Below are 71,413 nucleotides of genomic sequence, written 5' to 3'. Positions count from 1 at the left end.
ATCCACATCTACCCTACTTTTATAATTTTCGAATCATAAATCTAGTCGCCAGAAGCAAAATGCTAACGTTATGCTATAAACGAACTACAGCAGGGTCGCACGACTTCAACGTCACGCCAACTTAAGATCCAGATTCAAAATTGTAAAAGTTGAAGCGTTTGTTTGAACAGTTTGCAGGAGGCAGGTACTTGCTTTCAAGCAGAACAGGGCAAACAAACTTAGCGGGAGTGTTTTACGTGTTCGGTGTAATGACGTACAACGTCCTCCACAACTTCTGTAGTCCTATTCAGCCACTTGTTAACAACCATCGTCTTTCAGACACGTGAACTCAGCGGGGTCACTGTTGATGTATTTAATGACGTAGAGCAAAACATGATCCGTCTCTTAAATGTGTGTCAACCACAGACCTTATTTCCAGCTATTTTCCAAAATCCTATGGAGAAATTGCATTGGTTTTTGACGAAGGAACCGGAAATGGTAAAATGCTAACTTACTTCCGGGTTTTAGGACACTTCACTGCGGCACTCTATAAGTTGTAACTAATGCCTTTGTTAATGTTACGTTTTAAGTAGGGCATCTGTTTATCCTCTTCCAGCTTTGTTTGACCAGATATTTTGTTTATCGACAAGACCAATACAAAAGACCATTTGACCTCTGACCTTCCAAAAAAAATGCTTCGGACCATCTGGTCTAAGTTCTGTTTATTGCCAAAATATCCAATGAACAAAAGGTGTAAAAAGCCTTTGTTTAAAACTTGGAGACTAAATGTTCGCTGTAGACTTCATGAAATGGGGAAACCTGCACTCTAACAGTTGAAGTAACTTTAACTCTTGAGAGGTCCTGCTAATTTATATGATTAATCATTTAGATAAGCTATTTTAAGTACATATGAATGACCTACACCACATTTAATCCAAAGCATCTGATTTGTTCCAACAACGGTTAAAGATTAGTGGAAGAATGACCGTAAAGTGGAGCTAGATGTTGGAGTACAGCCTATTGCTGGGAGATGTGACAATCACCAGATGGACTCCACCCCCCTCAGGTTTCAGAAGAGCCGTGCTGCCTTGGAGAGGACTCACCACCTTGAATAAAAGAAACGGGACAGGTCTGCCATAAGATAGTTTGAGCTTTACCATCTCCTCCTCATGCATATCCAAACCATACACACTTTAGTTAACAGTTCCCTTTCCCTCTACCTACGTCGCATTGACCTTAAAGGCGACATCTCATTTTCTCACTATCTCAGGCGTTTTATCTCTCCCCCCCTGATCGTTTAGGCTGAACTGTGAGGATTGAGGTGGAAAAAAAGCTTGGGGTTGTGGGAAGGTGTGATGGCACCATGTCTGTCAGGACCTCAGGGATGAGAGAGCATTGGCCGACATCCAGAAAGAAATGGTCAAAAATAAGAAGGATTTTCTATCCTTCCTACTCTTGCAAAGGAGTAACACCTTCAATAACATAAAGATGAGCTGTGGATCAGCTGTTGGGTCTTCCAGAGGTTCAGCATTTTGTGCTTTCTACAAAGTAAGAAACCGAGCATGTGACCTAATCTGGTCACAGAGGCGTTCATCGTGGTGCGTGAGCCAACGCTTACCTCCTCTCACTTAGATAACTCACACATGGCACAGAAATGTCCTTTAGATGGGCATCTCAGTTTGCTTCAGACTTTCTCTGCTCACAATCCATTTATCTCCCTGTCATTTGGTTTGATGGTACCCGTCGGTGGCAGAACCCTGCTTCTTCTTCTCCTTTAACTCTCCTACTTCATCCTCTAAACCCCCCGCCCACCCATCACCTCAATCCTTGCCCTAAACAGGCCATGGTACAGCACATTGCCGTGCGCAACGATACTGAGGGAGGTCGCCGTGCGGTCACTGCGCAAAGCCTGGTCGCATTGTGACTCTGAGCAGCAGAATGTGCCATGGTGCATTAGCGCGCTGCCGCCTGGCTGAGCATTAAGCACCGAGAGAGAGAGAGAGAGAGAGAGAGAGAGAGAGAGAGAGAGAGAGAAAAAGAGAGAAAAAGAGAGAAAAAGAGAGAAAAAAAGAGAGAGAGAGAGAGAGAGAGAGAGACAAGATGAAACAAGGATCTGAGGGATTGAGTTCAAAGGCAATATGATGGGGAAGCAAAAACAAGGAGGAAGACCAGAGGAGAAAATCTCCCTGATCCGTCACAATCTATGACTCAGGTGTTATCAAATATGCCGTATAAGGAAGTACACTTGTATGAAAAAAAGATGGATCATCATCCAACATGATCCTTTTCTGATATGAGCATCTGCAGCCCGTGTTTGCCTAATTACTTGACACGATAATGCAAAAGGATGAGGAAGCAAAAAGAAGGATGAAGAAAGGAGGAGAGTGAGGACATCAGCGCACTTACACACAGGCAGAGTTCAGAAACCCCAGAGGCCCAGGGTCCTCGTAAGGTGGCTCATCAAATATGGAGGCATATCAAGGTTGTGTGTTTGCTCTGGTAGCAACTGCTCATCTTCTCCTTCGCTCTGTGTTCTCTCGCTTTTCAACGGCCTCACTTCTTAACTCTTTCCTCCCTCTATTGCTTCACTTCTCTTCTGAAGCACTGCTTCCGCTGTGTGGTCACTTTTCTTCAAACTCATTTAATGAAAACTCAAGCATTCTTAAGAGTATTTTCCAAATACACAGAGCAGCAAACAGCCCTTAGAATGAAGAAGAAAACCCCAAATAAACCCAAAAGGAGGATTTATGAGTATTTAATGTCCCTTGTTTAAATCTAGCCAAGAAACTATTTTGCAAGTGTCTTTTAATCTACCCATGATTCCAGTCAATGTGCACATACTACTATCAATAAACGGTAAAAATCATCATAAATAAAGATTGAATAGAGGGATAATACGGTATAATAACCAAAAAACCTTTAGATTCAGAGGACAGATGTATTCCCTTCAAATGTTCACTGAGCACAAAATCAGATGGATGTGATTGGATGAGGTAACGGACCAATGGGAGAGCACGTCGTGAGGCTACTGGCACATGATCTCACTTTCATCCTCGCCCTAAGCAGGTTTAGACAGCTGAGATCGGCCCGATGCTAATCTGCTCTGCACCAACTGGACGTGCTGTAGCTAATGCAACACACACACACACACACACACACACACACACACACACACACACACACACACACACACACACACACACACACACACACACACACACACACACACACACACACACACACACACACACACACACACACACACACACACACACACACACACACACACACACACACACACACACACACACACACACACACACACACACACACACACACACACACCACTTCGGGGGACATTACATTGACTTACATGCATTTCCTGGAGACATATCCTAACCTTAACCATAACCAACACATGCCTAACTCTAACCCTTAACCTTACCCTTACCCTAACCCTAACCCTAATCCTAAACCTAACCAAGTCTTTACCCTAAAATGAATGATTCCCCTCATGGGGACCTCCAATTTGTCCCCATAAGGGAAGCCAGTCCTCACACGTGACTGTGTAAACAGATTTGGGTCCCCACAAGTATAGTAATGCTAGGCCACACACACACACACTTTTTCTAGGCAATGAGAATTTAGAGTAAGAGAGGTACATTTGACAAACACATCTTTGAACTAAGACTCAAGTTGCTCTAATGTGAGCTACACAAGTTGTCAGAAGAGTTTTGTAACAGAAAACGCTGTGTGTATGTAACCTAAAAACACAGTTTCTCCCAGAAAAATCAGTTGTTTTAATTATTTTCTTCAGCACTTGACCTGACATCTGATTTATGTAAAACAGTTTTCCCCAGAGCTTGAAAAATATTCATTTGAAAAAAATAAACAGAAAGCTTTTAAGATGTTAAGGCTCATGCACTCTCATAGACAGACTGGGTTTGACAGTACATGGGCAATCAAACACACATTCACACTCAACTGCCAGAAGAAAGAGGTCATGTCGGGGGTCGTCGTCCGGGGACTTGTGCTGAAAGTTAAACATGAAATAGCTCTACACCGACACACTCCGTAACATGTGACCGAGGTCAGAGGAAGCTAAAGAGGCCGCAGCGGGGCCGTGCCCTTACTATTAAACCGTATATACATTTACGTGCACGTAAACACACACAGTTTTCTTACTCACTCTTTTCTGTGCACTTGCATGCATTTGTCATCGAAGTAGCAGTGTTGTGATAAAGGAGTGGGCTCTGGGGGGGTTGGGGGCTCGGAGTAGGAAGCCAGAAGTTCACGGCCCGTCCTTGACCCTCCACTGGACCTTCATAGCTTGGAGTGACAGAGAATGACAAAGAATAAAAAGTTGGAAGTCATAAAAAAAGTACTGAATAGCTGCAGAAAATATGTATGAGGCACGTTAAGATATTACGTTTTTTTTTATTGAAAAGAGTGAACATTTTTTTTTAAAAGCTAGTAAGTGGATCTTAAAGTTAAAGATTTTGACGAACTAAAAATATTCTTCATTGTGGAAGTTTCCATCGCCACAAGTCAGCAATCTATATTTGCGAGTCTGTGTTATTTGTTCCTTTATTTTGTATTCCTTTTTCTATATTTTATGCTTTTTATTTAGTGGAATAATAAAGAAAAGGGGAAATAGAATACTTGTATTTATTTACAAACTTTCTTCAAATGGATTAAGGAAATGTAAAGCTGCATAGACAACAAGGGTAAGTTTAATTTGAGCAATAGTGTTTGTGCTTTCCGTTCTCTAGGATTTCCCTAGAAAATGTAGCAAATGTATGAATAAAGAAACCAAGGAAACCAAGAACATAGGCAACATAAACCAATGATAAGATGCCTTTCAGTGAGTTTGCTTATTCTGAATGATCTAAATGTACTTAACCCAAACTGCAGTGTCTCTACCATGACAAACAGTTCTCTACATCCAGTGCCGCCCGGGGTCAAGTGGTCAATACCAGTGATCAGAGGGGCCTGCGCCCGATGAGCTTATCGACCCCTCAGCCTCACAGAGACATAGAGAACATACGTGTTAATTCCTATCGGCATCAGGCGTGGCGGCAGGCCCGGGGCGCAGTGGAACAAACGCTAGCTCTGAGGCCTCAACAGCACTGGCAGGATTGATCTGCTTTTACTCAGGCGACGAACGAGCTGCCAATCATAAAGCACCGTCAATACAAACACACCAGGGATGGGAGAGTAGAAGTAACCATTTCTGCCATGACAGTAGCCATTCATCTGCCCGGATCTGTCACAAGCGATCACATTGACTCAGACCTGTTTTATCAAATAAGGAAGTGGACTTTTTACTTTAAAAAATGGCATGCTGATTAAGGCTGTGTCTGTGAAACGTAAGTCTAACTGCATACAAATATTAGTGTATCAGGTGGCTGTCCCTGCAGCTGCTCACCTTTTTTCGTCTTTCTTCTCAGATTATGAGGAGGTTTAAAAAAGTGCCCTTCTTTTAAACACACTTTGAAATTAACATTCAACTTAATGTTTCAGGTTAACAAAAAAAAAACAGATGTCTATAGGAGGTGCTGTCATGGGGGGAAAAAATGACATACTCTCCTTAGCCTATGAGATGACAACATATCTGCCATTACAACAAGGTGCATCCTTGTCTGCTTTACATCATAGCATACAAACATTACATATGTGAGGGGAAGTACTCATTGTATGTAATGGGCATTTTCAGACAGATGCAACAAAACATTACACCATTTTATATAATGCACAGTAGCATTTTACGCTTTTGGCTAATTTTGACAAAGGTGATTCATTAACTAACATCCCACCAACTTGCTGCATTTTTGGTTGTCGATTCAAGTTCTTCTGCTGCTTTCAAGTTTGGCAATCCTCTGAGAAAGAAGCTTGAGATGCAGACTGGATTTTCTGGACCGGGTACCAACCTCCCCGAACCTGAGGACGACGACGATTTTTTCTTCTTGAAGAACCATTATAATTATTTTTATCAGTGATTTGTTTTATAGATATATCTCACGGTAAGTAAGTACCGACGTAATTTACCAACTTTTGTTTCTACAAATGTGACTTTTAAACGTTTGCTGTTACATATTATCAACGTGTGGCAGCAGTTGCAATAATGCTAACCTATGCTACGAGCTAATGACGACAAACGTATTTTGCTGACAGCCAATGAAATTGCAACAATGTATCAGCCAATCAAGGTTGAGCATGCAGTGGCTTATATTAAAAACACCTAACGTGGAATGATATAGGCTTTATGTTAACGGGAACTTGCATTGAAAGAGAATACAATTGTGAAAATTAATGAATATTTTCTAGTTATGATTCGACTTAAATATGACCCAGTACAAGTGGAAAATGAATGTGGTATAAAAATGTATCTAAATCAATGCTGTTGCTACCTTTGACACACCTCAGACCGAACAATGATTAACCCAAGCATTTAGTATACAAATAATAAAAAATAGGGTTCTTGGTCTATTAAATACACGTAGCATTAGGTAAACAAACAGATTAAAAATGGTTACAATTATAAAATGACTGGATATTTTGTAGATTGTATTGTGATCAGGACTGCAGCTGTTAAAACAAAAGGCTTAACTCCGTGAAAGTGGAAAGTAAAAGTTACCCATGGTGACCACGTTTCCCTGGTAACCATGGAACCTGTCAACACATCAGGAAAACGGAGACGAGGGGAATGTAGAAATCGGTAAATAACTTCAGAAATCTATTGATAATTGTTCTGCTTTTTAATGTAAACTTTAATTCATAGTAAACTAGCTGCTTTTGAGCACTTTACTTTTTACATGGGCCATTTTGAACGTTACGTGACTGTATTCAAAGTCACCATCTACCCCTAGTTTCATTTTGTGCAGCAAAGTCTTTATTTTGCCCTATGTTGATACTAACCTAGCATTCACAACCCTAGTTTTTTTATGGTTTCATTTCGCAGGAAGGTGACCCACAAAGCTCCCACAGAGGGGCAGATGTTTCCAGATGTTGGGAGCCAAGAAGAGGAGCAGGATCTGTACAGTGTGAACAGACAGGTAGGCTCAATAACATTAAGAGAAGAAAGGAGCTTAGTGGTGCAATTAAATTGACCCACTGCAATCATTTAACAAAGGGCCTACTTCTAAATTGATTAGAATAAAGGTAACAAGTCAGCATTGAAAAGTTGCGTACTCAAGGAGATTCTTATTGAGAAGAAAAGTGTTTATGTGTTTTTGAAGTTGTATCAAGTGGAAATGGTATTTCACTGTTAAAAGATGCAATGAACAGTGTAAACCTTAATCTGTAGTGTTTACAGAAAAAAAAAATCTATATTTCTCGTTATAAATTCATTTCATTAAAAGCACACATCACAAAATGGAAATAATCTAATAAATTGCCAGTCCACTAACAATACATGTACGAGAAATAATGATTGCTCCACTCCAATGAATTTCCCAGTAAGCCATGCCATTGAAGAAGCATACTGTATAACTGCATGCATGTGTTTCTTCCACCAGGGTCTTTCAGCGCTGCACATGGCCTGCCTTTACGGCCAGCTGGCTACCGTTCAGCTGCTGGTGGAGTCCAGGCATGGGGGGGTCAACAGCAGCGATAATCAGGGTCGCCGACCTGTTCACATGGTCCTGTCCCCCCAGAGCTCACCCAACACCGCCTCGTGCCTCATTTGCCTGCTGGAGCACGGGGCTGACATCAACACGTAGGGGAACACTTTTTTTGTGAATAAAATGCTGTGGGCATGTCCAAGTAGCTGGATGTATCAGCTGGGTCCAATAGCTGCTTATTCAAACACTAAAGTAAAGCATTTTTAAAGAAAAGCCTACAATAAAAAGTGAAATTATGATTACGATGAGCTAGTTTGATGTATATATGCGGTTGCAAGGGATAATGATTATGATTATGGTGACACAAATAATAATAGTGATATATGTTTGTCTTTACCAGTACCACAGATTCAGGGGAGACCCCGCTGCACCTGGCCGCCGCTGAAGGCCTCCTGAGCTGCACAGAGACCCTCATGCAGGCCGGAGCAGATGCGCTGGCCCGGGACAGCATGGGACAAATTCCTCTGGATTTGGCCCGCATCTGGTGCCACAGGGAGGTGGCAAGGTAACAAGCTAAAACAACAGCATACAAAGTTGGTTAAACTGTTTTGGTTGAAGTTTGAGACGGACTTCTTGTGTTGTTGTGCAGGTATCTGAAAAGCTGCATGTGGCAAACTGATAAGAAGAAAGAAATGCAGGAGAGGAAGCTGGGTCAAACTTTATACATTGATCTCATGGATATGGTCAAATTAAATAAAATCAATAAAAAGGTTGGTTTGTATGTTGGGCAAATCTAATCCCTCCACATTTAGGGGTTTGCAGCATTTTTCGAAACTAATCTCCATGTCTTTTTTTAGACAGTTATAGATGAGAAGATGACAAAGTGGGCGAACCAAAAAGGCCTTCCTCTCCTGAAGGAATTCTCCCCCAGAGTCTTGGTGAGCCAGTACCACACCCAGTGCCTCGGTTCTGATCCGGTTCTGAAACCCCAGCCAGGAGGTCATCTGGAGGACAAAAACATCCCCACGAAGCAACCTAAAGCCTCCTCCCCTGGACCCTGGACCATCTTCACGGGCCTCCAACCAGAGAAGCCCCTCAGGGAGCCGGACCTCCGGGACAAAGTGACGGTGCTGGGGGGCAGCCGGCAGCCTCAGTACACCACCCAGTGGGACAGCAGGCTCCACCCCGCCCCCGACCTGCCTCTGGATGTCCTCCAGAGGGTGTTGTTCCCCAGAGCCTTCCCTTCCAGGATCGCCTCCCTACGGTACTTTGAGCCAAAGGACATTGTGGAGGTCCAGCACAGAGGATACCCCCAGGGGCGGAGGACCTCCCCCTGGACAGAGGTGGCCATGCACTTGGCTGAAGTGCTGGAGCCCGGACATTACTGAACATCACACAGGAAGAGCTTAAACAACACCTGCATTAGTAAATGTCTGAAAGGAATGGATGACAAATATCCATTATGTAAACTTGATGGTAGATTTAAAAAAAAAAATGAATCAATTTTTGTATTTAACATGCCATCAAATGATCCGAAAAAATGTAATTATTGTGCTTAGGGGGATTCTATTTTAGGAAATGTTTTGTAAGGACATCTAGCAGTGTCCTCTATGTCATCTCACTTCGAGTTGTAACAGTCTCAACAGTAGACCTTCCCTAACATAAAATCCCCCTCCCCCTCCTAGACTTCAAGCCCATAGTGACAAAAATTAAAAACGCCACACACCCCAGATGCTGCGCCTCCAAACGCGGGGTGAAAGGAGGGGTGAGTGAAAGGTGAGAAAACCTCAGTGAACTGGGTCACCTGTCTCAGATGAGTCCCTGCACTTTCTCTGCTCCCCCCAGGGAACTGACTCGGGGTCCAGGTGAGGGCTTGTCAACAGCGTGTGTGTGTGTGACTTGGAGCTGTGGCCTGTCAGCTAAAGGTGTGTGTGTGTGTGTGTGGTTGTTTTGTCTTTTTAGCTTTACTTCACACCTCAGTGGGGGTCAAAGTGCACACGAGCCTCAACCTCACTGTGACCGAGACACATGGGACGTGGATAACACCAGCTAGACTGTCTGCTACACACACACATTTTTTTAGAGAGTGAAGTTCAGGGCGTAACAGGAACATCCATCGTACTCCACATTTTATTTAACATTAAATAAGTGAAGATTTAATTGGAAATGTTGAGGATCTATTTTTCCGTGAAAAGAAGCATTTAATCTATCTGTTATTTCAACAAAGTATTTTATTATACATCTGTGTAGCATACCAGCCTCCAATGAATCGCACTCGGTAATTGGTAAAAAGAATGTCGGGCTCTTTAAAAGCACTTTCATCAAAAACCACTTTGAGCAGCTTTTTTCCCCGACGCACGTTAGAGTCTTCACAAGGGTTTTCATTTGTCGTCAGAGGTCGGGTTAACTCGCTGATCAATGTTTTTAAAAAATCAGTTTGTTATTACCGTGTATTTCTTTTCAAAATAGTCCAAAAAAGAGCTGTAGATCTGGAAGACAAAAAAAGAAAATCTCCAACACATGTAAATGATCCAGACTGGGAGATATTCATTGTTCATCACATTCATTTAAGGGTGTTTCGTTTATAGAAGTAATCCTTTGCAAATGCCCTTATTAAGCCATTTTCATAACTGAGAAGCGACAGGGTGTTTACATCATGCCACATCCTGTATTTAAATTAAAGCACCAGCTGATTACTTACAACTTAACTTAACTTTTTTATTTAAAGTAGTCGGGTAAAGTAGGGACTTGAGGCATTTTTCCTGCAGCTCTTATGCCACTTTAAACCAAAATGAAAGCTTGGACATCAGGATTAAACCAGAAAGTACCTTAAAGTGGCTTCCTCTGAGGAGATTTATCTAGTCGTCTCCTAATTCTGCTCTTCTGTGTTTAATCTTAGCGTGAAACAAACCTTCAACACATAAAAGACAGAACATCTCATCTCCAGGAAAAAACACAAAATGATCTATCTCCCAAGTCAAAACGTACAGGTGGGTGTTACATTTCAGACCTTTTCACAAGCATATTTTAATACCAAAGATTTAAAAAATGTCCAACATGTGAATAAGAAAATGTCTGCGCTACAGAACCGATCCCCACAAAGGGGTCTTTAGTTGATGTTGTTTTGCAGTCGGACAGACAAAGAGAGAAACAAAGAAACGACCGTGGCCGGTGTAAACTCGTCCAGCAGGAAGCTCCGATCCGTTCATTGGTCCTTCCTCTTTCTTCCCAATATGGCCACTGTTTCGTTTTAGTCCCATCCAGAAAAACATTCCTAGAGTCCTTCCTGCTTCCCCTTAATCCTCCACACACACTCACTCATACACCTCTTGACCCTGAGGCTTCCCCCCCCGAGCCCCTTAGTACATCTTCTGTCTGCTGGGCAGCACCGCCTCCTTCAGGACCGAGAACACCACGAGGATCCCAGACCTCTTCCCCCTCTTGCCCTTGGTGAAGTAATTAGACACCACATCATCTAAAAGAAAGAACAAAGTAAATTGTTATTCAGTTGTTTTTTTACCTCTAGTTTTTTATTTAGTCAAAGCTTCTATGGAGGTCTTGAAAAGAAGCTTCAAGTGTGTGTTGCCAATCAATAAATCACACTTTTCCAATCAACCAAAAGATTGAATGAACATGTATTTTCTTTATTAAATCAACTTGATCGTTAATTCACAGTAAAAGTGTGACAAAATAGACGTTATGTTATTTAAAGTCATTTATGTTACTATTGGATTCCTGCTTGTCTCCCTTTGTTAGCAGCAACCTGTTTTTGCCCACAGTGAAAATGAGTTTTTTTAAAGGCTAAAGCTAAACGCTAACAAATATGGATTGAAGCATTTGTTGGATGATTTATGTTTGGCAATATTTGTAATGATTACATGTATTTTCAATTAACTTCGACTAATGGAATTTACAACGCTTTAGAGCTAAGGGTAATATCTGGGCAAGAAAAGCAGCGCAGTATTTGAATGTGACGTTATAAATGAAGCTTTCACTTTTCATTACAGCCCTACTCATTTGTTGTTTAAGATCGAGATGAAATAAACAACAGTGGTCACACACACAGAGAAAAAAAAAGCAACTGGGGATCGAACCCATGACCGAGTCTCATCATCGACTGACTGAACTAGCACGGCTAATATAAGCGCAGGGGGGTCATTCCTTTAAATGACATAGACATGGTTTTCCCTTGATTACCATGACATTATAACATAGGCTTTTTAAGATTGTGTTCATAAGACTGAGGGAGAGATTACAATTAAACATACTAAACCGACAGCTCGAATTAACAACCAACATACAGCCAAAGAGACATCAATCTCACCTCCTTGTTGCATGGTGGACGGAAGCACGTTCTCCCCCGCTGACAGGGACACGAAGAAGCCGAAGGGGATCACCCACAAGCAGATGGTGAAGTACGCCAGCACCTTGACGCAGAATGAAAGATTATGAGACTCGAGTTAGAATGGCAGACAATCTTTTTCATGGATATGGCTTCAGAAAGAGACAAAATTACCTCTGAGAAGGGATAATACTCTTGTGCAAAGAACTGGAAGGCCATATAATGGTTCACCACCACCAACACTGGAGAGTGAAGACAAAGAAGAGACACAATGTTGGAAAACAGGACAAGAGAAAAAGACATTTGGTACTAACAGATAGTGTGTCATGCTCACCACAGGAGAGGATAAAGTTTGGGGAGCTCAGCGCGATGTAAGGGAAAGTCTGGAGGAGGCCAAAGTACACCAGGTTGGTGAAGAGGCCGACCCCCACCATCAGCACTGGGAAGCTCTCAAAGAGATAGAGACAGGCCAGCACCCCTGTGGAGAACTGGACACATTCACACACACAGGACGCCTTGTTAACAACATGGTTCAGTGCAGTATATTCTTAAAAACAAGACAATTAGGAGAATGATGTGGTTACTCACCATTATCATGTACTTTATTATTCGACTGGTAGCTACTGTGTATTCTTCTATTAGTTCTGCCAAGTAGTACAGGCCAGCAGCTGGGGGAGACAATCAGAAGGGATCAGTATTCATATAAGAGTCATAAGAAACAAACATCATTGGATCTTCCAGACATTTCAATTATCTCAATAAAATACAAATGATAAAAATAAATAATCCTGTTGTTCACCACGTAGCGGTACATTGCTTGTTTGTGTTCAAAATAAAAAGGTAAATCTTAAAGATGAAAATATGTTTTGAAAATGTTACCTATGCAGCAGGATTTTTTATAACTAGTTATTTTTGATACATTCCTGACTTTTTGTACCACTACCAAAATTAGACTAATCACTTTTCAAAGTAAAGGATCTTTATTGTTAAACTTACTTAACAGAACCCTTACTTAAGGAATATAAACACACATCTTCTGACAAATCTTTGGTCGTTCTCAAATGCTAGTGATATTTATTTTTTCAAAACATTGAATCAAAAGTCTATATCAAAAGATAAACTGATAAATACAGTAAAGTGTGAATCAGGCCAGAGATTCAAAGACGGCTTCCAGTACCAACAGCTTTTTATTATCGGTTCTAAAGACACATTTCACTCAGTTCCCAAAAGGTACCGAGATTCAATATCTTGCCAAATAATATCAGTTCAGTCGAGTGAATGAATAAAAACACATCGGCAAAACAGACGTGACCCACAGTTCGTGAGCCCGTGTAGAAGGAAGGCCAAACACAGCCGACTGTGCGTCAAAAGCATGCACGTCAACGCCCTGAGAAAGGGACGGCGAGAGCAAAGGCTCATGGGAGAATCTGAGGGCTTCATCACACAAAGGCAATGTGCTCTTACCAAAAGAGTCTGCCTTGCCCTTTTCAACTCCATATTTCATTCAATGTCAACTTTTTTTTAGCATTGGACAGCTGGATACAGCAAATAGAATATGAACATGAGCTGCCCCAATTTAATTTGGAAAAGTACTGCACGATTATACCGACTTAATAAAGTAAGGGTCAGGGCAATCATGGGTTGTACTGCTCCTTCACCTAGTTTTGATTACAGAGTTGCACTGTTGCAATGCTACAAAGCAGCTTATGATTGCCAACAAAGAGCCGGTCATTAATAGGAGGTGACAGAAAGCCATTTTGGCTGGTGTTTAACTCTGTCTATTGGGTATTATTGTAAATGCTCTGAATCCATTGCTAAATGTCAAATAAGTTCTTAAATGAAAAGGCAAGGGTGCCGCATTAATGTTATTAAGTTGCTAACTGCTAAAACGCAAACTAAAATCTTGCAGTCAGAAAAACACATCAGAATTTTCTCGGCTCATATCATGGCAAATCAAAAGCTATTAAATGATAAGTTAACTGTATAGCATTGGTAAATGTTTTACAAAACACTGATAAAAGGAGGTTGACTTAGTTAATTATTTAATCTGATTCAGTTTAGCAAACATGATAATCTTAGTTCCTTGATCCTGACTATTATCAGAATCATAGTCAGCTTTGTGTATACAAAAATAGACATAACAGCGAGGAGCAAAGAGAACTAACCTGGTAAATTTAAGGTAAAAACACAAGGTTATCATACACTCAGAAAAAGTATGTGCCGAAAGTAAAACATAAGAACAACGAAAGAAGAAACAAGTACACAACCACACACAGCTGGGCTGGAGTGACTGATACTAGTAGAGTTTGACAGTCAGCAGCCACACCTGACAGCTGCAGGGGGGTGTGTGTGTGTGTGTGTGTGTGTGTGTGTGTGTGTGTGTGTGTGTGTGTGTGTGTGTGTGTGTTACGTGGCCAGGTAACTAACTTGCAACGTGGACTGACAGACAAGCTCTTTGACCAAGTTTTGAAGCAAACCCAACTTATTATCATACTGTTTGTAACTATGTGAGCCAAATGCTTAATATCCAGTTGGTTGACTACGGGAATGTCATATTGTTAAAATTGTAAAAAAAAAACATGCTAATTAGATTTAAAGCAACATTGTCTAGTTCATATTAGTTTACATGCTAACCTTCCAACTGAATACTGATGCTATTATATCAAATCTGTATTGCATATCAGACTTTAGGATCTCACTATTGTCATATGCTCGCTCAGGCAAGTTCTGAATAGTTTAAAATGGTAAAAAGACTGAAGAGAGAAAGCTAAATGCTAGCTTACTTAGCATCATGACACATAATTGTTTCCACATGTACAACGAAAACTACTTAAGTTTAGGACATGTCAAAAACTAACAAAAATACATTCTTCACTTTAATGACAAGTTTTTAAAAAAAAAAGTGCTGTTGTCATTTTAGAAAATTAAAAAGGCATCACGTATTCGTTCTTCCTGTGGTGGAAATCTTGCTAGCTTAGCAAGCCAACAGTAGTGAGGTAAACGAACACAGGGTACCTTATTTAGTCATAAGGTAGGATTATTATTTGTAATTGCATTTTATTATTAACAAACTTGTGTAGTGCCAACAGGTGCAGGGAAGCCAACAAAGCCTAGTTATTATTAAATGTTGCAGCTTCACTTACTGAAATGGTCCGCTAGCGTTATTAATGAGCTACCTAGCATTTGCATGGATTTTAAAACATGCACTTACCTATTGCTAGCGTAACGAAGGACACTTGGATGACTAGCGACAGCCAGCTGAGTAAATAAATAAACCACATCTCTCCGCATGTGCTACAACACACAACACTATGAAAAAAAGACAGAAAACCAGTAAAAGCTAGCAGGATAGTTACTAGCTCGGAACACCGGTCAAAGTTCCTGCCTCTTTGTTTTGAGGAAAGCAGAGAAGAAGGGGCCTGTCTGGAGGAGGGAGAGAGGTGTTTTGATGCAGCGCCATCTTTGGTTGGAGGACAGCTGCAAGAGTCTGGCACTCAACTATAAGCTGTATTTGGCTATCGAGAAATAAATAATAAAGAGCAGAATTTCTCCAGGTTGTATCTTATTCATCGACAATTCCGTCATGTGAAATATCATTGTACCAAACTCTGCAATTATCAATGTATGTTGTTGCACTACTATCCCATTCATTCACCAATTGTATACGTATCTTGTGGACAGCAGTGCTCGAAGCTCAAACCTTGCATTGATGTATTGAAAAAGCTCTTCCTCCTTTTGACACTGAAACATAATTTCACATCCTGATTAATTCAATGCAGGGCTTCACTATGGGAGCCCTTTAAAAAAGTCCTACTATGTTAAAAGTGTGGTTTACCAAGCCAAAATATGGTACCCAAAAATAAAAATGGTGTGGTGGTTTAGTCACTTGACAATTTGAGGAAAAAATAGCTTTTGAACACTTACCATGATTATTTTCATAGAAAGTGAAACTACGGGTGGGCACCTGAAAAAGCTCTCCTTTAAAATCAAACAACACAAAAAAACTCATCTTGTTGGACTTGTATGGTAATACATGTGTAACATTGGTCTTGTTGTCATGTATTTTCTAGGCCCTCAGTAAGCTCCTATTGGTTTCAGGAATTGTACCTTTAGTAAAGGTTGTTGATACAACCCTATTTTCTTACTACTAAATAAGTAGCGTCTTTTTATTTGTTAATGACCCTGGGAGATATAATGTAAGATCATCATTCAGGAAAGGATGGGGGAAACCATACAGGGCAATATTATAAAGATTCACAGCAAGTTCATGGGTGTCACTGGTGTCTCTAGTCAACACATCTTTCCTGTTTCTATCAGTATTCTCAGATATCCAGTATCAGTTTCAGAACCTCTCATTACTTTCATGTCTCCATTTCCTGCTATTTCTCTCACACTTTTGGCTTTCATGTGCATTGATTCAATAACAGAGGGTAGAATACCTTACTGCATCCCAAAGCCAACACCTCTGAGACTGAGGAGGGAAACAATAAAAAATGTATGCTGGGGAGTGAAAAGGCAGACCTTCTAGCAGAAAGAGCTAAATAAAGTAAATATATAATGTGAAACAGTGTGAAGACACTAAAATGGTTCCGGAGTCAAAGGTGAGAGTAATTTCATCTTTTCAAATGCTTTTAACAAAGACGGATAGGTAGATGATGTGGTGTGAGGGTACGATGTAGGTATTCAACCATGCATGCACGCACACATATATGCAGTATTTTCGAGGAGGTGAGAAAACAAAAAGCGACCTTACGCATTTAAAGATACTTTCAGGAGGAAGCAGCCAGATCACCGGAGGCTCTTATCTCAACGACACCTCTGGGCTCGGGGTGTGAGAGCTTTAATGTGCCTAAATAAAAGCAGCCTCCAGCCTTCTGCCGGATCGAGCTTTAAGAGGCCGACACCTCGGGAGAGAAGTGGGTAAAGGCATCATATAAAATCATGAGACTTGCACTTAGATCAGCTGAAACCCAAAAGGCATGATATGGGACATTAACCACAGCTGAATGAGTTTCATTTCCTTTGACACGCAACAAGTACGGCTATTTGAAGCAGACCTGGGTTAAATGGCTTTTGGTAGAAATGTTTTTTGTGGTTTTCTCTAGGTCAAAATGTGGGATTTTATAATGTTTTTCAATGAGCACGTCCCATGTGGTACTCTCAAGACAAGTAAAATAAAATGCAGTTTTCTGACATTACATAACTCAAGTCTTTGTTTTCAAAAGAGACCAAGGTCAACCCACATTTTATTGGAACTGATGAACCAAACGGTGCATAGATGTATTAATTAAATAAATCAGCCAATATGCATTCAGTTCCTCTGAAGTAAAACAAGAGATATTCAGGAAATCGCCGACAAATACAAAAAAGAGATGTCTTGCGGGACCTGCAATAACTGCAGCTCTGACAATGAGGCTTCCTGAAGCTGCTCTCAGTTTTCTTGTCCAAGGATCAGTGCTGATGCTCGGATGCGGGAGTCTCTCTTCTCTCGGTTCTGCTTCAGCCTCCGGAGCACCGGGGCGCGGCTGCTCTCTCCAGCCCAGGGACAGTCTCCTGCTGCTGGGACACACTGAGCACCGGTCTGAGGCTCTGAAGGAAGAGATTATCTCCAGTTACGCACGAAACCAGACAATGAGAGAACACGGTTGTGGTTGACCACAATGATATGATAAAGCACTTTCTTCTGATGATTAATATTGCAGAGGTTCAAATACTCATTGCGTGCAGATCAAATGCTGAACCTGGAGGGGAACTGGTGGCTACTTTTTATCTTTCCTTTTAAGTACATTAAAGCGTTTTTGCGTGACTTTTAAAATGTTATATGTCACCGTGCATTACCAAGTACATTTTAATGCAATTCCAATAAAAGCATGAATTCACTCACAGAAAATGGGGCATTACCTCAAAGTACAAAACGAATATCTCCAAATGTTTGAAAGCTTTAACTTGCTTTCTGTTAAAGTGTATGTCGTGCTCTCGTGCTAATGACTCAAAGCAGACTGCTTGTAGAAACGCAAGAACCTACAAAAACCGCAAACCAAAATCCATTGAAGAAAGGACAAAGAGGACAATGTGAGTGTACCCTGTGTTTGGTCCTGCTGGTCCCCCATGGCTCTCCTCCTCCTCTGCAGCACCTGCAGCAGCTCCGCTTCGCCAACATTTCGGCCCATTCCCCGTCTGGATGGCACTCTGCGGAGTTTCTGATGTTTCATGATGTCCTAGTGAGTATAAATGTTAAAAAGTGGAATAAATTGCTGTTTGTCAAAAGTGTTTTGCCTTTGCAACACTAATCTGAGTCCATTACCAGCATTCCTTTCAACTCCAGGATAGCTGACTTTCTGTTGTCACTCTTCTGGTCCTGCAAGAAGATTTGGGAATATTTGGGAATTCTGTGTCAACTGCTTAATAATAAAAAAGAAATTCAACAATTGGGAATATGAGGCTAACTGACCTTCCACGCACTGTCATCGTCCTGTGAGCAGAACAAGTCAGATTTTAGACGTTAGTATTTATTACTTAAGGGTTTTTTTCTTATACGAGTTTCTCTGTTCATATATAAATGCCACACAATGGGGAATGTAAATGAGCGAATACATTTAAAAAGTCTTTGTGAATACAATAGATCCACCTGTACTCTCATGATGGGCCTCAGGATGATTCCTTTTTTTATTCTCTCCATCATTTCATCCACCGCTCTCGTCTTCATGTCCAAAGGTTCTGCTTCTTAAAGATTAGAGATGGATGAAATATTTTAAAGGACTCTGAGAGCATATAATGTGTGTTTAATTTAAATAGAAGTAAAAGTATTGTTTTGAGAAACCAGAAAGAAGTTGTCATAAAAATCTGAGAACCCAAAAACATATATACATTGAGGATAAATCATAGCTTCTGAGTAAAGCAAGTCTATTTGTTATCGATGCAGTTGAGGGGAAGTGTGAGACTCACTGTTTTGATCGGCTTTCCTGGCGCTTTCTTGTCTTCTGCTTCTCAGGACATCAAGTGTACTTGGCACAGAGAGGACAAAGGTGTCATATTGTCAAACAATTCATGATTTAAAAGCCCAGTCATAAGGGTGTAAAAAGCCTCTGATACAGTATATACACAATGAAGAAGACGTTTCATACTTGGTGACCGCAGGAGGGGGTGGAGGAGGTGGGGGAGGGGGAGCAGGAGTGGTTTTCTCCTCTTGTTCATCCTCCTTCAGTGTATCTTGAAACTGTTTCCCTACAAAAAAAGAGAGCGAAAACATTCCGGCTATTAGTATCATGAGCCAAGAGACAAATCACCAAGGAAAAAATAAATGGTATTAAATCATGGAATTTGCGCCACTCCGAATCATTTTAACTTTGAACTGCGCTGATCAGATAACAGCTGTGTTTGTATGTTTGTATGAACCAGAGCTTATGTCGGAAAGCTAACCAAAAAGGCTCTGACAGAAAAACATTGTCTTCGAGTCAAGGGAACTGGAAGTGCTAAAATGCTGATTCATTACCGGGTTAAGGACTTATTCCTTCACCATTGTATTAAGCTTTAAATTAATTTCTTTTTTTTAATGACCACCAATCACACACTAGTGTCATTAGCTGACTGTTTTCTTCCCTTAAGCATGTGTGTGCAAAATGCTCCTCTTCTTGCAGCTACCTTCCTTCTGGAGCTGAGTGACAGTGCTGTTAGCTTCAGACAGCTGCGTCACTAAAGTCTTCCTCTCCTCCTCGCTGCTCTCCAGCTCTGCTCTCAGTTTCTGCAGCTCAGAGACAATGCTGCTCTCATCCCCAGCGCCCTGACTCGGTTTAACCTGAATACAGGGATGAAAGAAACAGCATACAAGATGAAGAACATAAATAGACCATTTCAACTCTTTGACCCCGTCTGCACACACCTGCTCCTGGTAGAGGCGCTGTATATCACACAGAGCCGTGCTGATGCTGGAGATTTGCTCCAGCGCCCGCTGCAGCTGCAGGCCGGTGTCCGAGCTCTGGGGCGTCACACACTCGCTGTGAGCCGCCTCCTGCTGCACCAACATCTGAGACACACCAAATTCCCTTTGAGACATCTTTAAACACATCTTTATGATTATCTGCTTCTACAAAAACGGAAGAAGAAACACATTAATGAAAACGAGCCACAATTAGAGCAGCGATAAAGTGAGATCTGAATGACTGGTTGTTAATGTTCTCCCACCAGGAGGTTGTCACGACGCAGGGGAAGTGTTTTCAAACTAGTGTTAGACTGAACAATTACAAATCCATTTCATTGAAGGGTACGAGCAAACAGGATGAATTAGCTGTGAGACAAAGCATCATTTTATCCACATTATAATAAGTGGCTTGTGAGAACAAATGCCTTAATTCACGAACAAAAGTAGATTCTTTCTCCACCGAGACAGATAAATACACAAGCTATAGCTATAAGTGCGGCTTTGAGTTGATGAATGAGTAAAGTGCAATCAAAGTGCAATCAACAAACACTTTGACCTTCGCATGAGCTTTTGAGGTATCAAACATTTGAATTACTGTTCAAAATGTGGATATTAAGCAATTGGATTGTAGATATATTGTTAGTAATTTGCAAACTATTTTTTCCCTCATGCAGCGGACAACATGTGAAAGACTTACAGACACAAATTCAAGAGACAGGGTAATACATGCAGTCAAGTAATAAATAAACAAGTGGCCTTAAAAACCTTGAAAAATGTGTTAGCAGTAATTGTAAGCCTTTCGTAAATTGAGTATACAACACAGAAGGCAAGTGTATTCTGACCACATTGGATTCATAAACGCACTGCAGACACTTCTGAGAGCAGGGCGGTGATCAGAGAGCAGGAAGTGTGAGAAAAAGTGGTTTTCATTTCTGTGTTTCTACCGCGTCTGAAGCAGCAGGTTTTAGTGAGCTCTGTGTCAGCACACGCTGCAAATTACACCGCTCTAATCTCGGGTCTCCCTTCAGCAGAGAGCAATTTTCACACAGCAATTAGTACAATTATTTCATACACACAAACACACAGTCAGAGGGACACAAAGAGACAAAGACCTACACACAAAAAAAGCTCCAAATTGTTTCCTGTTTTGAGGCCCTGCGTCATTATACCACCGGCATCACAGAGGAGAGGTGTGAATGGTTGGTGTTTTCAAAACACATGAAAACAGACAAATAGTAGTGCACACAAGAGGCATTCATCCCAGGGGGGTCTTTTACCATGAATTGAGAGTAAAGGGGGGGGGATTGTGTGAACAGTTGGGGGTCCTTTTCACAGGTAAGGACCCCTGGGAGGCGGCCCATTGTGCGCCTGTCCGGTAAATGGAGGACGCTGCGCACAAAGGCGACAATTGCTACATGCTCTGCAAAACATAAAGGTGTCAGGCAAAGACAGGTTGTGCTTAAAAAGCACTATTCTCCTTCAGCCGCCGTGATGACCACTAATTATGGGATGGGGAGGGGCTAAATGGGAAGGGAAAGGAACAGAGATGTTTTTGGAAAGAAAAGACCTTCATTATAGGAGCAGCTGGGGGGTGTGTGTGTGTGTGTTTGGGTATGTGGATTCAAGTGAATTGGTGTTTTTAGAGCTTGTGTACGAGTGTGTGTCTGCTTTTGTCTTGTGTGTGTGAACGCTTTGCCGCACACACAGAGCCTGGATTTGACCAAAGTGTCATCGGTGGGAAAACAGAGAATGGAGATCCCTTCTCCTGTCCCGCCACATCAGCTGACAGCGGAAGTGTGTGTGTGTGTGTGTGTGTGTGTGTGTGTGTGTGTGTGTGTGTGTGTGTGTGTGTGTCTCCCTCCTCTTCCCCCCGTCTGTACGCCATTGCCGCCCGAAGGTCAACCAACGCTCCCGTGGCACGACCTGTCACCCTCAGTATCTATAGGTGTGGATGTGTGACAAAATGTTTTGTTTTGTGCAGAAAACACACACATACACACCGAACACAAAAACACAAACAGCCATGCCACGCGCTCACACCTGGTGGGCGAAGACTTCAGCGTGCTGCCGGAGGCCTTGCTCCATCTCCAGCTTCTGAGACATTTCCGTGAACTCATCTGTGACAAGCTGAGAGACTGCATGTACACACACACACACACACACACACACACACACACACACACACACACACACACACACACACACACACACACACACACACACACACACACACACACACACACACACACACACACACACACACACACACACACACACCGAAAACACCGAAAAACAAGTGGCATTACCAAGAAATATAAAAATGAAATACACTGAAATGATCCACTGCTTAATAGATCAGTCAATCTGCAGAAACTGAAACAATGATAACCATGTTTAGCCAATTATGAAGCAAAAAAGCCATTTGTTTTCTTATTCAAGTCTCTCAATTAGGAGGATTTGCTGCTTATTGTATTCAGCGACAACAATCTCAAATCCTCAGTAGATTAAATTGTAAAACCAATCTTGTTTGTTTTTGTAATTCGGTTGAAATTAACTTTTAGGTTATGGATTGATGGTTGTACAAAACTAATAACAAAGGGCGTCTTTTTCAGAACATTTTAGATTCTAAAAAATGGTTCAAGAAATGAATTAAATTATTATTTGGATTCCAAGTGTGATTAGGACTCACCTCGTTTGATTTTATTCATGGTCTTGCTCTGTTTGCTAATTTTCCTCAGTATGGCCTCTTTCTCCTCAACCTCCAGAGCTAGCTGAGAGAAAAAGCCAGGTGATATAACACTAGGTACACACACACACACACACACACACACACACACACACACACACACACACACACACACACACACACACACACACACACACACACACACACACACACACACACACACACACACACACACACACACACACACACACACACACACACACTGATGTACCTGTTCTGTGAGGTGGACCTGCTCTTTAGTCAGATCCTCCACCCGTTGCTCCAGCTGCAGCTTCTCAGCCAGCAGACCGTCCACTGATGCCTGCAGCTCTGACACACACACACACACACACACACACACACACACACACACACACACACACACACACACACACACACACACACACACACACACACACACACAGACACACACACACACACACACACACACACAGACACACACACACACACACACACACACACACACACACACACACACACACACACTCACACTCTCACACACACACACACAAACAGATTATACCATTTGGTATTGTCTTTACCAGGCAGACAAAGCAATGGCAGTTCTCCCAGTGTTTCCTAACCTGCGATGCTGGCCTGACTCTGCAGCAGCGTCTCCTCACCAAAATCTAACACGTCCTCCCCGTTAACCGCGGGGTCGGTCTCCTGGTCAAAGGTCAAGCCATCGAAGTTTTCAGGGAGCTCTGGGATGAGCGGCATCATCATCTGGCTCTTCCTCTTCAGTACTTTGTTCTCTCTGGTCACCTTGGCAACAAGAGGAGACCAGTGTGAGTGTGGAGGCTGCTGTGTGTTTGTATTCAAATCTACTGAAAATGACAAAGGTTGGAGTAAATCACTCGATGTACAAGTCGCAGTTTCCCGCTTCTTACGTTAGTCTCTTGACATGCCAGAAGAGCAGAGGAAAGGACATAGGAAATAAGGAAGGGAAGAGAAAGGAAACATAGGTAAGAGGTGGGGGAAAGGGAGAAGAAAGGAAACATAGGTAAGAGGTGGGGGAAAGGGAAGAGAAAGGAAACATAGGGAAGAGGTGGGGGAAAGGGAAGAGATAGGAAACATAGGGAAGAGGTGGGGGAAAGGGAAGAGAAAGGAAACATAGGTAAGAGGTGGGGGAAAGGGAAGAGAAAGGAAACATAGGGAAGAGGTGGGGGAAAGGGAAGAGAAAGGAAACATAGGTAAGAGGTGGGGGAAAGGGAAGAGAAAGGAAACATAGGTAAGAGGTGGGGGAAAGGGAAGAGAAAGGAAACATAGGGAAGAGGTGGGGGAAAGGGAGGAGAAAGGAAACATAGGGAAGAGGTGGGGGAAAGGGAAGAGAAAGGAAACATAGGTAAGAGGTGGGGGAAAGGGAAGAGAAAGGAAACATAGGTAAGAGGTGGGGGAAAGGGAGGAGAAAGGAAACATAGGGAAGAGGTGGGGGAAAGGGAGGAGAAAGGAAACATAGGTAAGAGGTGGGGGAAAGGGAGGAGAAAGGAAACATAGGTAAGAGGTGGGGGAAAGGGAAGAGAAAGGAAACATAGGTAAGAGGTGGGGGAAAGGGAGGAGAAAGGAAACATAGGTAAGAGGTGGGGGAAAGGGAAGAGAAAGGAAACATAGGTAAGAGGTGGGGGAAAGGGAAGAGTAAGGAAACATAGGTAAGAGGTGGGGGAAAGGGAGGAGAAAGGAAACATAGGTAAGAGGTGGGGGAAAGGGAAGAGGAAAGAAACATAGAGAAGATGTGGGGGAAAGGGAAGAGGAAGGAAAAATAGGTAAGAGGTGGGGGAAAGGGAAGAGAAAGGAAACATAGGGAAGAGGTGGGGGAAAGGGAAGAGGAAAGAAACATAGAGAAGATGTGGGGGAAAGGGAAGAGGAAGGAAACAGAGAAGAGGTGGGGGAAAGGGAAGAGGAAGGAAAAATAGGTAAGAGGTGGGGGAAAGGGAAGAGAAAGGAAACATAGGTAAGAGGTGGGGGAAAGGGAAGAGAAAGGAAACATAGGGAAGAGGTGGGGGAAAGGGAAGAGAAAGGATAGGAAAAGGAAGGAAGTGAGGAAAGGATGATAGCAAAGAAAAGCAAAGGACACAACATAGGGAAGGAAATTACAGGAAAAGAAAGGATGGTAAAGGAAAGTACTGACATAGGGGGGAAATGAGAATTTAAGGAAAGAAAAGGAGAGTGAAGGAAATAAGAGGAAGATGTAAGGATTAAGGGAAGTAAGGGTGAACACTGCAGCAACAAAAAGACGTACTTTGACAGCCAGCGCCTCAGCACTCTCCCTGCAGGAGCGCTCCATCTGGAACTGCATCTCCAGAACGTTTATCTCTTTCAAGAGCTGATTCGACGCTGCAAATTAAAAGGGGGGGAGATGTGCTAGTCATTTAGAAGAGTAGATTATTTGTATGTGCGCATCTACATTTATTGGAGCCTTTCTTATTTTTGTCCATGCAGTGGAGGCTTAATGTTGTCTATAGGTGTGAGAGTGACACATGCTGGGATAGTCTCCACCCCAATATGGTCCTGAATGGGGACAGGCAGGTGAGGAAAAGGAACAAACGATCCTCACCTTCCTCCAGTTCAGACAGTCTCTGGTTAGCTTCATCCCTCTGGATTTCCAAGATCTCGCACTAACAGCAAACCAGGAGAAAGAGATCAATTAAGTAACAACAAATTGATGCAACTGATTGTATTCAGATCGTCAGACTGTTGCAATTGCCTTTCTCAAGTTTGTAATAACGCTTTTTATTTTATCCTGCAATCTTCTTACTTTTGGAAATGTTTGCTTTATTTATTTTTGTTTAAAAATGTGAACTTAAAGAATTTTAGTTATTCTCTTTAACCAAAGTAACCCTTTTAGATTTGTGTGATTTCTCTTTTTTACCCGCACATAGAAAGAAGTAATTGGACTTTGTTTCCATTTCACATCACAAAACAAAACGACAGTAATTAAGCAGTTTTACTTCCTGTCACAAACGATTATACCTGAATGTCTCCCTCATCTTCACAAGATAAACCACCCTCTCCGTCAGACTCTGTGGGGGAAAGGAAATCATTTTATCTACACACACCAGACGGATTGTCAAACGGGCCGTGGCGACAGAGACGACGCTCTGCTGGGAGGCGAGATCATGGAAGATTCTCACATCCTGTCGACGTGACAGAGAGGAAGTTCATGAGGTCGTCTGAAGGAGATCGGCAAGTAAATACAGGAAGTGAAATCATGAAAAGGATCCTGAAAAACACATTTCACTTTCTGTCACCTCTGACTCATAGGAGTGTCTGTCTCCTGCTTCCCTTTATTTGAAAATAATAAGAGCTCAGATATCTTAAAGCTAAAGTCCGACATTTTCGGGAAGAGGTGCTAACTTACTGAACGATAAATGGGAACATTGATATCCTCCAAGAGAAGCAGAAAGTCGACCAGCACCTCCATGATTTAAGCATTTCATGTATTATGCCTCTAGTATGAACATGTTGGAGAGTGTGTTTGCTTCAAGCGTCATTGAGGGGATCTCAAAAGGTTGTTGTCAAAAGTGGGATTCGAACCCACGCCTCCAGAGGAGACTGCGACCTGAACGCAGCGCCTTAGACCGCTCTGCCATCCTGACGTAAAGATGTTATGTCATCACCTCTTAACGCAATCAAAATGATAATAAACGGTTCATTTGTCTTGTTTATTTTCAGTCCATTTATCTTAGTCAAGGTCAAATAACTTGTACCAATCAAAAGGTACAAGCAGAACGTCAAGCACAATCACCATGACTTTTGACTAACACTGTTTTAGTGTGGGTTAAAACACACAGAAACAAGATAAGTGAACTCTATTTGGCCGGTAGGGTAATTTTCGCTTGCCAGGTTGTTGTTTCCAGTCTTTATGCTAAGCTAACTTGTTGTTGCTTTATATTTGGAGATTGGTATGACTTTTACAAATAATAAATCAGTGTATTTCCCAGTACAAATACAAATTATAAAACCTGTTTATATTGAATGAAAAATGTTTTTATTTTCACTAAATCTCCAACATTAAAGAAGTAAAACACTTAGAAGGACCTTACTTAACAAGTCCACACTAAAAGAACATGAATTATTCAGATACAGAAAACAGCAAAGGTCATCATGTAAATAAACTTAAGTATCTCTGCAGCAGTTTTCCAGTCTTACCTGACTCTGCAACGTCCTCACTTTGCATCCACATCCTGCCGTATGCAAAGTTTTTAGCTACTTTACAAACTAAATCAAGGAGCACATTTTAGCATAACAAAAACAGCTCTCCGTTTGAGCCGCAGTGTTTAAGGAACCAAGTGGGAATCTCTGCTTAAACCCTCCCCCACTGGCTCAATTTCGAAAAGAGGAAGTTTTCCTTACACTGGTCAAAAGTCCATCTTAATCATCACAGTCTAGTGAGGATTTATAGCCAAATAAAAGTTTTTTTTGACACTTTTTGAATATAATTCAAAGTAAATATAGATCATATTAGATTTGATATAACAGGTAAGTTAGAGGACGAGTCGTTTGATATTTTCCCCTCTTTTCATGCAGTGGAAATAGAAAAATGTAGACTCTGTACATCACGTGTCAAACTCAAGGCCCGGGGGCCAAATCAGGCCCTTGGTGGATTTAATTTCGGCCCGCAGGATAATTTCTAATTACTATTAGATCTGGCCCGCTGGTATATTGCACGCACACCTTCACTCCATCCTGAGGATCTCCTCAGCTCAGAGCCTGACCCCAAACATTGATGAACTTGCACCCGAGATGAGATGCCAAGTATCTGGCTTGAACTAGCATCACAGAGCAGCACACTGAGATTAATGGATGTTTCCTTCTGCACTTTTTCTCTCACGACAACAGGGCATGTTTGTTATTCTCTTTGAGGGAAATAGTTTTGTTGAAGCTGTTGTTGGCCTGTGGAAAAATGTAATCATAAGAAATGACTCTGGAAAAGCTGCAGATAGGGCCATAAGAAATGAATGCAACTGATTATTTAATGTTTAATGTTGTTTTTATAGGCAATAGTTTAAGCTTTGTTAGTTCCAGGTTTAATATGCAATAAGTTCATTTCAATACGTTTTGCAATAATCATTGAACCAGTCCGGCCCTTGACTAGTAACCATTTTTTTTATTTTGGGCCACTGTGAGTTTGAACCCCCTGCTGTACATGAATGTGGTCTCGGACGGATGACACTTATTATAACATCAGAAGGCAATTTATCTATTATAAGTTGTGTATAATCCCAGTATAGAAATGTTGAAGAATCTGTTTGCTTCAAATGTTAATTAGGTGGTTCTCAAAAGGCTGTTGTCAGAAGTGGGATTCGAACCCACGCCTCCAGAGGAGACTGCGACCTGAACGCAGCGCCTTAGACCGCTCGGCCATCCTGACATAGGAAGTGATGTCATCACCTCAAATCAAACTCGAAATAATGCAAGAAAGACAATTTAAAGTTACATTTCAGTTCATTTATCAAAAGTCCATCTTAATCGTCAGTCTAGTGTGGATTTATAGCCTAATTTTTTTTAAAGTTGGTGTACTTATAAGGCAATATTGATTATATTAGCCTTTGATGTTAAAGATAAGTCAGAGTACAAGGCGTTTGAACTTTTCCCCTCTTTTCATGCAGTGGAAATAGAGAAATGTCGCCTCTGTACTTGAATGTGGTCTCCGAGGCACGACACTGTCTCTCTACTGCAAGATCAATGTCACTCAAGCAGCCGATGGCGAAGGCGATGTTGTCTTTTTTCTCCTCTATTAGCATCTGTCCTCAGAGTTCATGACCTCTCAAACACCAGAACTGCCAAGGGGACCAAATTCTGGGTGATAATTCAGGAGATGACGGTGGCAGAGATGACACACATCCGTCCAATGTAAATAATTTAACAACTTTGTGTTTTATTAATTCCAGCGGCCTTCCAAGAGCTTACTGCTACGAGTATGCAGAGAGTTTGGGTCAGGGTTAAGTACTACTTACATTCAACTGTTAGAGGTTGATTTTTGCCGGCTTGGTGCTCCAGATGGACTCTGTTTGGTCTGTGACGGCAAACAGGATTTAAGATAAAGGACAGCATCTAAAAAAAAAAAGGATAAGTTACGGCCCGTCCACACACAGGCATGAAAAAAATCTTTCAAATCTTCGCCCATTCACTTGAATGGGGTGACGTAGAAGATTTTTGCTTTGCAAGCATCGTGAGCATCAAAAGTTGAGCAATGTTCAACTTTTGATGTTCCCGATGCTTTCGAAACTGGCATCAGCCAATCAAATCCCGTTTATGCAAATCCCGCCAGTGCAAGCGCTAGCCAATCAAACCGCGTGCAAGCTGGGAGAGCCAGACCGCGGTTCATTTCCTCATATTCCAAACGAGAAATTACAGTAGCAAATCACCCGGTTCTTTACGACCAGAACTATTTACCGGGATACAAACCGGAGGAACCAGGCATGGAGGGAGGTGGCAGAGACAGTGGGTGAAACTGGTAGGTTTTTCGCCTGTTTGGAGAGTTTATATCCAGTTTACTTTGTTTTAACATTGCTATTGCTTTGTATGTCGGGGGCGGGAGATTCATGTGATTGGTTGTTGGTCGCAAAAAATCGCCAAGCTTCAGACACGCCCAGCATCAAGATTTTCCAAGATTTTTTTCATGCCTATGTGTGGACGGGCCGTTACTCTATATTGTTAGTGCTTTCAACCAATCTCATGAAAAACCATTGTGTCAAACTTGAGTTCTTAGTGAAGATCTTTAAAAACAGCTAACAAATCAAATATATATTTTTAAACCAGTATCAGTAATTTCCTAATAACAGCTAGGCACTGTAGTTTTTTAATCAACCATAAATCAAACCGGGGAAAATTACGCATTTTTGTTGGGATTATTTTCAGCTGTTGATTAAAACACATTGGTTTAAAGGTGTGGATTTAGAGAAGCAGGACATATATGAGGTTGGGGCACATGGGGCTTTAGGTTATCTCTGCCAAATTTAAATATTAAAAGCCAATGTTTAATTGTGGCGTCCAATTGCTGATTAGGGCCAGAGCAACCGAGCGGTGTCCAAGCATCCAATCGACTTCGATACAATAATACTTCGATGTTTTGCTAATTAGCATAATGTGAAAAACGGTAAAATGACAAAAACTTTTGTATAGCAACACCAAATTTGGTTAACAGAATCAGCGGAAATTAGATAGTTCAATCAAAAAACATGGCCTCCATCGATCAAAACGTCTTCGCAACAGGCGGGGCTTAAAAGGAAATGTTCATAACTCACCAACAATTTATCCAATTATCCCAAAAGTATGTGGGTATGTTAACTCCATCTTGAGGAATAAGCAAACCAAAGCATTATTATCCTGATCCATAGGGGGCACCAAAAATACCACACATGTACAACTCTAAAACAGATGGACATCATTTTTTACGAAAGTGCTTTATTAAAGTGTATTAACTGAGATGTCAAGTATCGTAATGACTGAGGAATGTGGGCGTGGCCTATGACGTTTGCAACAAAAACATGGGACAAAAAATATGTTTTAATTATACTTGGTGAAAATAGGTGAAATCGAAAGTAATCAGAAGACCTTTCTTGAATAATTATTTTTGAATTACCTTCAACTTGCACATGGAAGCCCAGCTGAAGGATAAAAAGCTGCTGCGATTCATGCCCGTGACGTCCTTTTGATTTAATGAGTCTTTTCTCTCTGTGTGTTGCTCTTTTCAGGCGCCACCTGAGCACCAAAACCTCCTCCAGCCTGTCACGCCGACCTTTACTAATGATTCTTCACCATGTTAATAAAGGTGAAATTGTCACTTAACATTAACCGTTGTCTGGTGTTCTTGCAGTTGGCGACATTGTCGGAAAACTCCTCATTAAAACTGGCTCTTTACATTCTGGTTTAATAGAGACAGATAAGAGAGCAGGATTCATTTATGAAAACACAAAGACTACACAAGGCTCGATTTGGGTTTGGCTTTGGCCTCCGACACTTTAGTTTCATTTCTTTTCATCTGTATGGACATTTAGCATTTTGAACATTTTCTGTAGTAACTTTCTGTTACAGATTTGTTGACAAATGTGACCCGCTCTATCCAAATCAGTCGGAAGTCGCAACGGCTCATTTCAAAATAAACATGGATTTGCGTAAAAAACTAGTTTTTTGGGGTTCGGGTGTTTTGTTTGATTTTAAACAAACAAAGTCTTGGCTAAATACACACAAATGCAAAAATACACACACGTATACACACACACATACTTGCGAGCTTCCCCCAGACCAGTAATCCAAACGAAAATATCTTCCCTCCCTAGTATTTTGATCATTTGCTCCGCTAATAATCAATCAGATCAGAAGAGAAATCTTTGAAGGCCTTTTTCTCAAAAGGATGACTCGGTGACAGTCATTATATAATGTGACATATTTCGCTTAATATTTGGAGTACAAAAACACTCCTGATATCATTAGAAAGCTAGGAATATCCTCTTTCCAGCAGTGTATACAACTCAAAATGTGTCTTCGGGTCAATGCGACTGATTTCGAGCAGGTCACAAATGGTTAATAAAACATATTTTAAAAATCTATAATGCCACAATATCCTTTTAAAATAGCAACCCTTTCTGTCAAGCTGCAGCTTTTTACATTAGGCTCAAAGGTTGAATGTATTTCTTCAAAATACAAGTCTTAGACATTAAAAAGAGGTTTGAAGCAGGATAATTGTTGCAGCAGTGTGTCTCAGGAAGGTGAAGTATGTGTTTTCTTCAAGTGTTAATGAGGTGGTTCTCAAAAGGTTGTTGTCAGAAGTGGGATTCGAACCCACGCCTCCAGAGGAGACTGCGACCTGAACGCAGCGCCTTAGACCGCTCGGCCATCCTGACATAGGAAATGATATCATCACATCAAAATTCTTTAAAAATTATAAAATACAGACAATATATAATTACGTTTCAGTCCATTTATCACAGTCAAAAAGGTGACTAATTAAAAATTAAAAACTACAGAATTCAGTTATTTAAGACTATTAGGTTTTCAGTAGTAGGCTATTTTTATACATTGTTCAGGTATTATTACTGTATGGACATTTAAAATTTGATTTTTTTAAAACATCATTATTGCCTTGAGTATTTGTTTCTTTATTTTACTTTTTCATACAATAGAAATAATAATATTTGCTCACATGTGTTGAAGGCTTGACTGAGGTTGACCACCTTCTCTGTCAGCTTTCACATTAGGGTCAAAGGTTAAATAATTTTCTTCCAAATAAAAGTCTCAGATAAAGTCTGAAGCAGGTTACTCAGGAGCAACATGTTAAGGCCCCTACACACCAATCTGACACCAGAGAAAACGTCCCGACGGACCAGACTGTTGTGTCGCCTCACGTCTCCTGCGTCCTGGCCAACAGTCGCACTGGAACGCACCGCAAAGACTTCAGCCGACGGCCAAGTAGCACGTACGAACTGTGCATGTGTGAGTGGCAATAACTCTCCTTACCAGCAGGCGGCGGTAGTGTGTCATTCAAAAGAGGCAACAACCGGAAGACAGACTGCGTGATACACCGAGAGAAGAAAAAAAGACTGCGTGATATAAACAAACAAAAAATAGCGTGTGCGTTCCATTTTCACTCTACAGCGAGAAGCTCATGGAGCTTTCCCGAGCCTGTGTCGAGAGCTGGAGATAAATGAAATCTCAGATTTGCCTTCTTAATCGTTTGTTTGGGTCCCTCAATTCCGTTTAGCTTCTCCTGCACTTATTCGCTAAGCTGAACAGCCAATCGGAGTGATTTCTTTAGCCGACGGCCTTTTACCGACAGCCTACCGATTCAACATGATGAATCGGCGGCGGAAGGTGTCGGCACGAACGAAAAGACACGACCAATCTGAGTAGGGCGACAGGACGCTCATCGATGGCCAGACATCTATTGACAGACGAAAACGGCTTGGTGTGTAAGGACCTTTAACGGTGCATCTCAGGCAGATGATGAAGCATGTGTGTGCTTGACATGTAAATGAGGGAGTTATTCTACTTTTTACCTGTGTGTCTCAAGAAGGTGAAGTCAGCATTTACTTTTAAGTCATCAGGGGGTTCTCAAAAGGTTGTTGTCAGAAGTGGGATTCGAACCCACGCCTCCAGAGGAGACTGCGACCTGAACGCAGCGCCTTAGACCGCTCGGCCATCCTGACATAGGAATTGATGTCATCACATCAAAATGGATTCAAAAAGATAAAATACAGAAAATATCTAATTAGGTTTCATTCCATTTATCATAGTCAAAAAGGTGACTAATTAAAAAATTAAAAACTACAGAATCCAGTTATTTAAGAAAATGAGGTTGTCAGTCGTAAGCTATTTATTTATTATACATTGTTCAGGTCTTATTACTGTATGGACATTTACAATTTGAATATGTTTTGTAGTAATCTTTTGGTACAGATTTGTTGACAGTATTGCATAAATGGTTAAAACTACAAAAATCTTAATTGCCGCAATATTCTTTTATAATAGCCACTTTAAATTGAAAACGTATTAAAAAATAAATATATATTCGTTTGAATTTTTTTTAAATCATTATTGCCTTGAGTATTTATTTCTTTATTTTACTTTTTAATACAGCAGAAATAATAATATTTTCTCACATGTGTTGAAGGCTTGATTGAGCTTGAAAACCTTCTCTGTCAAGCTGCAGCTTTCACACTAAGGTCAAAGGTTAAATGTTTTTCTTCAAAATAAAAGTCTCAGATAAAGTCTGACGTTTGAAGCAGGTTACTCAGGAGCAACATGTTAACTGTGCGTCTCAGGCAGATGATGAAGCATGTGTGTACTTTACGTGTTAATGAGGGAGTTATGGCGCATTTCCACTACAGTGCGGAGCTCGCTTTAAGCATGCCGAGCCGTGCCCGGCCCGTTTTTGGTTGCGTTTCCACTTAGCGTAGTACCGGCTAGCGGGTACTATTTCACAGTTTTTCTGGCCCCATAAAATCGAGGTTCTTTCCGGGCCAACAACCAGGCTGAGTCGGGCTGAGTATGCTAAACTAGAGGGAGAATAGCTGGCAAGGGGGCTACAACTACAACAAAATGAACATATTTGACCGTGATTTAGTTGTAATACACGTTTCATAATGATGCCGAAGTAACAACATACTGATACCGGTTAGTAAAAACCATGAATTAATGCTTTGACAAGTCTGCAGACAGGTGGCAGGCGAAAAATGCGTGTTTTCTGAATGGGGCTTGGCTAAGCTAACGCAGTATATGCTCCGACCATCCACACTCACAACAACGGTCTATACAAACATAAATAAACCAGCGACTGCATTCGCCATGACACAGATAGTCTGTGGTTTGTACTTGTTTAACTTTTGTCTAGTTTCTGAACAGATATGAGGAGCTGTGAGCTTGAGTGCTAACAGCTAAAGGCTGATGTTGTTTTTCTGGGGTTCTCATTGAAGATGACGTCACGGCTACGCCCACACTGCGTTACTATAGATACTACCCCAGTTCCGAAACTATAATGGCAATGCACCATAAAGTGAGCCAGTCCTAACGAGGCCTAGCCATAGCGAGCGAGGCCGTGTAGTGGAAATGCGCCATTATTCTACTTTACCTGTGTGTCTCAAGAAGGTGAAGTATGCGTTTACTTTTAAGTCATCAGTGGGTTCTCAAAAGGTTGTTGTCAGAAGTGGGATTCGAACCCACGCCTCCAGAGGAGACTGCGACCTGAACGCAGCGCCTTAGACCGCTCGGCCATCCTGACATAGGAAATGATATCATCACATCAAAATTCTTTAAAAATTATAAAATACAGACAATATATAATTACGTTTCAGTCCATTTATCACAGTCAAAAAGGTGACTAATTAAAAATTAAAAACTACAGAATTCAGTTATTTAAGACTATTAGGTTTTCAGTAGTAGGCTATTTTTATACATTGTTCAGGTATTATTACTGTATGGACATTTAAAATTTGATTTTTTTTAAACATCATTATTGCCTTGAGTATTTGTTTCTTTATTTTACTTTTTCATACAATAGAAATAATAATATTTGCTCACATGTGTTGAAGGCTTGACTGAGGTTGACCACCTTCTCTGTCAGCTTTCACATTAGGGTCAAAGGTTAAATAATTTTCTTCCAAATAAAAGTCTCAGATAAAGTCTGAAGCAGGTTACTCAGGAGCAACATGTTAAGGCCCCTACACACCAATCTGACACCAGAGAAAACGTCCCGACGGACCAGACTGTTGTGTCGCCTCACGTCTCCTGCGTCCTGGCCAACAGTCGCACTGGAACGCACCGCAAAGACTTCAGCCGACGGCCAAGTAGCACGTACGAACTGTGCATGTGTGAGTGGCAATAACTCTCCTTACCAGCAGGCGGCGGTAGTGTGTCATTCAAAAGAGGCAACAACCGGAAGACAGACTGCGTGATACACCGAGAGAAGAAAAAAAGACTGCGTGATATAAACAAACAAAAAATAGCGTGTGCGTTCCATTTTCACTCTACAGCGAGAAGCTCATAAGCTTTCCCGAGCCTGTGTCGAGAGCTGGAGATAAATGAAATCTCAGATTTGCCTTCTTAATCGTTTGTTTGGGTCCCTCAATTCCGTTTAGCTTCTCCTGCACTTATTCGCTAAGCTGAACAGCCAATCGGAGTGATTTCTTTAGCCGACGGCCTTTTACCGACAGCCTACCGATTCAACATGATGAATCGGCGGCGGAAGGTGTCGGCACGAACGAAAAGACACGACCAATCTGAGTAGGGCGACAGGACGCTCATCGACGGCCAGACATCTATTGACAGACGAAAACGGCTTGGTGTGTAAGGACCTTTAACGGTGCATCTCAGGCAGATGATGAAGCATGTGTGTGCTTGACATGTAAATGAGGGAGTTATTCTACTTTTTACCTGTGTGTCTCAAGAAGGTGAAGTCAGCATTTACTTTTAAGTCATCAGGGGGTTCTCAAAAGGTTGTTGTCAGAAGTGGGATTCGAACCCACGCCTCCAGAGGAGACTGTGACCTGAACGCAGCGCCTTAGACCGCTCGGCCATCCTGACATAGGAATTGATGTCATCACATCAAAATGGATTCAAAAAGATAAAATACAGAAAATATCTAATTAGGTTTCATTCCATTTATCATAGTCAAAAAGGTGACTAATTAAAAAATTAAAAACTACAGAATCCAGTTATTTAAGAAAATTAGGTTGTCAGTCGTAAGCTATTTATTTATTATACATTGTTCAGGTCTTATTACTGTACGGACATTTACAATTTGAATATGTTTTGTAGTAATCTTTTGGTACAGATTTGTTGACAGTATTGCATAAATGGTTAAAACTACAAAAATCTTAATTGCCGCAATATTCTTTTATAATAGCCACTTTAAATTGAAAACGTATTAAAAAATAAATATATATTCGTTTGAATTTTTTTTTAAATCATTATTGCCTTGAGTATTTATTTCTTTATTTTACTTTTTAATACAGCAGAAATAATAATATTTTCTCACATGTGTTGAAGGCTTGATTGAGCTTGAAAACCTTCTCTGTCAAGCTGCAGCTTTCACACTAAGGTCAAAGGTTAAATGTTTTTCTTCAAAATAAAAGTCTCAGATAAAGTCTGACGTTTGAAGCAGGTTACTCAGGAGCAACATGTTAACTGTGCGTCTCAGGCAGATGATGAAGCATGTGTGTACTTTACGTGTTAATGAGGGAGTTATGGCGCATTTCCACTACAGTGCGGAGCTCGCTTTAAGCATGCCGAGCCGTTCCCGGCCCGTTTTTGGTTGCGTTTCCACTTAGCGTAGTACCGGCTAGCGGGTACTATTTCACAGTTTTTCTGGCCCCATAAAATCGAGGTTCTTTCCGGGCCAACAACCAGGCTGAGTCGGGCTGAGTATGCTAAACTAGAGGGAGAATCGCTGGCAAGGGGGCTACAACTACAACTAAATGAACATATTTGACCGTGATTTAGTTGTAATACACGTTTCATAATGATGCCGAAGTAACAACATACTGATACCGGTTAGTAAAAACCATGAATTAATGCTTTGACAAGTCTGCAGACAGGTGGCAGGCGAAAAATGCGTGTTTTCTGAATGGGGCTTGGCTAAGCTAACGCAGTATATGCTCCGACTATCCACACTCACAACAACGGTCTATACAAACATAAATAAACCAGCGACTGCATTCGCCATGACACAGATAGTCTGTGGTTTGTACTTGTTTAACTTTTGTCTAGTTTCTGAACAGATATGAGGAGCTGTGAGCTTGAGTGCTAACAGCTAAAGGCTGATGTTGTTTTTCTGGGGTTCTCATTGAAGATGACGTCACGGCTACGCCCACACTGCGTTACTATAGATACTACCCCAGTTCCGAAACTATAATGGCAATGCACCATAAAGTGAGCCAGTCCTAACGAGGCCTAGCCATAGCGAGCGAGGCCGTGTAGTGGAAATGCGCCATTATTCTACTTTACTTGTGTGTCTCAAGAAGGTGAAGTATGCGTTTACTTTTAAGTCATCAGGCGGTTCTCAAAAGGTTGTTGTCAGAAGTGGGATTCGAACCCACGCCTCCAGAGGAGACTGCGACCTGAACGCAGCGCCTTAGACCGCTCGGCCATCCTGACATAGGAATTTATGTCATCACATCAAAATGGATTCAAAAAGATAAAATACAGAAAATATCTAATTAGGTTTCATTCCATTTATCATAGTCAAAAAGGTGACTAATTAAAAAATTAAAAAGCTACAGAATCCAGTTATTTAAGACTATTAGGTTGTCAGTCGTAAACTATTTATTTATTTTACATTGTTCAGGTCTTATTACTGTATGGACATTTACAATTTGAATGTTTTTTTGGTGCAGATTTTTTGGGCAGTATTGCATAAATGGTAAAAACAGAAGGAAAAAAATCTAAATTGCTACAATATCATTTTATAATCCATCAATCCATCTTCTCCCGCTTATCCGTGGTCGGGTCGCAGGGGTAGCAGTTCAAGCAGAGAGCCCCAAACTTTCTTTTCCCTGGCCACATCAACCAGCTCTGACTGGGGGATCCCAAGGCGCTCGCAGGCCAGAGAAGAGATATAATCCCTCCACCTGGTCCTAGGTCTACCCCTTGGTCTCTTCCCAGCTGGACGTGCCTGGAACACCTCCCTAGGGAGGCGCCCAGGTGTTATCCGAACTAGGTGCCCGAACCACCTCAACTGGCTCCTTTCGACGCGAAGGAGGAGCGGTTCAACTCCGAGTCCCTCCCGGATGACTGAACTTCTCACTTTATCCCTAAGGGAGACACCAGCCACCCTGCGGAGAAAACCCATCTCGGCCGCTTGTATCCGCGATCTCGTTCTTTTGGTCATGACCCACCCTTCATGACCATAGGTGAGGGTAGGAACGAAAATGGCCCGGTAGACAGAGAGCTTTGCCTTCTGGCTCAGTTCTCTTTTCGTCACAACGGTGCGGTAAAGCGACTGCAGTACCGCTCCCGCTGCTCTGATTCTCCGGCCCATCTCAGGCTCCATTGTTCCCTCACTTGAGAACAAGGCCCCGAGATACTTGAACTCCTTCACTTGGGGTAAGGACTCATTCCCTACTTGGAGTGGACAGTCCATCGGTTTCCTGCTGAGAACCATGGCCTCAGATTTGGATGTGCTGATCCTCATCCCAGCCGCTTCAAACTCGGTTGCGAACCGATCCAGTGAGTGCTGAAGGTCGCAGACCGATGAAGCCATCAGAACCACATCATCTGCAAAAAGCAGTGGTGCAATCCTTAGTCCACCGAACTGCAGACCCCCTCCCCCACGACTACGCCTCGAAATCCGATCCATGTATATTACAAACAGGATTGGTGACAAAGCGCAGCCCTGGCGGAGGCCAACCCTCACCGGAAATGGGTCCGACTTACTGCCGAGGACCCGGACACAGCTCTCGCTTTGGGAGTACAGAGATTAGATGGCCCTGAGTAGAGACCCCCTCACCCCATACTCCTGCAGCAACTCCCACAGTAACTCCCTGGGAACTCGGTCATACGCCTTCTCCAAGTCTACAAAACACATGTAGACCGGATAAGCATACTCCCAGGCCCCCTCCAGGATCCTTGCGAGAGTAAAAAGCTGATCCGTCGTTCCACGACCAGGACGGAATCCGCATTGTTCCTCCTCAATCTGAGGTTCGACAATCGGCCTGCCCCTCCTTTCGAGCATCTTAGAGTAAACTTTCCCGGGGAGGCTGAGTAGTGTGATGCCTCTGTAATTGGCACACACCCTCTGATACCCCTTTTTGAAAAGGGGAACCACCACCCCGGTCTGCCACTCCTTCGGTAGCGTTTCCGACTTCCACGCAACATTGATGAGACGTGTCAACCATGACAGTCCCTCAACAACCAGAGCCTTCAGCATTTTTGGGCGGATCTCATCCACCCCCGGGGCTTTGCCACTGCGGAGTTGTTTGACGACATCAGTGACCTCCCCCCGGGAGATTGGTGTTGATGCCCAGTCATACTCCAGCTCTGCCTCTAACATAGAGGGCGGAGTTGTTGGGTTCAGGAGTTCCTCAGTGTTCCTTTCAACGCCCTAAAACTCCATCAGTTGAGGTCAACAATGTCCCATCCTGACTGTACAGAGCTTGGATGGTTCCCTGCTTCCCCTCCTGAGGTGTCGGACAGTTTTCCAGAACAACTTTGGTGCCGCCCGAAATTCCTTTTCCATGTCTTGTCCGAACTTCTCCCACACCCGCTGCTTTGGCTCGGCCACGGCTGAGGCTGCTGTCCTTCGGGCCCGTTGGTACCTTGCAACTGTCTCGGGAGTCCCCAGGGATAACAAATCCCTGAAGGCCTCCTTCTTCAGTCGGGCGGCTTCCCTGACCACCGGTGTCCACCAGGAGGTTCGAGGGTTACCGCCCCTTGAGGCACCTAAGACCTTGAGACCACAGCTCCCCGCCGCGGCTTCGACAATAGAGGCTTTGAACACCGACCACTCTGGTTCAATGTCCCCAACCTCCAAAGGAATGCCCGAAAAGCTCCACCGGAGGTGTGAGTTGAAGGCCTCCTGAACTTGGGCCTCCTCCAGACATTCCCAGTTCACCCGAACTACACGTTTGGGCTTACCAGGTCTATCCAGAGGCTTCCCCCGCCACTCGACCCAACTCACCACCAGATGGTGATCAGTTGACAACTCCGCCCCTCTCTTTACCCGAGTGTCCAAAACATACGGCCTCAGGTCCGATGATACGATAACGAAATCGATCATGGAGCTTCTGCCTAAGGTGCTCTGGTACCACGTACACTTAGGAGCATCCTTATGTTTGAACATGGTGTTTGTTATGGCCAATTCATGACTAGCACAGAAGTCCAGTAACAAACCACCACTCCGGTTCAGATCAGGGGAGCCGTTCCTCCCAATCACGCCCCTCCAAGTGCCTCCATCATTGCCCACATGTGCGTTGAAGTCTTCCAGCAAGATTAAAGAGTCCCCTTCAGAAGCCCCATACAGGACTCTGTCCAGGGTTTCCAAGAAGGCCGTATACTCTGAACTACTGTTGGGTGGATAAGCACACACAACAGTCAGAGTTTTCCCCCCCCATAACCCGCAGGCGTAGGGGGCTACAACTACAACAAGATGAACATATTTGACCGTGATTTAATTGTAATACACTTTTCAAAATGATGCCGAAGTAACAACATACTGATACCGGTTAGTAAAAACCATGAATTAATGCTTTGACAAGTCTGCAGACAGATGGCAGGCGAAAAACCTTTTAGAATGCGTGTTTTCTGAATGGAGCTTGGCTAAGCTAACGCAGTATATGCTCCGACCGTCCACACTCACAACAACGGTCTATACAAACATAAATAAACCAGCGACTGTATTTGCCATGACACAGATAGTCTGTGGTTTGTACTTGTTTAACTTTTGTCTAGTTTCTGAACAGATATGAGGAGCTGTGAGCTTGAGTGCTAACAGCTAAAGGCTGATGTTGTTTTTCTGGGGTTCTCATTGAAGATGATGTCACGGCTACGCCCACACTGCGTTACTATAGATACTACCCCAGTTCCGAAACTATAATGGCAATGCACCATAAAGTGAGCCAGTCCTAACGAGGCCTAGCCATAGCGAGCGAGGCCGTGTAGTGGAAATGCGCCATTATTCTACTTTACCTGTGTGTCTCAAGAAGGTGAAGTATGCGTTTACTTTTAAGTCATCAGTGGGTTCTCAAAAGGTTGTTGTCAGAAGTGGGATTCGAACCCACGCCTCCAGAGGAGACTGCGACCTGAACGCAGCGCCTTAGACCGCTCGGCCATCCTGACATAGGAAGTGGTGTCATCACATCAAAATTGATTCAAAATAATAGAATACAGACAATATCTAATTAGGTTTCAGTCCATTTATCATAGTCAAAAAGGTGACTAATTAAAAAATTAAAAAGCTACAGAATCCAGTTATTTAAGACTATTAGGTTGTCAGTCGTAAACTATTTATTTATTTTACATTGTTCAGGTCTTATTGCTGTATGGACATTTACAATTTGAATGTTTTTTTGGTGCAGATTTTTTGGCAGTATTGCATAAATGGTAAAAACAGAAGAAAAAAATTCTAAATTGCTACAATATCATTTTATAATCCATCCATCCATCTTCTCCCGCTTATCCGTGGTCGGGTCGCGGGGGTAGCAGTTCAAGCAGAGAGCCCCAAACTTTCTTTTCCCTGGCCACATCAACCAGCTCTGACTGGGGGATCCCAAGGCGCTCCCAGGCCAGAGAAGAGATATAATCCCTCCACCTGGTCCTAGGTCTACCCCTTGGTCTCTTCCCAGCTGGACGTGCCTGGAACACCTCCCTAGGGAGGCGCCCAGGTGTTATCCGAACTAGGTGCCCGAACCACCTCAACTGGCTCCTTTCGACGCGAAGGAGGAGCGGTTCAACTCCGAGTCCCTCCCGGATGACTGAACTTCTCACTTTATCCCTAAGGGAGACACCAGCCACCCTGCGGAGAAAACCCATCTCGGCCGCTTGTATCCGCGATCTCGTTCTTTTGGTCATGACCCACCCTTCATGACCATAGGTGAGGGTAGGAACGAAAATGGCCCGGTAGACAGAGAGCTTTGCCTTCTGGCTCAGTTCTCTTTTCGTCACAACGGTGCGGTAAAGCGACTGCAGTACCGCTCCCGCTGCTCTGATTCTCCGGCCCATCTCAGGCTCCATTGTTCCCTCACTTGAGAACAAGGCCCCGAGATACTTGAATCCCTACTTGGAGTGGACAGTCCATCAGTTTCCTGCTGAGAACCATGGCCTCAGATTTGGATGTGCTGATCCTCATCCCAGCCGCTTCACACTCGGTTGCGAACCGATCCAGTGAGTGCTGAAGGTCGCAGACCGATGAAGCCATCAGAACCACATCATCTGCAAAAAGCAGTGGTGCAATCCTTAGTCCACCGAACTGCAGACCCCCTCCCACACGACTACGCCTCGAAATCCGATCCATGTATATTACAAACAGGATTGGTGACAAAGCGCAGCCCTGGCGGAGGCCAACCCTCACCGGAAATGGGTCCGACTTACTGCCGAGGACCCGGACACAGCTCTCGCTTTGGGAGTACAGAGATTAGATGGCCCTGAGTAGAGACCCCCTCACCCCATACTCCTGCAGCAACTCCCACAGTAACTCCCTGGGAACTCGGTCATACGCCTTCTCCAAGTCTACAAAACACATGTAGACCGGATAAGCATACTCCCAGGCCCCCTCCAGGATCCTTGCGAGAGTAAAAAGCTGATCCGTCGTTCCACGAACAGGACGGAATCCGCATTGTTCCTCCTCAATCTGAGGTTCGACAATCGGCCTGCCCCTCCTTTCGAGCACCTTAGAGTAAACTTTCCCGGGGAGGCTGAGTAGTGTGATGCCTCTGTAATTGGCACACACCCTCTGATACCCCTTTTTGAAAAGGGGAACCACCACCCCGGTCTGCCACTCCTTCGGTAGCGTTTCCGACTTCCACGCAACATTGATGAGACGTGTCAACCATGACAGTCCCTCAACAACCAGAGCCTTCAGCATTTTTGGGCGGATCTCATCCACCCCCGGGGCTTTGCCACTGCGGAGTTGTTTGACGACATCAGTGACCTCCCCCCGGGAGATTGGTGTTGATGCCCAGTCATACTCCAGCTCTGCCTCTAACATAGAGGGCGGAGTTGTCGGGTTCAGGAGTTCCTCAGTGTTCCTTTCAACGCCCTAAAACTCCATCAGTTGAGGTCAACAACGTCCCATCCTTACTGTACACAGCTTGGATGGTTCCCTGCTTCCCCTCCTGAGGTGTCAGACAGTTTTCCAGAACAACTTTGGTGCCGCCCGAAATTCCTTTTCCATGTCTTGTCCGAACTTCTCCCACACCCGCTGCTTTGGCTCGGCCACGGCTGAGGCTGCTGTCCTTCGGGCCCGTCGGTACCTTGCAACTGCCTCGCGAGTCCCCAGGGATAACAAATCCCTGAAGGCCTCCTTCTTCAGTCGGGCGGCTTCCCTGACCACCGGTGTCCACCAGCAGGTTCGAGGGTTACCGCCCCTTGAGGCACCTAAGACCTTGAGACCACAGCTCCCCGCCGCGGCTTCGACAATAGAGGCTTTGAACACCGACCACTCTGGTTCAATGTCCCCAACCTCCAAAGGAATGCCCGAAAAGCTCCACCGGAGGTGTGAGTTGAAGGCCTCCTGAACTTGGGCCTCCTCCAGACATTCCCAGTTCACCCGAACTACACGTTTGGGCTTACCAGGTCTATCCAGAGGCTTCCCCCGCCACTCGACCCAACTCACCACCAGATGGTGATCAGTTGACAACTCCGCCCCTCTCTTTACCCGAGTGTCCAAAACATACGGCCTCAGGTCCGATGATACGATAACGAAATCGATCATGGAGCTTCTGCCTAGGGTGCTCTGGTACCACGTACACTTAGGAGCATCCTTATGTTTGAACATGGTGTTTGTTATGGCCAATCCATGACTAGCACAGAAGTCCAGTAACAAACCACCACTCCGGTTCAGATCAGGAGAGCCCTTCCTCCCAATCACGCCCCTACAAGTGCCTCCATCATTGCCCACATGTGCGTTGAAGTCTTCCAGCAAGATTAAAGAGTCCCCTTCAGGAGCCCCATACAGGACTCTGTCCAGGGTCTCCAAGAAGGCCGTATACTCTGAACTACTGTTGGGTGCATAAGCACACGCAACAGTCAGAGTTCCCCCCCCCCCCCCCCCATAACCCGCAGGCGTAGGGGGCTACAACTACAACAAGATTAACATATTTGACCGTGATTTAATTGTAATACACGTTTCAAAATGATGCCGAAGTAACAACATACTGATACCGGTTAGTAAAAACCATGAATTAATGCTTTGACAAGTCTGCAGACAGATGGCAGGCGAAAAACCTTTTAAAATGCGTGTTTTCTGAATGGAGCTTGGCTAAGCTAACGCAGTATATGCTCCGACCGTCCACACTCACAACAACGGTCTATACAAACATAAATAAACCAGCGACTTTATTCGCCATGACACAGATAGTCTGTGGTTTGTACTTGTTTAACTTTTGTCTAGTTTCTGAACAGATATGAGGAGCTGTGAGCTTGAGTGCTAACAGCTAAAGGCTGATGTTGTTTTTCTGGGGTTCTCATTGAAGATGATGTCACGGCTACGCCCACACTGCGTTACTATAGATACTACCCCAGTTCCGAAACTATAATGGCAATGCACCATAAAGTGAGCCAGTCCTAACGAGGCCTAGCCATAGCGAGCGAGGCCGTGTAGTGGAAATGCGCCATTATTCTACTTTACCTGTGTGTCTCAAGAAGGTGAAGTATGCGTTTACTTTTAAGTCATCAGGCGGTTCTCAAAAGGTTGTTGTCAGAAGTGGGATTCGAACCCACGCCTCCAGAGGAGACTGCGACCTGAACGCAGCGCCTTAGACCGCTCGGCCATCCTGACATAGGAAGTGATGTCATCACATCAAAATTGATTCAAAATAATAAAATACAGACAATATCTAATTAGGTTTCAGTCCATTTATCATAGTCAAAAAGGTGACTAATTAAAAAATTAAAAAGCTACAGAATCCAGTTATTTAAGACTATTAGGTTGTCAGTCGTAAACTATTTATTTATTTTACATTGTTCAGGTCTTATTACTGTATGGACATTTACAATTTGAATGTTTTTTTGGTGCAGATATTTTGGCAGTATTGCATAAATGGTAAAAACAGAAGAAAAAAAATCTAAATTACCACAATATCATTTTATAATCCATCCATCCATCTTCTCCCGCTTATCCGTGGTCGGGTCGCGGGGGTAGCAGTTCAAGCAGAGAGCCCCAAACTTTATTTTCCCTGGCCACATCAACCAGCTCTGACTGGGGGATCCCAAGGCGCTCCCAGGCCAGAGAAGAGATATAATCCCTCCACCTGGTCCTAGGTCTACCCCTTGGTCTCTTCCCAGCTGGACGTGCCTGGAACACCTCCCTAGGGAGGCGCCCAGGTGTTCAGGCACTGCACTTTCCCTCCTCACCTCATACCTCAACGACCGCACCTACAGGGTTACTTGGAGAGGGTCCGAGTCCGACCCTTGTCAATTAACTACAGGGGTCCCTCAGGGCTCGGTTCTTGGTCCCCTCCTCTTCTCCCTGTACACAAACTCGCTCGGGTCTGTCATTAGCCCGCATGGTTTTTCATACCACTGCTACGCTGACGACACCCAACTAATTCTGTCCTTTCCCCGCTCAGAGACCCAGGTCGTCGCACGCATCTCTGCTTGCCTAGCAGACATCTCTCGGTGGATGTCTGCTCATCACCTCAAGCTCAACCTTGACAAGACTGAACTGCTCTTCCTTCCGGGAAAAGATTGTCCCACTCTTGACCTAACAATCAACATCGGCACCTCTGTTGTTTCCCCGACTCAGACTGCAAGGAATCTGGGTGTGGTCCTAGATAACAAACTGTCCTTCACTGCAAACATCGCTGCTACAACCCGCTGCTGCAGATACACGCTTTACAACATCAGGAGGATACGTCCCCAGCTGACCCAGACATCAGCGCAGATTCTGGTCCAGGCTCTCGTCATCTCACGCCTAGACTATTGCAACTCCCTCCTGGCTGGTCTACCTGCATGTGCCATCCAACCTCTGCAGCTCATCCAGAATGCAGCGGCTCGTCTGGTCTTCAACCTTCCCAAATTCTCCCACACCACACCGCTCCTCCGCTCCCTTCACTGGCTTCCAGTAACTGCTAGAATCCACTTCAAGACACTGGTACTTGCGTACCATGCTGCGAATGGATCTGGCCCTTCCTACATCCAGGACATGGTTAAACCGTACACCCCAACACGTGCACTCCGCTCTGCATCAGCCAAACAGCTCGCTGCACCCGCACTGCGAGGGGGACCCAAGTTCCCGTCAGCAAAAACACGTGGGTTTGCTATCCTGGCTCCAAAATGGTGGAATGAGCTCCCCATTGTAATCAGGACAGCAGATAGCTTACACATCTTCCGACGCAAACTGAAAACTCATCTCTTTCGACTCCACTTCGAGCGATAGAATTACTAACAAAGCACTTATATACTAATAAAGGGCTGGCTTTCTAAATGCAAGTTGAGTAGCACTTGAAATGTTTGGCTCTATGAAACCTGATGTACTTATATGATTCTGTTTTCTTAAAGGTTGTATCTTCCTGGTCGAATGCACTTATTGTAAGTCGCTTTGGATAAAAGCGTCAGCTAAATGCAATGTAATGTAATGTAATGTAATGTTATCCGAACTAGGTGCCCGAACCACCTCAACTGGCTCCTTTCGACGCGAAGGAGGAGCGGTTCAACTCCGAGTCCCTCCCGGATGACTGAACTTCTCACCTTATCCCTAAGGGAGACACCAGCCACCCTGCGGAGAAAAACCATCTCGGCCGCTTGTATCCGCAATCTCGTTCTTTTGGTCATGACCCACCCTTCATGACCATAGGTGAGGGTAGGAACGAAAATGGCCCGGTAGACAGAGAGCTTTGCCTTCTGGCTCAGCTCTCTTTTCGTCACAACGGTGCGGTAAAGCGACTGCAGTACCGCTCCCGCTGCTCCGATTCTCCGGCCCATCTCAGGCTCCATTGTTCCCTCACTTGAGAACAAGGCCCCGAGATACTTGAATCCCTACTTGGAGTGGACAGTCCATCAGTTTCCTGCTGAGAACCATGGCCTCAGATTTGGATGTGCTGATCCTCATCCCAGCCGCTTCACACTCGGTTGCGAACCGATCCAGTGAGTGCTGAAGGTCGCAGACCGATGAAGCCATCAGAACCACATCATCTGCAAAAAGCAGTGGTGCAATCCTTAGTCCACCGAACTGCAGACCCCCTCCCCCACGACTACGCCTCGAAATCCGATCCATGTATATTACAAACAGGATTGCTGACAAAGCGCAGCCCTGGCGGAGGCCAACCCTCACTGGAAATGGGTCCGACTTACTGCCGAGGACCCGGACACAGCTCTCGCTTTGGGAGTACAGAGATTAGATGGCCCTGAGTAGAGACCCCCTCACCCCATACTCCTGCAGCACCTCCCACAGTAACTCCCTGGGAACTTGGTCATACGCCTTCTCCAAGTCTACAAAACACATGTAGACCGGATAAGCATACTCCCAGGCCCCCTCCAGGATCCTTGCGAGAGTAAAAAGCTGATCCGTCGTTCCACGACCAGGACGGAATCCGCAACAGTCAGAGTTTTCCCCCCCATAACCCGCAGGCGTAGGAGGCGACCCTCTCGTCCACTGGGGTAAACTCCAACAACGAAGCACCAAACCGGGGACTTGTGAGTATCCCCACACCCGCACCGGTGCCTCACACCTTGAGCAACTCCGGAGAAGAATAGAGTCCAACCCCTATCCAGAAGTAAGGTTCCAGAGCCGACGCTGTGCGTAGAGGTGAGCCCAACCAGATCCAACTGGTAACGCTCCACCTCCCGCACAAGCTCCGGCTCCTTCCCCGCCAGAGAGGTGACGTTCCACGTTCCCAAAGCCAGCTTTTGTCGCCCGGGTATGGTCCGTCAAAACCCTCCGCTCTCACTGCCACCCTTCTGGCAGCGCACCCGACCCCATCGCTGTTTCCCGTAGGTGTTGGGCCCACGGGACGGAGAAGCGGAGGTGTGGCCCGTGTTGCCTTTTCGGGCTGTGCCCGGCCGGGCTCCGTGACAAGCCCGGCCCCAGACGCTCGCCGACTAGTCCTCCTTCTGGGCCCCGGGCTTCCTCCGGGCCGGGTATCCTCACTTTGTGTGTTGTCTTTCATGAGGTCTTTTGAACCAATCTTAGTCTGGCCCCTCTCCTGAGACCAATTTGCCATGGGAGACCCTACCAGGAACAAAAGGTTCCAGACAACACAGCCCCCAGGTTCATCAGGGCACACAAACCTCTCTACCACGGTAAGGTGCTGGTTCTTCAGAGATAATAACCACTTTAAATTGAAAACGTGTTGAAAGTATATATATTTTTTATACTTTTTTTAACATCATTATTGCCTTGAGTATTTGTTTCTTTATTTTACTTTTTCCTCCAGCAGAAATAATAATATTTTCTCACATGTGTTGAAGGCTTGACTGAGCTTGAAAGCCTTTTCTGTCAAGCTGCAGCTTTCACACTAAGGTCAAAGGTTAAATGATTCTCCTCAAAATAAAAGTCTCAGATAAAGTCTGAAGTTTGAAGCAGGTTACTCAGGACCAACATGTTAACTGTGCGTCTCAGGCAGATGATGAAGCATGTGTGTACTTTATGCGTTAATGAGGGAGTTATGGCGCATATCCACTACAGCGCGGAGCTCGCTTTAAGCGTGCCGAGCCATGCGGGGCCCGTTTTTGGTTGCGCTCCCACTTAGCGTAGTACCGGCTAGCGGGTACTATTTCACAGTTTTTCTGGCCCCATAAAATCGAGGTTCTTTCTGGGCCAACAACCAGGCTTAGTCGGGCTGAGTATGCTAAACTAGAGGGAGAATCGCTGGAAAGGGCGCTACAACTACAACAAGATGAACATATTTGACCGTGATTTAAGTGCAATACACGTTTCATAATGATACCGAAGTAACAACATACTGATACCGGTTAGTAAAAAACATGAATTAATGCTTTGACATGTCTGCAGACAAGACGAAGGCGAAAAACCTTTTTAAAAATGGGTGTTTTCTGAATGGAGCTTGGCTAAGCTAACGCAGTATATGCTCCGATCGTCCACGCTCACAACAACGTCCTATACAGACATAAATAAACCAGCGACTGTATTTGCCATGACACAGTCTGTGGTTTGTACTTGTTTAACTTTTGTCTAGTTTCTGCACAGATATGAGGAAATGTGAGCTCTGAGGGCTAACAGCTAACGGCTGATGTTGTTTTTCTGGGGTTCTCATTGAAGAGGACGTCACGGCTCCGCCTACACTGCGTTACTATAGATACTGCCCCTGTTCCTAAACTGTAATGGCAATGCGCCATAAAGTGAGCCAGTCCTAACGAGGCCTAGCCATACCGAGCAAGGCCGTGTAGTGGAAATGCGCCATTATTCTACTTTACCTGTGTGTCTCAGGAAGGTGAAGTTTGCATTTACTTTTAAGTCATCAGGGGGTTCTCAAAAGGTTGTTGTCAGAAGTGGGATTCGAACCCACGCCTCCAGAGGAGACTGCGACCTGAACGCAGCGCCTTAGACCGCTCGGCCATCCTGACATAGGATGTGATGTCATCACATCAAAATTGACTCGAAATGATAAAATACAGACACTATATAATTAGATTTCAGTCCATTTATCAGTCAAAAAGGTGACAAATTAAAAATAAAAAGTACAGAATTCTGTTATTTAAGACTATTAGGTTGTCAGTAGTAAGCTATTTATTTATTATACATAGTTCAGGTATTATTCTTGTATGACATTTAACAATTGAATGTTTTGTAGTCATTTTTTGGTACAGATGTTTTGACAGTATTGCATAAATGTTTAAAACAAAAAAATCTAAATTGACGCAATAACCTTTTATAATAGCCACTTTAAATTGAAAACGTATTAAAAAAATATTTGTTTGAATTGCTTTTGAATCACTATTGCCTTGAGTATAGGGGTGGGCGATATCGAACAATATAATATCACGATATTTTTCAAGCAGTATCACGATAGACGATATTTATCACGATATTTTTTCATGTCGGTTATTATGGTTATTTTTCAAGTTACTTAACAGTACAACCACCTACAAGGTAACAAAAACTAAAATAAAAAGGAGTAACAGACCAAAATACAATTTCAAGCTGGTTTTAATTCTGCAATGAATCCCTGAATGAACAATTCAACAGGAATTTTTATATGGCTTCCTCAGTGTTCAAGTAGGTAGGCCTACACCCTACACAAAACACGTTAACACTGGTTTCTTCACCAAGTAAAGTGCACTCTCTTGCTAAATAAAATAAAATATTCAAGGCACATTTTCTCAGTATAAAAAATCACTTTCTGTTTTAGGTAGCACTAGCAGTGATGTAACATCAATAAACATGAAAAGGAGAGTAAAACATAACTAAGTAAAACATAAAACATCAATAAGGAAAAGTCAGTGCCAAACAATTAAAATGTAAACTTTAGACTTGAAGTGCAATCAAAGACTTTAACATAACTGAACATCTGCTTCAAAAAGGAAAAACAATATAAATACCTTATTGATAAAATAAAATATAAGCCAACAGAATCAACCAAGACAATAAATGAAGTGCAATACCGTCTGAATCCTGACTAGACAGCTTGGTTTTTACTAACCATTATCAGTATTTAGTTACTTCGGCATCATTTTGAAACGTGTATTACAATTAAATCACAGTAAAATAGGTTCATTTTGTCGTAGTTGGTTTCCACCACAGTATTTACATGGATATAAGCCCCGCCCCCTCTCCAGCGCGTCCTGTTTGAATGACAGGAGTAAACACAGCTGACAGCCGCGGTGAAACTCCAGCGGTTAGGGTGAGAATATCTGCATTGCGTCCGTTGTGAATGCAGCATAACGCAGTTCAGAAACCACTGTTCTGACGCTTTTAAAAGCAACTTCGAGATTTTAACAGTATCAGGGACACGCAGGCCATGGAGGCCGTAGGACTTACAATTTCTGGCGGTCTGGCTTCACGGCCAGACCGGCCATCATGGCCGCCGTGAAAATCCTACACTGGTGCACTATCACGATAGATATGATATCTCTGAAAAGGCATATCGTGGAGACCTAATATCGCCTCGACGATATATATCGTGATATCGCCCACCCCTACTTGAGTATTTATTTTTTTATTTTACTTTTTCATACAGCTGACATAATATTTGCTCACATGTGTTGAAAGCTTGACTGAGCTTGAAAACCTTCTCTGTCAAGCTGCAGCTTTCACGCTAAGGTCAAAGGTTAAATGATTCTCCTCAAAATAAAAGTGTCAGATAAAGTCTGAAGTTGGAAGCTGGTTACTCATGAGCAACATGTTAACTGTGCGTCTCAGGGAGATGATGAAGCATTTGTGTAATTTGCGTGTGAATGAGGGAGTTATTCTACTTACCTGTGTATCTCAGGAAGGTGAAGTATGCATTTACTTTTAAGTCATCAGTGGGTTCTCAAAAGGTTGTTGTCAGAAGTGGGATTCGAACCCACGCCTCCAGAGGAGACTGCGACCTGAACGCAGCGCCTTAGACCGCTCGGCCATCCTGACATAGGAAGTGATGTTATCATATTAAAAAGATATGGAAATTATAAAATACAACAAATATGTAATTAACGGTGGCGGCCGTCCCACATACAAAAGAAAATATTTCAAAAATATATATTTTTCAAAAATATATATATTTCAAAAATATATATATTTCAAAAATATATATATTTTATATTTTTAATTTTTAATGAACAAGGTAAATATCATACAATTGGTATCAGTAAAATGTATAATCTACAATAAAATCTTGTTTAAAATTGTGTTACGATGTCTAAAGTTACTGATAAGTCACATGTTTCCTGCCTGGCCTTGCCCTTGGCATTAGTTTATCATTACGGGGCGCTGCACCCGAGCCAAACAGCAGCAACCAGCACGTTGCAAAAGTCTCAATAGTAAACTGTGCCGCCGAAACATAATTTCAGCCAATCAGCGCCGTCAAATATTTTGGTCACGAGGGCGCTCACGTTGGCGCCCACGTTGCTTACGTGAGTTGTTTTTTAGACTCGTGAGGAACTGGGGTAGTATCTATAGTAACGCAGTGTGGGCGGAGCCGTGACGTCATCTTCAATGAGCTGCCCAGAAAAACAACACAGCCGTTAGCTCTTAGCACTCAGAGCTCTTCATATCTGTTCAGAAACTAGACCAAAGTTAAACAAGTACAAACCACATACTGTCTGTGTCATGGCGAATACAGTCGCTGGTTTATTTATGTCTGTATAGGCCGTTGTTGTGAGTGTGGACGGTCGGAGCATTTACAACGTTAGCTTAGCCAAATCTCCATTAGAAAACACGCATTTTAAAAGGTTCTTCGCCTGCCGTCTATCTGCAGACTTGTCAAAGCCTTAATTCATGGTTTTTACTATCCGGTATCAGTATGTTGTTACTTCGGCATCATTTTGAAACGTGTATTACAATTAAATCACGGTCAAATATGTTCATCTTGTTGTAGTTGTAGCCCCCTTGACAGCGATTCTCTCTCTAGTTTAGCATACTCAGCCCGACTCAGCCTGGTTGTTCCTGGCCCTAGAACCACGATTTTACGGGGCCATTACATCACCAGAAGTCCCAATTTAAGGGGTCATTTCTCCCAAAAATAAATGTTTACTCACTATATCAACAGCCCCACCAAAAATATTTTCCACCAGCCACCACTGGTAATTAAGTTGCCATTTCTTACTAATTAGACAAAAGGTAAAACATTGTGATACATATAAAGCCTGTATTACAGCATGTGATGCTCAACCGAACATTTTTATTTCACTTTTATTTTAAATCATTCTCAAGCAGGCCATTTTTGTATCATACCTTGTGCTACATCATAAATTAATACAGTTTTTATAATTACATTTGCTCTCAACTTACAAGTATTATGGGTTTGAGCTTGACAACTCTATTTAAGCTACATCATTCAAGATATGGTGAAAGGTTAAACATATATTTCTACTAAATAAAGTCTCAGATACCCAAACACAGAGTGGAAAGGAGGTCACTGAGAAGCTACCCGTCTAGAGTGTCACTAAGACTATTAATGGATCATGTGTTGACCAACAGCATGTGATTGTTTACAACTGAACACGTCTCAAAAGGTTGTTGTCAGAAGTGGGATTCGAACCCACGCCTCCAGAGGAGACTGCGACCTGAACGCAGCGCCTTAGACCGCTCGGCCATCCTGACATATAAATACGTGATAATCAAATAGAAAGAAAAAACATAACACGCATTTACTTTATCGACTTAAAGAAAACAACTACGGGAAATGAGTTGACTAACTACAGATGGTTTGCTACACGAGTCAGTATAATGCATTTAATCATAGAATAGTAATATACATCCTACCTTCCTCTGAGGACGATTCAGTGAAAGCGTGGGCGGTTCCCTTTTAGTGTCTCACATCTGCAGCTCCTGCCAGCACATGAAGACCTGTCAGTTCAAGGCGAAAAAAAAAAAAATGAAGGATATCACAACATGTCAACGTGGATGAATGTTATGCAAACTCCCTTTAAGCTTGGGTTGATAATCCTAAAAAAACTACCAGCACGGTAAAATTAAACCGAACATTGCCAGGCCCAGAGTAGCTAGCCTAGCCTAGTTAAATTAGCCGCAGGAGCTATACAAACACGTGTCTAGCTTTAGCGGCTAATTGAGCCAGCTAGTTAGCCGCTTAAGCTAGCGAACACGTTGTGGTAACACTGAATACAACGTCCAAAACTATCATAATAAACGTAAACATACCATAAATAATAAACAAGTAAGATCGTACCAACCAGTTTAAGCTGTTTCTTGAAATATCCGTCGAGGTGGGCAACGCCATTATTATTTTATTTTAGAAGCATTGGAATTGTTGTCACCACAATATATATATAAGTAACTCTCCCGAAACTATACTTATGCACGAAAAATGTCATAATAAAGAACGAACATGTATACTGTTAGTAGCCTACTCACTAGGTTTTAGGTTGGTAGCTTCTGGAAAGCTCCGTTAACAGCCTGTTAGGTGCATGCTGGGTGCATGTGTGAAGATCACGGGCAGACAGGTAGACAGACAGGCAGGTCACAGGACTGTAACGGTCCAATCATATCATAAGACCGAATGATCTGATGGACAGTAGTCCGGTGACGCCCATTACTAACTACGTTTCTTTAAAAGAAAATGGACAGAGCATGTATTAAAAGTTGTCCAGTTGTGAAGAGAGTTTCAACAGTACAAAAAAATGTGAAGATTAGTAACGTTATTTAAAACTGTAACCTAATAACATACACATTTATTTAAAGTGTATTGTGATTGTTATAGCATTTACAAACCTAACACTGCAGCATGTAATTAAAATGTTTGTATCTCTGAACTTTGGGGTCTCAGTTAGGAATACAAATATAATCTGAGGGTAAAAGTGGACACAAGTTAATCAACAGCAGGATAGGGGTATTGAGGAGGGTATAAAAACACATAATACTGAACTACTGTGAGTATTGGTTCCGTTTCAGGAGTACCAGGTAAAATACCAGGTAAAATTGTTATTTTTCAATTTTCTAAATGGTTTTCAGTGTATGTTGCACATCCGACGAGTCATATCAACCGTGTTTGCACTTTGTAAATTGAGCAGACTTGAGGAACAAGCACAATTTAAAGACACATGGGTAGAATCTCTGGAGAATGGAATAAAAAGTGTACATACAGGCATGAATAATTTAATAAAAGTATCTGTAATGTCATATGCAGGTCATAATGTAGCGTTGGGGCTATACAAAAAAAAATGTTTCCCATTTACAAACAGAAGGCGTAAAAAATGTAAAAATGTGTCAGGAGAGATTAAGAAGCCACAGGCCATTTAACAACCAGGCGGTTAAGGAGAACAAATTAAAGCCAGTAAGGAACATAACAACTGAAAGGAAAACTTAAATAAAAACATCCAAACATTTAGTAATTATTTGTTTTTTAAGTTAAGATAAAAGGGAGATATAGCCATGGTAACAGGCCGACCTGACAGCATGTAATAATAATAAAGACCAAATTAGAATGCTTAGACACCATCTTATTGTTCTTCTTTTAATTGGTCTTTAAAGTCATTAAGAGTCAGAGATGATGATGATGGTTCTCCTCCCAGTCTCTTCTGCAGCTCTAAAGGACCCTTAAAATATTTTAGTCCCCTGCAGCTCATCTTCTTTACATCTTCGCCATGATTGTCTCGGACATGACACATGCCTTTCATGCTGAAAATGTCAATCCTGGCAACCGATCCCTCATCTGCATCCACCTTAACAGAGGTTTAATGAAACTGTAGCGGACGCTCTGGTTTTACGACACCACAGAAGCATCTGGTTGTAGAATCAGAGCGATGTGACAGAACGTTGGGTTTCCACTGATCTGATGTGTTCCTGATCATGAGACAGACAGCTTGTGATTAACATGTGTTTAAAAGAGCAACACAAAAATCTAGTAAAAGATTACGAGAGCGACACAAACACAAACTCACCTGCTCCGGCTCTGGCCTACTCAGCACTAATGACTGTGTGATTGGATTATCCAGGCTTTTAGCAGCCCCACAGCTGCAGCTGACAGAGAAGCTAACCTGCAAAGGCCAAGCTCGGGTCAACAAGGGGTCACGACCTTTGCATAAGATGAGGCCTTGAGGCGGGACAGCAGAAGAGAAGCCGGCAAGTAGAGATGAATGATGGTGATAGACAGGATCCATGTTTCTAGGAATTCAAAGTGGAGGATGCTGGAAAGAGAGGATGGAGATTGTTGGGAGGAAGTAGAAGGTATTCGTTGTGACAGAAGAGCCTCGCAGACACTGCTGGCCTCCTGGTGACTCCACTGTACGACTGTGAACACTAAACAAACCATCCACCGCCGGCTCCACACACTCCCCTTTTTCTCTTTCACACTTTCTCCCTTCTCTATCTTAAAAAAAAACAAGTCGGAGCCATTACATTTTGTCCAAACAAACCCCCTAAATGAAAGATATCATTTCACATGACCCCAAAATATCCTTTTACCATCTGCTACAGCCAGCAGGGATATTTTAGTAAGTCCTTAATGCGATGATTAATATTTGGGCCGTGTTCATTATACCTTATATTACATCATTATGTCGTCACAGATTTGAAGTTGTACTGCATTTCTCATACACTATTACAATTTAAATTCCAGTTATTTTAGATTAACTTGAACACTACATCAAAATAAGACAACGCAAAAGTACAGACGCAACCAAGACTGTATCTTCTAGGAAAGTCTAATCAGTTTCAAAGGCACTAAATGGCTTGCTTGGCATCAATAAAGGTGTACTTTAAAGTGCATTATCAGATTTACTACTACACTGATGTAGCAGGTACTATTTAAGGCTGCAGGTGTAAATGAATACTAAGAATAGCAGCCTGGGAGGAAATTCCCTGCATGGGATTTGTCTCTGCTTTAGTTTAGACCAGAGGATGAGGACGAGTCTATTATGAGAGAGTGAAAACACACACAATGATTGAAAGAAGGAATATTAAAAAATGTGGCTCAAGTCTTCAGAATTGTATGTCATTTTGATCATGTAGAAAAATATATTTGTAATTATTTGTAGACATTTAACTTAATACAATCTTCCCCGGATGTCCTTAGTCACCATAACTTCATTTGAGATAATTATTGTCTTATTGTCCGCACCGTCACTTTGAATTAAACAGTTTGTGTTGGTTCATTGTATTTGTTCTTAAAAAGCTAACCTCACAAGGAATGAAAATGAACCATAAACTCTACGATTAGTATTATATCTGTCCCTGCAGAATGATCATAGTGTAAACTTAATAAGGCCAGAGTTGCTGTGCTTTTTTCCAACAGGAAACACACTTTCAAATGTGAATTATGAGACAGATATTCACTCTCCCAGTCTGAGTGTGTGTATTTATGAATTGCAGCTGGTGGTTTTTGCACCCTGAGCTCTGTAGGTGTCACTCTAACTCTGTGAGCAGCCACCTGTTGCTCTGCCTCACTTCTTTCTGTCTTCAGTGCTGAGCTCTAAATCATAATGACTGCAGGGGAAAATGTAACTTTGAATAATACAATTAAACAAATACTACAAACAAAGTGTGTGTGTGTGTGTGTGTAGGGGGGCGGGGGCGCATTTGATCTTTAAGGAATAAGGAATACGCAAGAAAAGGCCATTTGACACAAGGCAATTTAAAGTGCTTCAGAGGGGGAAATAAATATATTAAACAAGATGTGACAGAAACATTAAAATTGCAGTAAAATAAATAAGATTCATAACTTATGTGTAATCTTGTCATTTATTTTATTTTCAAATGAAATGTCTTTCTCCTTTACAAAAGTGTATTTGCTTGTTTCTCGTTGTCTATGAGAAAACTTCAAGTATTCATCCACAGATTTCCACAGGTTTGAATAAGTGTATATATATACAAAAATATATATTTATTAACTGTTGCTTATTGCGAGCTAAAGAAACAAACTGTAGATTCTGTGTGTAAAGGAAACTTTGGGTAAAATTAACATCTTAATTAAATTATTTAAATTGAACTGTGTCTGTAAATATTAGGAATCATAAGTCATGGTGTAAAAAACAAAATGTGAACTAGTGTGAATACCCTATGTTCTTAAATAATGTTCCTTATTTTGTTTAATAGTGAAGGATAGATGCACAATTTAAGGACATCTCAGAACTTGATTGTTATAAATTAATTGGTAGTAAAAATTTGTAAATCATTATTGATGAGTTGTTTGAATGTTCCTTTGTGGTTAGCTTAATGATGGTTGAAAGGATGATACTTTTTGTTTCACTTCCACGGTCGATTGTTGATTAAATTAGATGTTTTGTTTATGTTTGTTGTGGTGCTTATGCTGATGCTAATGAGTATCCCAATAAAAAGAGAAGAAGACATTTTAGATATCAGTTGTTTTTTTCCAGCACTTTTTTTACAAGAATAAAAACATCTTTATTTTCCCTGCTCGTGCCAGACTAAACTCTAATCTCTGTGTTAGATAAAAGAAGACATCACTGCAGCCACTGTATGCCTGAACCAAATCCCCCAGACAGCCTGTCAGCGTCGTTGGCATTTGCCCGTCTCGGAGTGATGATGTCAGAGGGGAAGCCGTCTGCTGCACCGGGCACAAAGTGGCACAGACTGATCAGCGTCTGCAGGTCGTGAAGGAGAGGAAGCAGGGGGGGGGGGGGCACATAGGGGGCACTGTCTGCAGCTGAACACACACACACACACACACACACACACACACACACACACACACACACACACACACACACACACACACGCACGCTCAGAAGAGGAGAGTAACCAAGTACATTTACTCAAGAAAAGTGAGCAAATTAGCTGTAAATATTTACTTTAGTGACAATTAGAAATAACCTTTCTTGGGTATTTTCCTTTGATGTGTCTTTAACATCACTACATTTTAAAGGGAAGTATATTTTCTACTTTGCTACATTTATTTTACAACTTTCGTTACTCAAAAATTAAGATTTTTGCTTATAAAAGTTTAGGGTTAGGGTTTGACTTTATAACACGTGATATGTAGTTTTAAATTAAACTAGCCAAACGTTTATACAAGAACAGCTTGGTCGATAAATCAGCTGTCCAATTTTGAGATAAGTTTTTGGAGAATAGAATATTTAAAAAACAATCTCATTTATTTGGAATGATTTAGACTTTTTGTATCTCTAAAAAAATATATTGAGTTATTTTACATTTAATATTTCACTATATTTAGCTGATTATACTTGCTTACTTTTACTTTTTGTACAACTCTAATGAAGGAGGAGTTGTAGCATAGTATTTCTACAGGTGGTTTTTCTTAAGCAAAGGATCTGAATACTTCAATTACTGCAGCTGATAGAGCCGTCTGCGAGTTAACAGCGTAAATCACGATCCTTTTCTTTGTTACAAGAAATTATTTCATCACCTCTCGCTCTTTGAAACCCAAACTTGCTGGACGTTTAGTCGCCTCACCTTGATTGCTGCTTATTTTCTCTTCAATAAGTGTCAGAGCCAATTTGTCCTTATCAGTGTGGAACATCATTTGACAACAATTACCTGATTGCTCGAAACACACTCTTATATCTCCTGAATGCTGGCTTTAAATGCAATCATTTCTGATTTAAATTATAATGATCTTAAATTTACATCCTAATTTCTATTTCTCACATTTGAACGAGCTACAACATCGTCAATAAATTAGGATGTTTCTCAGAAGAGAGCAGGCATCTGATTAATAATATACACAAATATGCTTTATGTTCAACCAGTGAGGAGACTGTAAATATGGCTGTCTCTGAGTCAGTGAAGGCAAAGGTCCCGTATCCATTCACAGCTTTATTGGTGATAGGTAGACTTATAAATGATAAAACATACATTTCTTTGTTTGTTTTAATAAAAAACAAATCTTCTTCTTTCCACAATTCTTGTATTTTCCACACCATCACACCATTTCTCTTCCCACAAGGTTACGGTTTTAGAAAAATCTGAAGAACTGAACAAAACGAAAAAGCAGCGAAAATACAAAAACAAGGTCAAAGGGGAAGATGGGATGATACCAGACATGAAGAGAATCTGAATTCAGCACCAAGGCCTCATCTAACCCCCCCCCCTCCTTTTTTATTATCATCCCTCCTCTATATACTCTTTATCTTATTTTTTCGGCTAAGCTTGCATTTAGTCTCTCTTTCCATTTTATAGTATCCACGTTTTCGCCTTTTCAAAAATGTCCCTCCTCTTAATGTTTTTACCACTTGTTCTTCCTTGAATCCATTTGCTTCTTCAATATTTTCATCATCTGTCTCCCTCCAGTATCCCCTCCTAAATGTTCCTATCCATTCCTATTTTCCTCCTACCTCAGCTTTAATTCACTCTTCATCTTTTTCCCTCCTCCTCCTCTCTGTGCAGCTGGTGAGGCCCTTCCATTAGTCCTGACATGCAGAGGCACTGATTCTGTAAAGGTCGTGATCTCTCGCAGCGGGCTTCGCCAGGGCTTAGTCCTACACACTCACACATCTGCGTGCCCCGGGATGCCCACTCCATGCATAACTCACCCTTTACACAACACACACACACACACACACACACACACACACACACACACACACACACACACACACACACACACACACACACACACACACACACACACACACACACACACACACACACACACACACACACACACACACACACACACACACACACACACACACACACACTGGCCGGCACAGACACACACTCACATCTGCAGAACCAGAATTCCTTTATTAGTCCCGCAGCGGGGAAATGTACGACGGCATGTTTATTATAGAGAAAAAGTACATATGAGAAATCCTTTTTTATTAAAGACAGATAAGTATCCATCGCTAAAATAATAATAATAGCAGCATTTAAATAGTTAAGCGACCATAAGGTTTGAGATACTATAAGAGTTTATACAAACACTGACATGCACATAAGTGGATATACACACACATGCACGCTCAGATTCACATACACACACACACACACACACACACACACACACACACACACACACACACACACACACACACACACACACACACACACACACACACACACACACACCCACACACACACACACATCCGTGGCGGCCTGCTTTCATGGTGCTGACAAGAATTAACCCCTCCCTCAAAAGCACCAACTGACTGCACAGCTGCTGTGGTTATGTGTGTGTGTGTGTGTGTGTGTGTGTGTGTGTGTGTGTGTGTGTGTGTGTGTGTGTGTGTGTGTGTGTGTGTGTGTGTGTGTGTGTGTGTGTGTGTGTGTGTTTGATCAGATGTGGGAGAAATCCTGCTTAATTGGACTGCTGCAGGCTTGGGAAAGACCCACAGTCACTCTCTTTTCTCACCCCTCTCTCTCCCTGTCTCTCTTTGTCTTCCACCTGTACTCTTTATTCTGCTGCGTCTCTCTGATCAACAGTAGCAGTTTTACACTATGCTGCACTGCTGCAGTGGATACAGGTGTGCTTCAAGAATTCACTCAAATGTAACAAGAAGAGGGGGAGTAAAAGCCTGAAGGCAAATTACTGATCATTATTCATCCCTTAAGACGTTTACAGCAAACAAGCGTTAATGTTTAGCCCCAGTCATCAGGTGTGAGTTGTGTGAATGTCAAGCAGAGGGTCATGTGAAAGAGAATGAAACTAAAAAATGTTATTCCACAACAATAATCCTTAAAGCCAGTCAATCTAGTCAAATATGGTCTCACATACTTGCACCCAGCGGTCCATCTGCAAACACATTTGTGAATGAACCCTACATTTGCAGATTTTCACCCTGAAAACCAATTTTCCATCCCCTCCCCCCTTTTTTCCCTCTCAGTACACGTCTTCATCTCATTTTATCACTGTTTTCCCCCACTGAACATTTCCCCGTCATCCGCTCGTCTCTTAGTCATCTGTCCCCTCATCGTTTCCTCCCCCACGACTCCCTCCTCCCGCTCTTAGCCGCTCGCTGCTCACTGTAACTGGCAACTTTGCTTCTCTTCCCTTTTGTGGTTTGCACAAAGGGGGCCAGTGCCCTCTCGCAGGCTATGTTACAGGCTGTCACATGAGGCGGACACTCTGGGACGGCCCAGCGTTATCTGCTGTGACAACTCAGATTACTTCCACAGACTCCCATCTGATCAGCACATCCAATTCAATTAGTGGCAATTAGTCCTGGTCCCCCCAAGTGTCTTTGAGCAACTCGCTCAACCTGGCAGGCTGGCTGGTGAACAACTTTGGAGCGACTTGTAGCTCCCCCCCTTCATCCCCCAATTACCCTCACACACACACACACACACAATGACTCATTCACACATTCATACTCATATTCACCGCCAGAGCACATATTCAAAGTGACACATCACATAGAGAGCGGAGTTTTCGGCACATAAACTCCCACACATTCAACTCAGCAGCAACACAGAGGGACGTGCATGAATGCGATGCACAATATGTGGCTAAAGAACCACACAAAGAAAATTAGAGCAGCTATAATCAACATTTTTCTAATAACAAAGGATCAAATGACTACACATAATAGGGTGTTACTATGAACAACAAAAAACAGATTTTTAACTTTGCAGTTCTTCCTTGATGGAGCGTTTATCGCCTTTTCGTTGTTTTAGTTTTCTATCCTGCAACTTTACAGCAGCAGTCAGCCATTCTGAGCAATAAAGCTTTAAAAAAGAAAAGCACCAAAGAGTGGCGTGAACATTTAAAAGAATATAGGAGTGGTAAGCGGCTGAATAGAGAGATATGTGGTGGAGACCAAAACAGAGCATAGAGAAAATATTGGACCTACAATAGTGTGATTGACCAGAAAATCATATTAATTTAAGTAGGCTATACATTTTAATGACGTGTGGCCAGAAAAATCTGTAACTGAAGGTCTTTCACGTACAGTTTTGTTTGGTGTTTCTCAACATTTTGGATCATTACCCATTAAAACAGTCCCTTGTAACCAAGCATCATTGAAATGGTCCTGTTTCTTAAATGATTTTAAGCTGCATCAAGACATCAAATCATCCAATTCAAAACATTTGTGAACCAGAAATGTCTGCTTTTATCTCCAATTATGATCTGTTGACCTCTCAAGTTCATCTTGGGACCCCTTGTAAAGGTCAGGAGCCACAGGTGGTTATAAGCAATTCAAACAAAAAAGCAAACACATTTAAACAACAGAGAGAAACTGCTAGGAATTGAATCACTTTGCACTGACGCCCTCTGGTTTGTTAACCACATTTCTGTGTCACCCCCCTCCTTCCCTCAAACTCACCCCTTACCTCACTCGCCCTCACCCCCCTTTACTGTGGGCCGCGCACACCTGGCCTTCGCAAATTAGGGCCCTGCCAGCGAGCGGAGAGAAAAGCGGGACGCATGGTGGAACAAGGGGAGGGAGAAGGGGGGAGTTTTGGTCTTTCAGCATTCCGATGGAGCAAAAAGTTAATGACGGCTCTATTGTGTTGTGAGAAAGCTGGCCGGAGGAGAAGTGTTACAGGGAATCATGGCCTGTGCCAGTGAGCAGTGACAAAAGGGGGCCGTCCAAAAGCATGCATTGAGTTTTTACCGTGTTTATATCGCTTACATGTCGCGCTGAAAAAGCTCACTCAATCATCCTCGCTGCTGAAACAATGCAATTTTGGCAATGCAAGGCGGCAAATAATGAGAGGACTTTGTTTTCCTGACACATGAAGAAAGGCCGTAGCCTATGGGGTTTTTAGACATCAGAATAAGAAATGCTTTAATGTTCAGTTTTGTGAATGTTTTTTTATCCAATCATTTTCTTGCTTCTTAACTCCCTCTCTGTTCATAAAAAGCCGCCCTAACACGCCCGCCTTCCGCACAGGCCTTAATGCATGCTGACAGCTTCCCTCCGTAATTGGTGATCACACCCAGATGGATGGTTCCTTAATTTGCTGTTCCCAATAAAGCCAGGCAGCTCAAGGGAAGAGGGGCAGCAGGGGGAGTCGAGCTGTGAGGTGGTGAGGGGGGATCTTTGATTTGTTGGATATAGATACAAGAGCAGTAAACACCCTAGGCTTCGGGCCCGACAGTTTGACCAGGCTTTTGTTCACACGTCCGTTGAAAAGCAGAGTCGCCCCCTCCTTTTCCCTCTGCCCCCTCCTTCTCTCCCCTTCCTCTTCCCAAATAATCCCGTTGTGATCCCCTCCTGTCCCACTAGCACCCTCTGTTCGCGGCCCGGAAATGCTCTGCAGGAGCATGAAGGAGTGTGTGGGCGTCCTGTGTTTGGAGGGGAGGGCAGGACAAGGAAATTATCTCTTCTGTGCATGTGTGTCTTTCCCTTTTCATTGACTAAACGGATTGCTGCAGATCGACTGAATGAATGGAGGCAAAGAAACAAAGTGAAGTTCCAGAGGTTATAGGTTACGGTCCAAGGGAGAAACCTCAATTAATGTGTGGTCGTTTCGGCTCTATTAGGGAGGACTGAAATAAACCGATGGACTGGGACGAGGTTGAGACCCCCTGTTACTAATGAGGGAAACCTGCAGTGACCCAGGGGGGCAGAGGGTCAAGCCAAGGTTGATCATGGGATGATCCAAGTGTAAAACCAAAATGTAAAAGTTAAAAGTGTAAATATGCTGCTTATTTAATTGTGTAAAATGTCCTAAAATAAAACAGTTTTTGACAAATTAGCCCCTTAGCATATACGATTGTAGGCTATATCAGGGGCGGACTGGGACTAAAAATCGGCCCACTTCGGTACCGATAGTAAATTGTCAAGGGGGGGGGGGGGGGGGGCTAGTGACTCATCCGACCGGCCAGGGCCGGCCCTGACCAATTTGATGCCCTAAGCAAGATTTTAGCTGGCGCCCCCCCCCCCCCCCCCCCCAAAGATATGGACACAAGATGTATGCACATTTATTTAGTTTCCGACCCATTTGAACATGATTTATCATTTAAGTGGGGGGTGACCTAACCGCCTCGGTACTGCAAGTAAATACCGCTAGTATATTGTCAACGGGGGGGGGGGAGGCTAGTGATTTATCCGACCGGCCCACATTGTCCGACCGGCCCACTTCAGTACCGGCCAATCGTGATTCGTCCCGAACGTCCTGATGGCCAGTCCGCCACTGGGCTATATTGTCTGAATTTAAATCATGTAGCCTATCTTTAAAGACAGCTTTTCTTCGGACCAACAAGTGAAAATACTGAGCAAAAATCGGAGTTCAAGCTAACTTTAGCAGCTCTTACACTGTCAATCACAGTAAACATTTTCCAAGATATTGTCACAGTTTTTCACCATACTGAAAGCTTTTCTCTTGCAGGCAATTTTACTTTTACTCTTAAAAGAACAGTGACTACAGCTCAACACTAAACTACAAGTACAATGTACGTTAGCTAGCATTCGACCTTGGACCTGTTAGCTTTTAGCCTCAGTGGCTGTATCATGTTTCTTTCCAGCCATCGAATTCCTGTTTAAGACACTTTAACATGATTCTAGTTTTTGAAACAAGTAGATAAAAGCACTGAAAAATTTGCTGCATAAGTAATTATTTGCCAAATGAATGGACTTAGCGAAATATAAAACAAGCTAGCGACAGCTAACTATATCTGCTAGACTTTGTTATCTTCTGCAGGGATCCTGGTAGCAAAGATTAATAAAGTTGCTGGGGAAGCACAAAAAGACATGCCAATGACACATAAATATAGCTAAAGCACACATAACACAAACAATGAAGGGAGCTGATGAAATTCCTGACCAAGATGAAAAGACAAGAACTCAAAAGCTATAGAAATGAATCTATAGCGAAGGGACACAAATATCCTCAGAAAACTTAATTTATTTGAGACAAGTGCTCTTAAAGCTTTTTCAATGAGACACTCAAGACTCCAGTGCAGAAACAAGTGACATCTACACGTACAAGGACATAGACACTCTCTTTTCAAAGATTGCCTTGTACAAAACATTAAATACTTTATTTTCTCTCCTCTTGCTTTTATAAGGAATGCCATATTTTTCATCCCACTGCACTCATCGTCACCTTACCTGTTATATAAAAGGACGTTTCTTGTGCCATTTTAAATAACATTCTCAGAGCTGCCGAATATGTAATTAGCTATTGTTGGTTTGCCTTGTCAGTTCAGAGAGTCTTGAAGTATGTGATGATGATCGAATATAAGAAGGGTTCTGCACAAAACCTTGCATTCATTAGTGGAGGAAGCACTTTGTTGTGCATTAGCACTGTGCATAAACCTAGTCTTGGAGTGAGAGGGACAAAGTGAAAGAGATTACAGTGGATTTAATAGCAGAAATCATCAAGTTTTCTAAAAGGGGAGTCCAAGGTTTTGAAACTGTTTGTGATGGTAAATGTTGAAAGATCATTGAGATCAGGTGCATTGTGCCCCTGGAGACAAACGAAGGTGCCATGCTGTGTCCTTGAGGTTTGATCACTTTCTGAAAACCAACTGACCTAACTGGGGAAGATAAACCAAGGAATGTCCATATTTACAAAAGCAGCTTTGTAACCAAGGCCAGAGTCAATCTGCAGCTCTGTCCAGTGATTCGCAAGCACAACACAAAACAACGCTGGAATGTTCTTGAAGCAGCCGCTGCTTGTTTCCTATCATATGAATGCACGTCTAACTGTCATGAATGGTGAGGTGAAAAGGTGAAGCAAACGTGTTACCTTTGGGTGCACAGAAAAAATAGGACAGGAGGGGGAAAAGTGTCCTTGAATACAAAAGAAAAGTTTAAATTGTAAAGGCCATTTAGGTAGTAGAGCCATAGTCAAGAGTGAAAACAGGAGACCTCGCCCGCTGTTACACCAATGCTCAGGTTTATTGTGCGGAAGGTTAAAATACAATTTGTATTTCCTACTCTTTGTATGCAGAGGCATTCATGAAAGGTTGAGAAATTGAAAGCGGGACATTGTAATGATGTGTGTCACAGTGACACAAAGCACAACAATGATAGGTCCCAGAAAAGTATTCAAATGCCTGTTTGTCCACATGTTTGACCCATGTTAGGCCTTGAGTGTGCAGATGGGACTCAAAATATGCTTTAAAAAAAACGTTTTTGTGTTGCACAACAAATATTAAGTGCAAAGAATACTTAGCACTATGAAAGCATCATTTTCTAATAAAATGGTGTATTGTTTAAAATCTTAACCTGATGATGATATTGACTTTGATGCAATCTGTATCCGCAGAGTGTTAAAGCTGTATGAACTTATATAAAGCATGAACAAAACCAGAAGCCTGAAACTGATGCAGCTAAATGCTATTCAGTTGTCATACATGTTGGAGTTGAACCTGTCCAAATGTTGTATATTGCAAATGGACTTACATCGAAATCTGTTGGTTGTTCTTGAAATGTATTTTTATAATTTTTTTAAAGTCTGTGAGCTTGGTGTTGAGAAAGGTTAGGGTTGTTTAATAATATAAATGTATTAGATTGTAATGCACACATTTCCTCGCCTTTCTGCCTCTTTCATCGTCTCACATCATTACTTTGCATAGTCTAAAAAAACATTTTCTAAAGCCAGTCATTTCCTCCAAGTTTCTCGTGTCGGTTTGGTTCTCACAGGAATGCAGCTGTGAATCTTTTTCGACGAGCTTAAGCCCGACTCTTGTGTGAATCGTGTCAAAACACGCAGACATCACTTAGTCCACGAGAGCTGAGAGAGGCAGGCGGGCCGGGGGTCTCCGCTGAGCTGTCCGGCCCTTAAGGTCACCTGGCAATTAACCTCTGACCGGGCAGCATGTCCCGCCTCCATTTCCTTACGTGTTGTTTCACACTTTCCCTGCTTATACACTCTTTTTGGACACTTCTTAAAGAAGTTAGGGCACAAAACACTTTCATTTTGTAGTTTTTTTTAACGTTTTTTAACGTTTTCTAAAGACTTTTGGGAGTTTTTATTATGGCAAAAACACACACTGTAAAATGAACGCTCACTGAGGTGGCTCAATATAACAAGGCCAGCTTTTAGTCCATCATTTCGGCTTTTCATTTTCCTCCTGACAACCGCTCTCCTCTCCCTCAAAATAATCCAAACCCTCCCTTTCCTCTCCCCCCCGACTAGGCGACCCCTGACCCTACGCACCTCTTTGAATGTCACATGACCGTGCAGGTGTGGAGGGGTCTCGGCCCCGGCCAACCCCCAATTAGTGACCCTAATTAGTGAAGGGGCCCCCCTGATGGGCCGTTGAGCTGCTTTAGAGGACGAGGAGGAGGAGGAGGAGGAGGAGGAGGAGAGGGGGGAGGAGGAGGAGGGGGAGGACGGGAGGAAAGTGATGCATTCCTAAAGGTCTGTGGACCCTCCAGAATCACACACAAACACATACGGTGGTTATTAAAAGAAAAAACACGGAGCTGAGAGTTCATTTGTCGAAGCACAACAAACAGCGACTGAGTGCTGATGTGAAAGTGATACAGAGTTTTAACATGAGACCGGAGGAAGCAGCCGCACACACGACGTATTCAAAGAACCTGTTTCATTCTTATATACCTAGTTTTGTAAAAATAAAAAAAATCATAATTGAGTCAATTAGATTTGTTTATTTTGGTAAATATATTTATTTTGGAAATGATAAGTGCTACATTCTTATCCTCTGTCTCCATGTTAATTATTTTTTACCTATAGTTATTGAAACTGAATATAAACACTAATTGAATAACATAATACAATGTCAATGTCTGCAGCTAAGGACTTTTTTAAGTGTCTCTTAATGTACAGTATTTGTCAACAATTATTAATTTCATTTAAAACAGACTTATTTTACTCTATATGTTATTCTCACAATTACATTAATAAACCCAAGATTATATAATTTTGTGATGAATGCTAAATGAACTCAAAATAAAGTGTTTCTGCCACCCCTTATTAGATGCTAACTGCCCGAAAAAAGCATTTAATGTGTTTTTACATCAAAATGCATCATTTAAAATGACATGGATTTATTAACCTCATCCATCATATCAACTGCACTTGATTTGGAGATATTGCATTATTTGTTGCAGGGTTTAAGTGGCTGCAGGAATGACAGATATGATGGTGTTATCGAAGTATAAACAAACATTCCTGCTGTTTTCTACCAAACTGATGCAATCCATGCAAGTTATGTACAATGAAATATGGATCAAATGTACACTGATATAGTTCTGTCATTAGACCTACTGAAAAGTGATTGTTTTTTAAGCTTAAACTGAATTGTTTGGTTGGTTTATTCTGTTACATTTGATTCAATAAATAGAAACAAAAAAAGGAAATAGGCAAAAAAGTTCGTTCGTTGATGATTAAGATTTATTTATTATTATTTAGAGAGATTATTAATCCGTTCCGGCTGCCTTTAAGTCAATTGAACATGTTTGCATTTTCAGCCAAACAAAATAAATAGTCCAAATAATCATTGGAAATGCAGAAATAATGTATATATCTTTTCATTAAATTACCAAATTAAACGCCAATTTTTTTTAAATGCCTTCGCCTAGAATAATAATTAGATATCAAATACTTCATCACAGATTCTGCTACATATATTTAAAAAGAATATATTACTTTTGACATTATTTAGTTTTTACCATGACAATTAAGATATATTTTCCTCCCTGGTTAGCTGCGAACACAACGTGAAATCAGGTTCAAAATTGTATTGCTTATTACGGCAGCTATGACAAATTAAAACCTCCATCAAAAACCGTATTAACTGAGTTGCAGCAATGGAGGCTGTTTACCGCCACAGCTCCTTCCTCTCCTTCCTCTCCTCCCTCCTCTTCTCCCTCCTGTCCTCCCCTCCCTGCCTCCTCCTTCCCCTCCTCTACAACAGGCCACCCATCTGGTCTCCTTTCTGCTGGACCCTCTCGCCTTTTCCTCACTCAAATAAAAGGTGCCAATCACTATAATTGGCACCCTGCAGATCAATTGTCCCAGCCTCAGAGAAATGCCCCTCGCTGAAGTCTGGGGGATACGCTGAGAGTAGTGTGTTACCTTTACAGCTTAGTCCTTCTGTCTTTTGTTTATCCTGCATTTGACACGTCGTTCGGAGAGTTTGGGTAGGACATTATTAAAGAGGGAATTAGCTGACACTTAAGGTTTTTAAATCAGTTAGCTGTTGTCTTTTCAACAAAGACTTTAGAGCGGTCCATGTGACAACCTATGGAGACTCAAAGTGTTCAGTATTTTAAAAGAGGTGGAAGAAATACTCAGGTATTTCACTTATACAGTAGCAATACCTGTAGGTAAATAAAGTAAAAGCCTTGCAATCAGAACTTCCCTTTGCAGAAAGGCCTATTTTCGGCCTACTGGATTATAACCTGTGAGGCATCAATCACATAATAAATGTTCCAATCAATCAATAAAGATTGATCTTAATGGATAAAAACATCATATTTATTGATTGATTTTAATATTGTTCCATTCTGAGACTGCAAAGTAGAGCTTATAATGTGTAAGGGGGAATAGTATCTTTAGATTTAATATAAGGAATGTGGATTTATGTATGTTTAAATAACAGCTATATACAGATTACTTACTGTATTTATTTGATCAAAAGTGAAAAACTGTCACAGATACAAAATAAATTAAATATTTAAATGTTGTTTTTGTTGTGTGAAAAAGAAGAAGTAATAATCAATCTGCTGAATTTTGCAGTTAACAAAACTGAATAGTCTAATTAGGCATCAAATTACAACCTGACGTTTATGTTTTGTTAATATTTGGGGAAATGGCATTCTACTTGAATCTGGCAGGATTCAATACGGATGAAATTGTATAATTAAAGTGGTCAAAACATAGAATTACATGGACCACAAAAGGGCTTTGCATGGGCCTGCAGATTCTTCGATGGACTCAATTAAACGTGTTATTTGACCAGCAGCCCTGTCCAAGTTCTTCCAATTACTTTTCGTTCTTCAAAAGTATTTGTTGTTGTCATGAAAATATGAGATGTATTTACCTCTAACATTGAGCAGAATCGCCCACATCATTCCACTTTTTGTGTATTTTCATCCAATTAATGACCCAAGGGCGCATTAATTCACGTCTTTGTGCGCCACCATCCAAACCAGAAGAGAATTAAAGGTCTTCAAAGGCCTCCACAAAGAGACCTGAAAAGGTGAAATGTCCACGACCTTGATGTTTCTGCCACGCTAATGGAAAGGACCAATAAGCCAAGGTTTTTGATAAATATGCGAGTGAGCAAAGGCCTTCCCAAAATCCTCATTGAATAGAAATAGTGCAAGCAGATGTGAGTCATGTTTATGTGTTGAAACAGAAACTCATATTTTCACTGAATAACCCTTTAAAAGAAGTATGATTGATTATTCAGTACAGAACATATTACAAACACACATTTTAGATGCTAGTTTTCGTGTCTTTGAAGCAGAAAGTGAAGAACACAGAACACAGGAGGCAAATTACATAGACATATATTTATATGCATATGAATAAAAATACATATACATATTGTACAATATCTTGGCCGAGCGTGAAAACAGCTCTGTCAGCCCAGAAACAGAAGTAAGCCTCTTTAAATAAGTGCAAAATGTTAATGAGACAAAGAATTGTAAAGCATATATAAAGACTTTTTTTTTTTTTATGAATCTTCCGTCGCATTTTGTTTTTTCCTGTTAAAGTCACATGGAGCGGACATGGAGATAACTTGTGCAAAGACCCATTTATATATATTCATATATAAATTTATATCTATGTACATAGAGTTTGTTCATCATAAGTAGTAGATGGTGCCATTAGCTTGACATTAGTAACTTTTACTGCTTAAAAGAAAGGAAGTTAAGGCCTATGCAGGACCTTGGCTGTGCATAAAGGGAAAATAAAATAGAAGGAACATTTCCACACAATCTCAAAAGGACTTTACCCAACAGAAAAACCCACGATGCAGTAGTGAGAAGGCCCACTATGCTTCTGAGATGGTGGTAAACAAGTGCAAGATGTCAAAAGCAACACTTCCACTCAGCTGGATTACGGACAAACAAAACAAAAAAGGCTTTGTTTAAGCGGCAGGACTCTCACATCCCTCTCCTATAGCTGCTCGTCGCCGTGAATGAGCGTACAATACAGTAACTGCAGATTTACATTACAAAACACCACCGTACAGTGACAGAACATGAGTCAGTGCTGATTCTGAATGGATGGAAATGTCTTCTGTAACCACAAACTCCTCTACCGTCACAAATAACAGAAAATGGGATCATTAAGAAGAGTTTGTTGTAG

General features: G+C 42.3%; 4 protein-coding genes and 1 long non-coding RNA gene across 16 annotated transcripts in view; 1 reads left to right on the top strand and 4 right to left on the bottom strand.

Annotated features, from left to right (window-relative positions):
• The window catches only part of LOC307033133, a 15,822-nt gene extending 9,895 nt beyond the window's left edge, over positions 1 to 5,927 (bottom strand). The window contains exons 1-2 of the long non-coding RNA XR_013806401.1: positions 5,796 to 5,927; positions 4,169 to 4,308 (exon numbers count right to left, since the gene is read on the bottom strand). This is a non-coding gene — a long non-coding RNA (uncharacterized lncRNA). The remainder of the gene's footprint in view (positions 1 to 4,168; positions 4,309 to 5,795) is intronic.
• Positions 5,879 to 10,320, top strand: ankrd53 (ankyrin repeat domain 53). 2 transcript variants are annotated; one of them, XM_079671440.1, is made up of 6 exons: positions 5,879 to 6,002; positions 6,941 to 7,034; positions 7,497 to 7,696; positions 7,942 to 8,106; positions 8,191 to 8,311; positions 8,399 to 10,320. In XM_079671440.1, the coding sequence occupies exons 2-6, from the start codon at positions 6,975 to 6,977 to the stop codon at positions 8,927 to 8,929; spliced, it is 1,077 nt and encodes a 358-aa protein (XP_079527566.1). In that variant the 5' UTR covers positions 5,879 to 6,002; positions 6,941 to 6,974; the 3' UTR covers positions 8,930 to 10,320. The 2 variants fall into 2 exon arrangements, with proteins under 2 accessions (XP_079527566.1, XP_079527565.1); XM_079671439.1 differs by lacking the exon at positions 5,879 to 6,002 and adding an exon at positions 6,652 to 6,697.
• On the bottom strand, positions 9,753 to 15,360 carry tex261 (testis expressed 261). The gene is made up of 6 exons (XM_079671441.1): positions 15,095 to 15,360; positions 12,472 to 12,551; positions 12,218 to 12,371; positions 12,058 to 12,125; positions 11,866 to 11,968; positions 9,753 to 11,016 (listed from the first exon to the last, which is right to left on the bottom strand). The coding sequence occupies exons 1-6, from the start codon at positions 15,162 to 15,164 to the stop codon at positions 10,901 to 10,903; spliced, it is 591 nt and encodes a 196-aa protein (XP_079527567.1). The 5' UTR covers positions 15,165 to 15,360; the 3' UTR covers positions 9,753 to 10,900.
• A 1,734-nt stretch (positions 15,361 to 17,094) lies between these two features.
• shtn2 (shootin 2) lies at positions 17,095 to 53,765 on the bottom strand. Of its 11 annotated transcripts, XM_079671436.1 has the most exons (20): positions 53,668 to 53,730; positions 53,487 to 53,501; positions 53,059 to 53,142; positions 28,505 to 28,601; positions 25,518 to 25,567; positions 25,102 to 25,162; positions 24,787 to 24,881; positions 23,132 to 23,312; positions 22,759 to 22,856; positions 22,491 to 22,572; positions 21,842 to 21,936; positions 19,763 to 19,966; positions 19,525 to 19,678; positions 19,008 to 19,107; positions 18,829 to 18,887; positions 18,512 to 18,606; positions 18,335 to 18,355; positions 18,188 to 18,241; positions 17,966 to 18,101; positions 17,095 to 17,472 (listed from the first exon to the last, which is right to left on the bottom strand). In XM_079671436.1, exons 7-20 carry the CDS (start codon positions 24,841 to 24,843, stop codon positions 17,315 to 17,317), a joined length of 1,494 nt encoding a protein of 497 aa, XP_079527562.1. In that variant the 5' UTR covers positions 24,844 to 24,881; positions 25,102 to 25,162; positions 25,518 to 25,567; positions 28,505 to 28,601; positions 53,059 to 53,142; positions 53,487 to 53,501; positions 53,668 to 53,730; the 3' UTR covers positions 17,095 to 17,314. The 11 variants fall into 11 exon arrangements, with proteins under 11 accessions (XP_079527562.1, XP_079527560.1, XP_079527554.1 ...); XM_079671434.1 differs by lacking the exon at positions 53,487 to 53,501 and having other exon boundaries at positions 53,668 to 53,765; XM_079671428.1 differs by lacking the exon at positions 28,505 to 28,601.
• A 16,831-nt stretch (positions 53,766 to 70,596) lies between these two features.
• vax2 (ventral anterior homeobox 2) overlaps positions 70,597 to 71,413 on the bottom strand; it is a 21,976-nt gene continuing 21,159 nt past the window's right edge. The window contains exon 3 of the mRNA XM_079671698.1: positions 70,597 to 71,413. This exon is cut by the window's right edge and continues 2,784 nt beyond it. The gene's annotated coding sequence lies outside the window, so the exon portion shown is untranslated.

This window comes from Notothenia rossii (assembly GCF_949606895.1).
Source record: "Notothenia rossii genome assembly, chromosome: 3".
Taxonomy (NCBI): Eukaryota; Metazoa; Chordata; class Actinopteri; order Perciformes; family Nototheniidae; genus Notothenia; species Notothenia rossii.
Note: the sequence above shows the minus strand (reverse complement) of the source record. Positions and strands in the feature narration are given on the sequence as shown.

Excerpts from the sequence above, each read along its gene's own strand:
- ankrd53 (XM_079671440.1), top strand. The coding sequence starts at position 6,975 with ATGTTTCCAGATGTTGGGAGCCAAGAAGAGGAGCAGGATCTGTACAGT. Across the intron at positions 7,035-7,496 it reads TGTACAGTGTGAACAGACAG|GGTCTTTCAGCGCTGCACAT; the intron begins GTAGGCTCAATA and ends TTCTTCCACCAG. Across the intron at positions 8,107-8,190 it reads TGCCACAGGGAGGTGGCAAG|GTATCTGAAAAGCTGCATGT; the intron begins GTAACAAGCTAA and ends GTTGTTGTGCAG.
- shtn2 (XM_079671427.1), bottom strand. The coding sequence starts at position 26,730 with ATGTGGATGCAAAGTGAGGACGTTGCAGAGTCAG. Across the intron at positions 19,108-19,524 it reads CACTCAGCTCCAGAAGGAAG|GGAAACAGTTTCAAGATACA; the intron begins GTAGCTGCAAGA and ends CTTTTTTTGTAG. Across the intron at positions 18,242-18,334 it reads ACGATGACAGTGCGTGGAAG|GACCAGAAGAGTGACAACAG; the intron begins GTCAGTTAGCCT and ends ATCTTCTTGCAG.
- tex261 (XM_079671441.1), bottom strand. The coding sequence starts at position 15,164 with ATGTGGTTTATTTATTTACTCAGCTGGCTGTCGCTAGTCATCCAAGTG. Across the intron at positions 12,552-15,094 it reads CTTCGTTACGCTAGCAATAG|CTGCTGGCCTGTACTACTTG; the intron begins GTAAGTGCATGT and ends TGTCTCCCCCAG. Across the intron at positions 12,372-12,471 it reads TAATAAAGTACATGATAATG|TTCTCCACAGGGGTGCTGGC; the intron begins GTGAGTAACCAC and ends GAATGTGTCCAG.